Source organism: Ornithodoros turicata, chromosome 1, assembly GCF_037126465.1.
Source record: "Ornithodoros turicata isolate Travis chromosome 1, ASM3712646v1, whole genome shotgun sequence".
NCBI classification, from domain to species: domain Eukaryota; kingdom Metazoa; phylum Arthropoda; class Arachnida; order Ixodida; family Argasidae; genus Ornithodoros; species Ornithodoros turicata.
Window position 1 is genome coordinate 218,235,819 of NC_088201.1, and position 72,089 is coordinate 218,307,907.

At 45.4% G+C, this 72,089-nt stretch overlaps 1 long non-coding RNA gene and 1 other non-coding gene across 2 annotated transcripts; one reads left to right on the forward strand and one right to left on the reverse strand.

Moving 5' to 3' along the window:
* Positions 1-17,685: 17,685 nt before the first annotated feature.
* LOC135376661 (uncharacterized) lies at positions 17,686-30,358 on the reverse strand. Its single transcript, XR_010417790.1, has 4 exons — positions 30,263-30,358; positions 24,338-24,406; positions 21,607-21,657; positions 17,686-17,857 (listed from the first exon to the last, which is right to left on the reverse strand). It is a non-coding gene; the product is annotated as an uncharacterized LOC135376661 (long non-coding RNA).
* Trnat-ggu (transfer RNA threonine (anticodon GGU)) lies at positions 29,447-29,519 on the forward strand. Its single transcript has one exon. It is a non-coding gene; the product is annotated as a tRNA-Thr (tRNA).
* Positions 30,359-72,089: the final 41,731 nt, after the last annotated feature.

Here is a 72,089-nt window from a genome sequence, read left to right on the forward strand (position 1 = left end):
CTTTGTATCTGCATCAACTCAAAGTATACCCAACAACATTCCTGACATCCCTTCCTCTCAACTACTGTGTTTTTAATTCAGGTTACCGTCTTTATAAGGTCCAACAAATCTTTCCTGGATCTCCCATAGATATCACTGGGATCTTCAGGATGCTTGTTATGGGACATTCAAACATCCAGAACACGATATCCTTCCGATATACCAGGGGCATCTGTTGTTTACTGGAGTAAGCCGAAAATGCAATGGAATTGTGCGATATCCCATAGATATTCCCATGGATGTCGAGATATTCAGGACGTTCGCGACCAGGGATATTAATGGTTTGCTGGGTTTGAAATTCGTACCAGCTCGCCTCTGCCTTAGCGTAACCATTTTACCATATAGGACAACAAACAGGTTGAAGAACAACAATCGCAGCATTTTTATTGCCATCTCAATGTAAGTGATTAGGTGGACAGTGTTATTCCTCTCCGGGCTCCAAGTGATGTACTGCATGCCACGAGCCTGGTCAGGTTCTCCGACCTGTATCACTCTGCAATTACATTTAGAAAAAGGTGTTCAAGTCGATCCATATCAAGTAGAGTTGACAGGTATAATATACACATACATAATATACAGGGTGGTCCACCAACCATGATAGAAATGCATAGTAAAAACGTAGGCCCCGGAGAGACATACGGTCGAGGGATATTTTTCTGCCAATAACTTTTGCCACATATTGATAACATTTCTATTTCATTTCAATTGACGAAAAGTTAATTTCTTGAACTGACCTCCGAAATTTTCCAAGGCAACCTAACGTTCTTTTCGTTTTCTTTTTTGTTTTTGTTTTTGTGGAAATGGGTTCCCCGTGGTCATTTTACATCAGAATAGCACATAATCCCACTCGTAATGCAATGACAATTGCCGAAATAAATTCGCCGGAAATGAGCCCTTGGCCCCGTCTCCTTTTTTGACGGCTCGTACTTTGAACGCAAAGCTGCGAGAAAGGAGGTTACATTGACACGCCAGTCGAGCGGGGTGGGAGGAGGGAGGGGAGGTTACAAGCCTCACCCACGAAACAAACACGCGCAGGTGAGTACGGGAGTCAGAGCTATCTTATCAAAAATGAGGTCACCCGACGGCCTGTAACCCTTTCCCCCCTCGTGCGGCGTGTCAATGTAACCGCCTTTCTTCGCACCTTTGCGCTCAAACTATGAGCTGTCATAAAAGAGGCGGAGCCAAGGGCTCATTTCGGCAACTGCCATTGCATTACGAGTGGGATTATGTGCTATACTGAGTAAAATGACCACGGGGAACCGTGAAATGCACTTAACCGGAGGAAAGGAAATATTAGGTTGCCTTGGGAAATTTCGGAGCTCAATTAAAGAAATTATCTTTCCGTCAATTAAAATGAAATAAAAATGTTACCAATATGTCAGATTGACGCAGCCTCACGGACGTCCTTTGGGAAAGAGCATGTAACTATTAGACGATTAATTACCTAAACTTTATTAATTATCTTTCTAATTAGACGTTTTTGAAAAAATGCGGGACAACAGAATTGGAAGCGGCCGTCATTTGCATTCACCATGTTTCTCAAAAATCATGGTTTTTAGCACGCATGTGCTTTGAGATAACCGGAACTAAACAAAAATAATGAAAACAGAATGACGCACTTCTCGAACGCAAAAAGAGGGAAAGGGCGTTCGAGTGGGAGGGCGACTTGTCTTGCCCCGAATGAGCTGAATGGAATAAACGCTGATCCGTTGGCCAGATAGATCGCTTTGCGGCCCAGATAAGCCAAAGCGATGTCGTTTCTGCGCTCGAGAAGAGCGTAGTTCTGGTTTCGCTTCATTTGCATAGCAAAGCTTCGCGATGTATATATCACTGTACGAATTCGTTTCAGGATCTTTGATACAGTGGGTGGATTCAAATAACGGTCGCCTCGAATTTAGCTATCTCGCGTTTTTTCCGAGAACATCTAAGTTTAATGCTTCGTGCCGTTAACACGCATCTCAAAGAAACATAATGTATAATAATAAGAAGGTAATAGTAGCCCTGCAGTTACGTGCTCTATGCCACAGGACGTCCGCCCTCCCGCGTAGTTCGCCTGCGAAAATGCCATCACGGCATACACATCTCACAAGTCCTTTTGACAAAACCTGTAACAGATAAAACCAACACTGGGTGAATAGCGTTAACGTTCGATATACTCCCTCACATGACAGATTTTCGAGAGAAATTTGCCGGCGCGGTACCCGGGAATCACATTGAAAGCAGCGCAGAATAGCCTTTGTGTGGTGAAGTACGTTTCTACGGAACACTGCCCTTTTGCGTAAAAGTTGAGAACGAGTCCCATACTCAATCTCAATAGCCTTAGCAGTGTATTGAGCACGCGCTGGCTGCTCACGCGGGAACCACTGCCGAGGCGGTTCAGATTGACTCTGTGACTATACAAGTCAGTTGTCACGCAAACGGAGCCAGCTTCTGCTGTCCGAAACAGCATCCGTTGACAGCATCGCTGGGCATCATTTATCGACAATCCGTAGGCGTATTCATGAAGACTTTGACAAGGGGATTGCGCTTTAGCGATTACTTGATGCTACGACTGAATCAGTGTCAAGTTATCTTCGAACGTGTCCGTGAAAGCTTTCCTCTGAGTTTTCCATGTTTCGTACGTCCCTCCGGACGTCCGATGCCAATTTCTCGCTGTTCCCGGAACATTATAAGATAACATCCTTATAACATTATAAGGATAAGACGCGTCGTCTCCGGTGACCATGAAGGCAAAGGTTGAGTTCTCTCGGTGTTTCGTATCCACAATCGAGCATTTTCTTTTTTACAATCCTCAAAAGGAGGTATGTTCGACGAGACAACCGGCATGGCGGTGACGCTAACAGGCGCTGTCCACTGAGCTTGGCACGACTGTAATGTAGGAACCACAGGTTGCAGTGCGACGGGCTGGGCAGGTTGCGATGTGGATTGATTGAAACGTTCTGTGTGTGTCATGGTGGATACTTGAGGGGTGCCCCCAGGCTGGCTTTGGGCGCATAACGAGAATGACAATGCAGAAGGAGCCCCCGAAGTGAGATAAAGCGGCACAACAGTTGGGGGTTGCTGCAGAAGCAGGCCCAGGTTGTTAATTCGCGCAATAAAGTACTGCAAAATTGAGGGGTCCAGATGGGCTGAAGTGTCTGGGAGATTCTGTGGGAGCCCTGCAGTTGCGCAGAAATGATGCTACGTTCATAATCGATACACACAAGTAAGACGCTGAAGCAGTTTTTCTTTGGAACCTGTGGTGTACAGGCCACGACGTGCTAACTTATTCTGTAGCAGATTCGAACTGAAGCATACAATAGTTTGGGCATCCAGTTCGCTGTTGAATGCAGGCATCATCCATGGCTAGTACGGCGGACTTCGGACGAAGAACCAATATGGCGGACGGCAGCGGCGAGCAAGGAGGCGAAAGTGGCGGCGCAAGAACATGGCGAGACAGGTGGCATTCGGTTACATCCGAGGGCAAGGCTACTTACCGTGATGAGAGGGGTGTCGACCTTGTGAATGGGACTGATGGGACTGAATGGGAGTGAACAGGACTGATTAGGCACAGCGAGTTAGATTCACAGTCATCGACATAGTTCAGTACGTGCCTTAGGCGCCGACAACAACGAGGAAACGAGCGCTACTAACGCACTGAGTAACGCGTCAGCGATGCGCAAGACAATTCTCACTGGTCTCCACTGGGCACTGGACTCAGGCTCAGTTCTGCAATCTCGTGGTGCAGAACTGAGCAGTTGCGAGCGACGGATATACTTTGCGCTGTATGAGAACTGATGAGCTCCTCGAGATTTCGGACAAGCGGGTCGCGATCGATACAGTGACATAGGGCAATACTAACCTTGGGGTGTACACCTTCGAACTCAGTTGTAACAACGATAATGATGCTACCACAGTTATTTTCGACCAGCAAAGCGATTTTTTAGAACATGGTCAAGCGGCGACAACGCTTAAAAGCATTTATGGCGTGTTATTTTATTTATGTCGGCTCAAAAACCGCATGCCAAAAGCCTAAGGCTGCGTACCTACATGCGGAGAATATACGCGGAATGGCGAACGCGGCGAGGTAGACTCTTGCCACTATGCGGGAGAAGCCACGTCCGCTTTCCGCTTTTGGCGATCGCGCAGCGCACGATTTTTAACGGCATCTGCACATGCTCGGCCAATCAGGAAGTAAACGGAAGTTGCGTGCGTTCTTGTTTTCTTCCGGCCTCCCGCACAGAGAGCATTGACGACGTCGTTGACTGGAAGGTATGTCGCAGTGATGCTCACGCTTTTGAGCCGGCGAATTTGTGACGGAAATAAAATGTCATTGCTGCCTACATTATAGAGCGTTGCGTTAAAATTACTTTTCGGGGTGACACTGGAATAAAATCTGGCAGTGCAGGTAGGAAACGTGTAAGATACACTGTCAGAAAGTTGAAAGCTAGACATTCTTCACTAGCAAAGAATGCGCTATCGCCGCAGCTAGTGAACCCAAAGCCTGCGTTTCTTGCGTCTTGGATGTTGATTTCGCAGAAGCTCAGATGTAACAAAGGAAACCTTCACGACAGTGAGTAGCTCGACTTCGCTGCCGTTCGCCATCTTGTCAAGCTTTCGCTGTGAAGAGTCGCGGGCGGAGGCAGTAGCTGGGGCGGCATGCATACGCGTCCGCTTGCGGGAGGCGATTGCGGACATCTCTACCGCATGTGAGTACGCGGCCTAAAAGACGATGTAGAAAATTGTTGCCGTAAGTGAATCCACCGATGGAAGGACACTCCCATCAATCTCAAATTTTTCCTGTTGCAAGGAACAGAGTTCTTTTGTTGCCACCAAAATGAAGGAGTTAGCTTTTTTTGTTTCGAGTGTGATCTATCGCTTACTTGGTGCCTATCCGAGAATTCAAAGTCCTTCAACCCTTTTCATCGTATATCTCTGACGCTTTTATTGACAAGGTCATTGTTCTTCATTTCACGGTTGAGCTACGAAGCCTTTTATGTCTGTGTTTTGTCAGAACTTGAGCTCTCTTGAAAACGCCTGTTCCTTGAGAGCATCTTAGGATATGGCACAGAGTCGCTGACCAAGGAACACTCATAATCTTCGTAAATTTTTTGTACTTAAAATAACATCCAAACAATTCGACGTCTGCATTCGTGCACAAGTGTAAAGCCAACCAATGTAGCTGTTGGAGCACGTAAGACGCTGCGTGAAAGCGGCTTGCGCAATAGGTAGAGCTGACAAACGCTGAGCGAACTATATGGCTGCGTAAGTATCTATGACTGCATAGAAGCCAGACGCCAATGTTGTCGAGCCAATGTCGACACTGGCTAGAAGAGGAAGCACGGCTGTTGTTCGTTTTTATGGGAGCCCGCACACAGAGGACTAGCACACGATTCGTGAAAACCAGGCGCTGTTGACGCGCTGTGCCCAGAAAACAGCAGCACTGTGTAAAGTTTTGCGTAGTGCAGAACAAACACCGTTTCCCACAGTAAAATACACGCCAAACGGGTCAACCCACTAGATGTGTGTGTCTCGGTGGAACGGCGTATATTAAGCCTGCAACGATATTTTACACTCGTGAGCTACCCCGCTGAGTACTTCTCCGACCGCACTACCACTCCATACCACCAAAAACTGTCGCCTCAGTACCCCTTTCCTAGGCCTGTTCTGATAATTTTCCCAGTACGAATTTTTCTTCCCAGTCTCGCACTGGCTGCATGAGATTTCAGGTTTTCCCGAAATACCACTTGTGTATTCAGGGAAGAAAGAACGCTGGCTTTATCAAAATTCTAATGAACATTCAATTTTCTGATACGTCTATCGCCGTGGAACGTTGTATGGTGATGAACGATAGATAACAACAACAACTTTATTTTTAGATAGAGAGTGGGGAGGTTCATCGCCGGAGGCCATACTCTACCCCATTGCTGGTGAGGAAGTGGGGAATGAGATAATGAGCCCCTTCACCATAACGACCAAAGTCCGATGGTGTCCAAAAATTTCAAAAGGGGTTTGAGCGCAGATCGTTCCTGGGCTGGATTGGGCCAGGGACCAAGCAATTTCGATAAGAAGAAGGGGCGAGAGTCCAGCTGACTAAGGGACTCAGAGAGTGTGGTTCGGGAAGCTTGGTAGTGGAGGCAATGAAGAAGAATGTGCTCCAGGTCCTCTAGAGCACCACAGTGGCAGCAGGTGGGAAAGTCAACATGTCTCAAGCGGTAAGGCCACTGAGCTGTAAAGGCCACATCGAGTCGCATTCGGTGGATGAATGCAGCATCCTGATGAAAGGTGTTTCGTGGCATGCGCAAAGCGAGCGTTGGATCAACTCTGCTCAACATAAATGGAGAGAGAATGTCGGTTTTCCATTTGCGGGAAGCCAGGGGTTGTCACGAGGCGTTGTAGAATGGAACGACGGTGTCCTCTCAGCAGAACAATACTGGTCCGTTTCCGATACAGCAGAGTGCTGCTTCTGCGGCGCTGTCGGCCTACTCATTCCCCACGACACCACAATGGGCTGGAACGCACTGGAGAACTAGCCTGTGGCCAGCTGCATAGACAGTGTGGTATGCCATTAACACATATGTGACAAGGGGTGCGGATGGGCCTCGTATGCTGGAATTTTCAATAGCTTGAAGTGCAGATTTTGAGTCTGTGAAGACTGCCCATTCCCGCGGGGTAAAATCAGGGATGTGTTGTAGAAAGAAAAGGATGACATAGAGTTCCGCAGCTGTTGAGGAGGATGGATGTGAAAGGCGTCTTCCTTGCACTACGCCATCAGACAGTATGACGAATACTGAGGCGGACTTGTTGTTTCTGGATGCGTGTTCTGTGTATGCTGCTGTGAACGTAGAAAACTTCTCGTCTACCAGAGCATGAAAATGGGCTCGGGGGACTTGAGGCGGGCCCTGATCTCTTCTTTCCAGAAGGTTCGGAAGGCTTACGAAAGTCGGCGGTACCGGCAGAGACCAGGGGGCTTCCGGCGGTATAATGTCCTTAGCTATGAAGCCCGTGGGAGTCTGGCGTGTCCTCTGCGCTACTCGATAGAAGTCGCTTCCAGGGCGCTATCGAGTTTTTCTCAGGAGCGGGTGACGGGGAATGTGAGTTCGCAGACGTAGGAAGTGCCTAGCTATTTCACGTTCACGTAGAACCTCAACCGGGAGTTCACCAGCTTCACCCAAGACTTGCCGTGTTTCAGCCATTCTTGGAACTCCGAGGAAGCGACGAAGGCTTCGAGCAAACAGGAATCGAAGGATATTTAATGGTGTTGTTGATATCCTGTGCAGGGTAAGAAGGCTGTAAGGCACAGTCGCCCTCACCAACGCCGCGTGAACTGCGAGCATGGAACGCTGATCACAGCCCCATCCTGAGCCAGAAAGATGTTGAATTGCTGGGAGCCATCGCTGCACTTTAGTTTCAAAGTGTTTAATGTGGCGAGCCCAGCGCAAGTCCCAGTCTATTACCACGCCAAGGAAGCGGTGGAAACGTACCGGCTCAAGCTTCTTGGCACCAACCCAAAGAGGGAAATTGGTCATAGCTTCGCGCGTGAAAGGGAGCTCGACGCACTTTTCGGGTGAAAGGTCCACCCCAAGGTGCGTGAGGTACGTATGTACAATATTTAAAGCGAGCTGCAGGCGGCGCTGTATGGCTAGGCGTGATTTTCCTACTTTCCAAAGGGCGACGTCATCTGCATACACGGAAAACGACACTTTGCGAGGATCACCACATTGAGTGTCGGCGCCGACTTCCTTGGAGGACTCCCTGATGAACAGGATGCTGAGGGCTTTGGCCTTGGGATGTACGGACAGTGACAGTCCGGTTCGTAAGGAATTCTTGCAGCCAGACGAAGAGCCGACCGGATACCGCAATCGAGCGCAAGGCGTGCAGCACACAAATGTGCGGGACGGTATCATATGCGCGCTTGATGTCGAGGAAAACCGATAGGACGATCCGCCGATAGGCACGAGCATGTTGGACTGTAGAGACTAGGTCGAGAACTGGATCCACGGAGTTTCGGTGGCGACGAAATTCAGCCATTTCTTGAGGGAACGCACGTTCTTTTTCGAGCCACCAGTCGAGGCGATGCAAAACCATTCTCTCCATCAGTTTTCCCATACAGGTTGACAGGCTCACAGGGCGAAAGGATTATAGTGCACTTGGGGCCTTGCCTGGTTCGAAGATGGGAACAACCAATGCCTCCTTCAAAGTAGGTCGTAAACACCCTTGTTGCCAAGACGTATTGTACACACGAAGGAGAGCTTGGAGTGACCGCCCGTCAAGGTTTCGCAGTGCGGCAAAGGTGATTTTATCGTGTCCCGGGGACGAGCCGGCGTTCACAAGCTTCAACGCTACCTTTAGCTCGATTAGTGTGAAGTTGCGGTCCACAACTTCCGGTGGACGGGGCCAGTCTTGGTGAAGTTCAGCCGTCAAACTGTGAACAAAACTGCGGTGTAGCAGTGTCGTCGAGGCAGCCGCCGGTGTCGTTACCACACAGAAGTCCGTCCCTAGCGTGTTTTCGTCCGCACCCTTAACGATAGCCAACGCCGCGAGAGGATCCTTTTGAGGGGGCGCCTCCTTCAGAGATCGGATTGCCCGCCAGATCTTCGTGAACGGGCAACGATAGATAATATTTTTTGTTGGTATCATTTCTTTGTGATTGAGGGGGTTAGGGACCCGAGCACAAAACAGAAGCAGACGGAGCTAGACTTCTAGACTGGTCTGGCCTCCCTCTGCCCTGTTTCTAACCTGTGTACGGAGATTGAACACCAACTTCCATGGGCATTCACCTTTCTGTTCTTCTTTATTTCCTTTTTTCTTTTTTCCTCCACCCCCTGCAACAGAAATTGGATTGGTTGTGACCAAATATCTCCAATTAACGATGAACTCCTACCCCCCCCCCCCCCAAAGCAGAGGCTATGATATCATTCCAGGAGCGCAAAAATGCAAGTATCAGCAGTCATACGCACGACAGTGATATGTGGTCGACAATAATGCGTAATCCATGTATTGCCTCGGACTCCCTTTGTGAATTTTCTATAAGTGTTGCCACATAAACCCTTCAGAAAGTTCCCTGTGAAATCGGTTCATGATAAAGTGTCCCCAAGTGACGTCCACTCCAGGAACAGGAAGAAGGCCACTCAGCGAAACGCTACGACAGTTTAAGTCCGCCGGAGAGAGGGTAATCTATAGATACGCCACTCATAAGGACACAATTAGGGGGTCGTAGGCCGGCATTGCTCTCCGCATGGGTGCACAGGGGAGACCACGCGCGCATCGGCCTCAGGTATCCCTCCCTTACCTGGGGCAAGGACAAATAAGGTAGCTCCATGGGAGATAGGCAGAAAGGGAAACTGGGGAACTGCGCGTAGAGCTAAACGTGAGAGCTAAACTCCTAGACTGAGTCTAGCCCTGTCTACTTGTGTTTGTTGTTCCTGTCCCTGCCATCACCTCAAGCTCAAAGAAACGATGCCATCAACACCATTACACTGACTTTCTTGCCTTTTAAGGCTTTCTGCACTTGATGATATTGAAGAGTTGTATGAGAACGCACGGCACGTAATAGACTTCTGAACAGTATCCCACACCATCTAGTAGTGACGCTAGTCATAGATGCGTAATGAACTGCAACAGCTTCACGCTGGGTACCCATTAGCAGAACTCAATGACTAAATAGATTAGTATTTCGTGTACAATTCTGCGACGTGTACATCTGCACTACATTGAAGGCGGCTATACATGAATAGGGAGAAATGAGTGCAGAGTTTAGCGACAGTCAGAACACAAAACTCCGTGATTTGCATATGATAGGATAACATATACGCAGGCAAGCTGGTGGACAAGCTCTATGACAACGAAGCCAACAAGCATGTGACGTAGCAACACAAGACGAGCTCACAGGCTCCGCTCCATGTGTATGGAGGTCTTAACAGTCATTATCAACTTCCATGTACACTCACCGTTCTTGCCTTTTTTCCTTCCTTTCCCTTTTCCGCTTGTACCATTCCCTGCAACAGGAATTGAGTTCGTTGTGACCAAATATCTCCAATTAACGACAACCTCGCACACTTTTCCCCCCCCGTAAACGGAGGACATGATCCTTTCAGGAGCATAAAAAATGCAAATATCAGCAACTTCATTCAGACGAGAGTGAAATGTGGCCGACAAGGATGCGTGATCCACCTATGTCATCGGTATCCCTTTCTGAATCTTCTATAAACGCTGTAACGTAAGCACCCCACAGAAGTTTCCTGTGAAGTCGGCCCATGATGCAGCGTCGCCCAACTAACGTCCCCCCTTATGAACATAGATTTTTCCTTTGTGCAGTCTTCTTGTGGACTTCTTGTTTCCAGTCTTGACAGCGTGTTGACTTTGACTTCTTGTTGATCAAGTCAACAGGAATTGCTATTGACATCATTTTGACAATCTCTTGAACTACCTTATGTGTACCTTTTGTGGACAAGGTATATAGATGTCGTTGTTGACAGTTTGTGGACTTTCTATGCGCCTATGTAGCAAGTACTTATTTCAACCGTTTTTTTTTTCTACATAGATGAATTCCGTAATATTAATTACTGCATTATCGGACAGTAATGTCCACAGAGGTCAACCTCAATGGGGTACCGAGCATCCCATATGGGGGGGGGGGGAGGGGATATGTATATAGAGGTATACTTGTGGCTCTATTCATTGGGAGACAAGCTGTATGGGTAATATCAGCAATTTGTGGGTGTGTTGCGAAAAACCGTGTGGGGTGTACACCACTCCTGGGACGTGGAGAGGTCCGTGCTATCGGCTCTCTAAACAAAGCGGCATTTGGACCTGAACTTATAATGAAATGTAGCAGCTTGAACGCCACTTTGCCACCTTTTAGCTACATATAAAACACTAAATACATTTTCGATGGCTTTGAGAAGACGGTTCCTCGTATTATTTATACTCCAGTTCAGTACACAATATACTTCGAACTGATACGACCACATGAGGATTATGCGCATGCGACAGGTTTGCTGCACATTTTGATTCTGCGCCTCCGTGCCTCGCCCTCGCCTAATCACGAAGGAGTCATCGCCTTAGCATCATCGGAATGTCGTTGGAACGGTTGCAACATGTTTCAATTGTCTCAGGCTTTCAGCGTTCGCTCGTCAATTACAGAACAAAGGAGGATATGATTTTGCGTCGTAAGGGGTAAGCTGTGTGATAGAAGTATCATGTGTCATCAAGCTTCACTTATATTCATACGATGACTGTTGTGCTGTAGGTTTTTGTTGTTCGTTTCGAGCAACGGCTGCGGTCTTGCGTCCTGTCAGGTAAGTGTACAAGTATCAGTTCGTGGCCGGTGTTGATTCTGCTAATTTCATTCTCGTTTTTGCAGGCCATGAAAGAACAAAGGAGGATATCATTTTGTGTAGTAAGGGGTAAGCTGTGTGATAGAAGTGTGTGATCAAGCTTCACTTGCATTCATACCATGGCTGTTGTGCTGTAGGGTTTTGTATGTGTCGAGCGGCGGCTGCAGTTTTGTGTCCCGTCAGGTAAGTACAAGTATCAGTTCGTGGCCGGTGTTGATTGTGAACCAAATTTGTTGTTGCTATGACTATTTTACTCGGTTTTACTCACTTGCGTTTGAACATTGCTAATTCGCGATTGAACGCCCTATTCAGACACGTATTTCTCTCTAGCACTTCAGAGACGTCGCTTTCGCCGAAATTCAGTGAATTTTGAAGTCCACCGTTATCGTGGGTCGCCAGAAGAACTCGGACCGCAACCGGTCAATGACTGTCTATTGTGCGACGCGACACTGTGTGGCATAAACATGTGTACGTGTGGAATACTTCGCTACTGTGTGCGCGGGATGTTTTGTATAATTGTGTCGACACTGGATACCACTTTCAAGGTAGGCATTTTCGGAATAAAATAGATACATATATAGTTTTGCAGTAGTTCATTTCGTGTATTTTATGCCTGTTGCGATTGAGTGAACAATACAACGAGGAAATTCAACTTCGCTTAAGACACAGAAGGTCCACAAAAAGTATTCACATCATACGGTGATGGTGTTAATCGGGCTTCAGTAAATCATGTATCTTCCTCGATTAAGAAGAATATACCGAGTGCCTCACGTAAGGGTCGCCGAGCCTTTTAAAAAAGAACGGAGGTAGTTTCGTGGGTGACGCCGACTCATTGACAGCTGAGTCACAACAAAGTCAACAGAGAAATTGAGATCACATATAACAAGACTTACACATGAAGGTCACAGGAAATTTGTGTAAAGTATATGGAGAGTCTACAGAAGGACCTGTTACCTTCCTGTGAATAATTGTCAACAACACTTAAAGTTTCATAAGTCAACATAAAATCAATATAACCCAAGGCTAATAGAAAGTCTACTGAATGTCTGTGTTCTCTGTTGACTATCTTCTGTAGAATGGAAACAAAAGGTCAATAGCCAGTTTTGTAAGGGCCGCCCCGCCAGCAGGCAGACCGCTCAACAATACGCTACGGCAGGTGTACCCCGAAGGGAGGTGGCTAAAGTATCGAGAAATCACGTGACGGAGTGTTTGTCCACTCACAAGGTAGCAATTGCGGGGGGGGGGGGGTATTCGTATGCCTGAATAGCTATCCGCGTGGGTTCATAGAGGAGACCACATGCGCGTGAGCCTGTGTGTCGCTCCCCTACTCGGAGTAAGGGTAAATAAGGTAGCTCCATGAGCGATAGGAGAGAGAGGGAAACTGTCGATCTGCGCGTACAGTTGACCAACCAACCAAACCGGACGGCGTGATATGTTGTATTTGACATCACCGAATCCTTGCCAGACTCAAAGATACTCCGCATTTATATTCCCACTCGTATGATCTCGCTTTATGAAAAGAGATCCGGCTTTGCAGAGCTAATGTATCTCACAATGACGACTTGACACTAAATGAAATATAAGAGCTCTTACGAACGCCTCGCCCGGAAGAAACATCCATAAAATAATGATTTCGATTCCATTACAGGTGGGAGGGATGATGTGATGCGGAAAGAGCTCTTCCATGAGAATCCTTGAGATGACGCAGGATCAAATCCGATAATGTCTTCTGCCGTCTATGTCTCCTTCCTTCTTTTTGAAATGCAATAACATTTCTTTTACGCACTTTTGTGGCCTCTGCGAAGCCGCATCGCATCAGTTTCGATGCAGCCTGACACGGTAAGGGGCCTTCCTCACTCTCGTGGCGCGCACTTTCCGCAGGCTCTACGGCTGTGTTTAAAGGAGCGGTCGCATCCTTCCGAGTTGATTTCCAAGCTATGGTGTCATTTTATTGTTCCTGGACCACCCCACGCGAAATAGTGGCGCGGTTTGACTGTTATTCGACGGAATACATGACAATAGCAAACGCTGGATGTTGAGAAGATTATGGAACTCCCCCTCTGGAAAAACGAGAAAACGTCAGTCGCAAAGAACCAATGGGGGCGCGACCTTGACGAAAGGAATGCCGCGGCAGTGCGGGCATCTCCAATAGGGTTATGGGGCCTATGGGCAGCGTCTTTCCTCCTCTGAGCGCCGCGCTCTCACTCCTCCCCTTAGTGTGTGACGTCACGTCCCCGGAGCTTCGGGTTGAGAAGCGGCACTGATCTTAAAAATTCATTTATTTAATATCTGCGCACTTTTGAGACGACAAAAAATATCCGTGTAGATTGGGAGCCGATTCCGATCAAAGTGGTATCGCTTAAATAGAGTGTTTTTTTTTAATGTCATTGTCCCTTTAACGACGAGAGCCTAGTACACTAGTAATTTAGCCAAAAAGCGAAGTGTTGCAGCAGCTATGCTTTACCAACAATGTGCATTTTGAACGGCAGTGAGAGGACACCGTGTTCTTCGTATACACTCGTTTCCTTTTTCTTTTTTTTTCAATTCCTATCCCACTATATTTTTTCTGACCTCTGTCCTCTCAGTCTTATGCGCGTACCGCCCAAAGCATGTAAACTGTAAGCAAGTGACTTGAACGAACCTCACAAGGCCAAGCTAGCCTAAACTAACCCAAATTAACCGAAACCAAACTACACTAACATAACATAACCTGATCTAACCCCACGCAGGGTAAAATTAATCCGCCTTCGAGCTGGATAATGGGGGGATTTGAAACAGTGTATTTTTAATGGCGGATTCTTCGTCGGTGATATTTAACCGGATATTTTAACCGGCTTGTTCTTCCCGATTTATTTTGCACTGTTTACGTTTGAAGCAGTTTATTATTAAATGTTTTATTTTGAAGCAGTATATTCTTCATGGTGTATTTCGGGTACCGCAGGCTGTATGCTCCGAGAAATCGGCATTTCAACACGGCTCAAGAGCCGAATCACGTGTTGTCTATTGGTGTTATTCCTCACTAGGTTATATAGATGTACAGCTCACATCAGAGCTAACTTGAACGCCATTCTGGCCTGCGGGCCCTGGCGGTGCTTAATAGAAATAATGGCGGATTGTGTTTCAGTGATGTATTTACAGTTACAGTTAGAGGGGTGAGCCTTGTTATGAAGACATTGCATTCTGCAGGCGCTGCCGTGGAGGCTCTGAAAGACTGAAATCGTGTGTCTCGGATGGACTTGAAAAAAAAGAAAAACATACGGCTCAGCCATGAAAACTAAACGGTTTTTAAAAATTCTACGTCACCCACTTCGGTAGCCTCAAGAGGAGGAAGAAAATGCCTCTCAGAGGTCACCGTTGTCATGTACTAGTTTGAAGGTCTCCTGCAGCGGCGTTTTTCGGCCCAGGGCACTCATATTTTCTCTCACCACAGTAGACATGGTATGTAATGGGCCGCTGCAATTTCCACTTTGCAGTGATTTTCGTTTATCCGGGAAAAAATTCCAAAGTTGAGTCGTAGCATCCAAAAGCACGGAATTCATGAGGACATTGTCGGTGATGAAGATATGAAGATGATGAAGATGATGATGATGATACACAATCGATGAAGTTGACCCTTAACCGCTACATTGCTTGTCTTTAGGGCTATCCAATGGTACTCAGCTCGTCGTTGCATATTGCTGGTAACACTGGCAACACTGGGTCGAACGAGACAACATCTCGAAAAATGGCAAATTTCCGAACGCTGTACGTCAAAAACCCCACTAAAAATTTGCCGCAAAATTGGGTATATTATAGGTGTGTCCATTGACTGCACATACACAGAAAATGGAAATTCGTATTTTATCGGTATTACCGTGGCGATTTTGTTTCCGAACCAACGTCACCGAGGGAGAACAAACGTGGACGCCCCGCTGTGAATGTCCCGGATATCAAACCTTCCGAATGGATTACCGAGATCAACGTTTTCCTGTCAACAAATTCCTCTCTTTCGTGTCATCCTCGATTTCTGCATCCAAAACATTGTTTCAAACTAGAATAATAGGATAGTGCATTGTGCTGTAGCGTTCACGTTGTTCGTGGGACTCAGTGCACGCCCTCATGTGCTGTGAGCCCGTGAAAGTACCCTCTTTCACGTGTTAACATATTTATTGCACTTGCGGTTTGCACCGCGACAGGTATGCACAGGGTTGACAATTGCAGTACGGTCGCTATAGAATTTCCGATGAGCCCGAGTGCGCTCTGCGCTTGGAAAGCGTGGAGCAACAATAATGTGTTATTTATTCAAGGCCAACATTCGGTAACGTAACATTGGGTACGTTACGATACGGTACGTTCGATTTCCGCCTCATTGACGGCCCGGCGTCCACGCTCGTTCTTCTCGGTAACGTCGGTTCGTAAAAAAATCGCCACGGTAATACCTATAACATACGAATTACCATGTATTGTCTGTGTGCAGTCAATGGACTCACCTACAATCTATCAAATTTTGAGGCAGATTTTTAGTGGGGTTTTTGAGGTAAAGCATTCGGAAATTTGCCATTTTTCGAGATGTTGTCTCATTCGAGCTAGCGTAACCGATGTTGCGAGCAATATGCACCGATGAGTTGAGTACCATTCGATAGCCCTATAAACAAACAATCTAGCCGTATAAGGTTCAACTTCACCGCTTGCGTAGATCACCTACAACGTGGTCATGAATTTTGTGCTTTTGCACTTGCGGCTTAACTTTGGAGTTTTTCCGCGGATAAACGAAAATCACTGCAACGTAGAAAAGCAGTGGCCCATTAAATACCATGTCTACTGTGGTCAGAAAAAATATCAGTACCCTGCGCCAAGAAACACCGCTGCAAGTGGCCTTCAAACTAGCACGTGACAACGGTGACCGCTGAGAGGCATTTTCTTTCTCCTCTCCTAGCTCTCGAACCGTGTGACGCAGAATTTTCAAAAACCGTTTACTTTTCATGACTGACCCGTAACTATAACATATATATTTTTTCAAGTTCTTCCGAGACACAAGATGTCACGCAATGTTCGATTTGAGATGGAACTATCCTTCCTGCCTTGCAGGCTGCAGCAGTGTTCAAGTTAACTTTTGTGCGAGCCGTACCATACCGTACCAATCTTGTGCAAATCATTTTTTAGTGCTACCCGGTTTATTCCCACGGAAAGTCGCAAACGATTACGTCTCATGCTCAAGTGTACACATTGGGACTAATAATTTGGGGAATTGTTGTACAGGGCAATACCAAGTCGCTTTGGCATACGTGTTCGGCTTTGTAAAGCAATCAATAGCGAAAGTGACAGTGAAAAGAGAACAAACGAGGAGAGCGCTCTTGGGTTAAACCTCGCCAATCGCATTCCTCGTCAGCACCGGCAAGGTGCATCAACTGCACTCCCTTATAGTGTTCCATTGGTTTACCCAGGTAACCTTCAAGTTAAAATGCTACCTAGGCAGCACCATAGCAAGCATAGCTACCTGTTAGGCAGGCCTACGACGCCTGACCCCCTTCGCGTTTCAACCAGCATTCAGCATTACGGCGGAAAGCGCCCTTCGTAAACACATACAGGGTGAAAGATGAAAGTAACTGAAAAGTCACTTTCTCTCTCTTGTACATACAGGGTGTTCAAACTTAAGCTTTCACGAGCGCTACGCAAGCACAACGATGACAGGAAACCGGATGATAACTTTACGCTACTTGTGTAAGAAACAGGTGCTGCTAATTCTGTAGCACCTGTTTCTTACTCAAGGAACAGAAAAAGTAGCACCAATTTTCGTTTGTTCGCCTATTTATAAAGTGCTAGTGAAAGCTTAAGTTTGAACACCCTGTATAGAAGAAGAGAAGTGACTACATCAACTCAATCGTCAATGCATCGTAGATAAAATGACGAATCAAGACATCGAGCCGTCGCATGTCGTAAAAAAATTTAACCGTTGAAAATACACTCGCGAAAACATTTTTCTGGCACGTTCGTAATTTGCAGCTTGTGCGTCCGAGCAAGGTGGTTCGTTTATATTTTTATTACCACGGCGTGACAACCACGCCTTACAGCCCTAAGTAGGATCTTGTAACCATGACTGTTTCCTTTACTTATTAATTTATCACTTTTTACGGTCAATAGAATGCGCACGAACAAGTTTTCACGCGCAGTAAATGGATGAAACGTTCCCCGCAGCGGCTTCCTCGTGCATGACAGCACTAACTGCAACTCGCCAATTACATCACGTTCAAATATAGCCTGCTTTAATGAGTAAATACGACTCACACAAGATGAAACTAAGAAACTTCAACCTACATAAATGAGTCCACGTCAACATGACCCACCTGGACATCTCGCCTTGCATTCCTCTTCCGTACCAAACAAGTTTGCTGTACCACCACAGAGACCGTAAATATACTTGACGCATTTTTGCTGGGTAAAGTTGAAGGTGAACATTTCTCCGTAGCCCATACATATGAAATCACCCGTGACAGGCGGCAGTTGGCAAATGTCGACAACTTCTGTACAGTAATGTAAGATTGTGAGCAGATTAACAATGATGTCAGCAGTACACTTTGGCAAAATATCTGCATTTAAGACACATGCAATTCATCACGAGACTAAGCATTGCCAAACACGTGGTAATTACTCGTAATTGCGCATGAGATTATTGCGAGGTGCTTGCGTCGTGAAGCAACTTCGATCGTGAACGTCGCCACCGTGTGTCGAATAATTTTATCCACTTAACGGATCTTGAGCGTGCGCATTGCTCTCAGCGCACGAGACTCCGTATTTATCCTCCTTCGCGACATATTATCCACTTGCGCCATAAAGCCTTCTACTTCTCCGAAACCGTTTTTCTCAAATCAGTAATAGGGAATAGGACAGAGACCGAGACTTTGCGCTCAGTAGGTGAACACATTTCACTGAAGCCAATCAAACTGCGAACAGCTATATTCTAGCGCTCCATGCGTTCATCCAAGCCACTTAACCGTAAAGGCCGAGCAGGTTGAGCGCAAGGTTGTCAGCGCCACGCGCCGTCTTTATTGGGGATGAGATTAGGTACCGGAGTGCATGCAGATAATGCCGTTCGGTTGCACTAAGAATTTTGTGAAGTAAGAAGATCGCAAGGAAATTTAGCTGGAGAAGTGAGAAGGCGCAGGTTAACTTGCGAGGTGATGGAGGAATATCCCGCTGCACGGAATGAAGACGACGACAACGCCACATAAGTTCTCAGGCACAGGAAAATGTTTTAATCACACTAAAAATCTGGGAAACCTGCGTTAGCCTTCCGTCTATTGCAGGTCCTTCCTCTCTTTGGAGTTTACTAAGCTTGAACAAAATCTTGGAATGTGATTACAAAATTTTGCTTTGTCTCTTAAACTTGTGTGGTGTCGCCTTCTTCGTTCTTTGTGTCCGGGATTCATCCGTCACGAGTGTTAGTGACTTCGTGGAGAATGTTACTCCGACAGAGCCGTGGCGAGACAAGTTTGCGCCCAGGGCATTGTAAATCCTAAGCCCCCCACCTTCTCCTAGTGCCGTCAGAAGCCAAAGAAATGAAGCGCCTGTTTGCGCTGCCGAGATTGTCAATTCAAATTTTTCCTTTATTCCCGCTTTATCTTCTCCAACCAATCTGTCAGCCTGCCCTTCGCCGCCCTCTCAGGCAAAGGCTGCCCCTCTCGCACCCCCCTCGCTACGGCTCTGTATTCCGACTACACTTTGGGTACTACAGACAAAAAAGAGTGTTATGCAAGCGGATTGCGTACAGTGTCCTGTATACACGTGTTCATGAACGCTGGAAACAGGAAGGGGCATGGTAGTAAAACCTGGTGTTCCTTGGTGCACTGGGTGGTGTATCCCCGCTAAACAGGCAACTGTCCAGGAGTTCTGTTTGACGGGGGTTTTGGAATTGCGTCACAAGGTCCAACACCCATCTAATCTGGCACCAGTCGTACGTAATATATTTCACGTAATCATATCCAAAGCGGTGAGGCGTTGAAACAATTTGGGGATGTTTCAGGCGGATGGTAAAAATGCATCGTCAAAAACGGCGTTGCCATGTTCCTGAGTGCTTTTTATACTTATCCATGCTTTGTGGAAGCATGTTCTGCTCTCAAAGAATACCGCGAAGATGATGCATCAGAAGGATCCTCTCATTTTTGTCGCGTCTACTTTCTCACACAGCTCATGATTGCAGTTGCGTCCTGCCCAAAATACGTGATTATCTTTATTTTGATACGCAGGGCGTTAATTTTTCTGATCTTCTATAGATTTTTTTATACAAGAGTTATGAAAGATGCCGTTTATGCAGGTGGGTTATGTGGCCAAGTGGATGCCCTGTCGGAGAGCGCATGTAAGCACTGAACGACTACGAGCCAAAATTATTTTTAATCTTATTAATTAGATGTTTTCTTGGAAATTGAGAACGAGGGATTGGAGCTAGGCATTATTTAAATATCATCGTCCCATCATCTTTTGACGAGCACGTACTTTAAAATATAAACTGCCAAATGTTGCTATACAAATGAGCCGAAGCCAGAACTACGCAAGAAGGGCAACGATCATTTCACATAAGAGGGCCACGTGCTTTGGAGCGATGGATATGATTGGAGTAGGTGCTGCTCTGTTTGATCAGACCAAGCGCTTTCTGGCCACAGGGGTGACACAAACCCGCCATTTTTGTAACTACCCTCAAGCGGGTGCTTTTGGCAAAACTGCCATCTTGTCCTGGTCGCACGTCATAGAAAACGTCATTTTGAGGTCATGTGACTTTGTTTACATGTCGTTTTGCCGCTTACCGACATATTTTCGCCGTCATAACACCAAGAGATGACCGTATTTTGCCAGCGTAAACTATGCGGTGCTTCTTCCGCAACATGGTAGCCCATTGGTACATCGCATCGGCTCGGTAAGTCTTAACGCGCGGTCGTCATCACATCTTTGGAAGTTGTCAACAATACGAGGCTTTATGTGTCAAATTGCGCGTTTTACTGCGAGATTATCGGATAAAAATAATTACCGTGATCGAAAAACATCCAAAACGTCGTCCAGAAACAACAACCGCATTGTTTACAAACGGTTTGGCCGCCGATCACGGGCGCCGCCATCTTTAAGGTCACTTGTGCCTTGACGTTTGCTGTTACGTGCGACCAGGACCTGTCCAGGATGCATTGCGTCCGCCCAGCACGCTTTCGTCTACGGAGCAATACATTGGATGCCACGCCTGTGTTTCTGGCACACATTAGAGTTACCAAATAGGGAGCTCTGTAGGGACCCTGAGCCACGTCGGGGAGCGCGCCCGCCATCTTGAGTCCTGTGTGGCTGGAACGCCTAGCAATGCGACGCCCTTCTCCGCTGGAGAACAGCGTACAGTCGAGCCAGCTCGCTATTCAGGTAACCGGTTTTGGATTGAGGGGGCTCAACATGGACGGCGCACACCGAGAGATCTTGGAATGAAAAACCACGTGACACGATCTGCCCAGTCGTGGACACCGAACAGCGGCTCCCGTGCGGAAAACCAATGCGATACCTTCTACCCCTAGTTAGTGGTGTATACGCCGGTGGTCGCGAATGTCGTGGGTTCCTGACGACCTCCTTTATTTTTTCATTTCGCTCATAAAAACTTTGCAACGATTTTTTTTTCAACGCACGTGCTCTTTCAGGATTATAAATAAAAAGAATGGTTTCTACAATGATCCTCTCCCATTCTGCAGTCTCACGTTTGCACGAAAGGCCCTAATTAAACTGTTCATTAATGTTTTTTGTGTAATTATTCACGTAGTAACATTCTCTTCTACAGGACGTCCGCCTAGTCGTGTGACTCAACTGCAAAAACGACATCCACGCTGGTGTTATGGGTTTCTTATAAAAGGAAATATGTGACATACGGAAGCCTGTAAAGCATGGACAACCAACAACCTTCTTCTGCTCGTCTTCATACGTCACATATATGTACTTCATTTAAATAAATAATAATAACAATAAATTATATATAATGCCTGAAATACCTGAAAATACACGGTGAAGGTTTACTCATTACTTTACGCCTGGTGAAAGTAGGTGTAATTCTTTGCGTTTCTGCCATCCAATGTGAGCTCGAAAACACATGCACCCAGAGGACGTCTTGCAAAAATACAAATTTCAAGTGCGAAAGCCTTTCTCTTACGCACATTCTTATGGTATATCTTGCGCATATACTGAAGCAACGGGCAAGATATGCGCACATAAACAAATCTTGCAAAATGTGTATATCTTCTGTAAGTATACATACCTCCTCCTCCTTGAGCCACTTTTGGATAGGCCAAAGCACCAAGGAGTGCACCTGCACGATGTAACAGTAACTGGTTGACGTTGTATAAGATGTTTTTCATTATTTACAAAATATTTGAAATATTACCATACACAAAAACGCGAAACAACAAATCGGCACCGTAAGTACAGTGGCACCTCGTGGCAGTCACAGGAACTGTGCGCGTGTTGGCTGCAGTTATCCGACTTTCTTCATTTTCTTGTGTGTGCATGTGTGCTCGTAATTTTCCTGTTGTTAGTGTTCATTTTGTGTTGGTTCATTTTCCCCACACGGGAACCGTTATGGAAACAACATCGCAATTGCAGTACTCTTCACGTGGAAAACTGTGCATATCGCACGCGGAAGCAAGCGATGTCCTTCTTCCTGGATATTAAAGATATTCATACGCTGCCTGGATGACTGGCCATATGGAATGTTGATGGTCTCGTCAGTCATACTCATTAAATGCGGCGGTCACCGGCATTCATCCCGACGGAAGCAGGACGATATTTGCAGACCACCTCAATTGTGCCGTTGCTGGGAACGAGGCTAAGGGCCGGGTCCCATAGCTTTATGTGAGCAGCTGCAGCAGCAACACGGCAACATGCCAGCAGAGCAGTTTTCTGCTGCGGCGGCTTTGCTGCTAGAGGCGTCCCATAGCTTCGTTTTGAATTAGCGGCAGCAGCGACGTAGGAGGTCCAAAACGTGTTGGCAACTATGGCATTGTTTACGTTTCGAACTTTCCGAAGGCGTACGGAGTAGCTAAGCCTTTTACTGCACACCCGTAGAAATGCAATTCTAGGTGAAAGGCTGATATGAGTGCGATATATTATGGATCTGTAGCTCACAAGTGGACTGCGAAATGATTGTGGGGGTGGTCCGAGCCTCATATTATCAAATTGGCTCTTCGTTGATATGTAGGAAGTATCGTGACATTCAACGTAGGTTCGACCTTTCGCACTGCTGTGTAGTATCTGCTGCGGTTGTACGGAGACTCTTCTACAGGATTTTGTCGTATTAATATCGCCTCGTTACTATGATTTATTGTGACCGTCAAATGCGTACGTTGCTGTTAGTGAAATAAAGCTGTCTAACGAAAACAAAGGCCTCTTCTGCTCGTCATCACTAGTTTCTGCCAGTTTTCATAAGGTAACGAGTTCATTGTCTATCTCTACCGAACCATTTTGTAGCCTGAACATTGTCTATCTCTATCGAACCCTTTTCAATAGTCAGTTTCATTTACAACAACCTAGCTCGCAAGTCGTCGACCTTCACAAGAAATGTGGTCGATATGGTTTTCACACAGCACGGACGTGAACGTAATTTGCTTGTACGTTACCAGGTCACAAGTTTTGAAGTACTTTCCAGAAAAAAACAAGCGAATATGTTAGCTACAACTCTGGTACACACGTATGAATTACTCTCTAGGTTCGGTCGAACACTTTATTGAACTTTATGAACTGAATTATGATGAAAGATGAAAGTGAACTGAAACTTTCATGAACTGAAGTATGTTCTGAAAGCGCACTTCACGCAGTCCCGATGATTGAACACTCGCTTCAAACTAGTGGCAATCACAAGCGTGTCCAGGTATTCAGAAACAAATCACAGAACAACCAGACACAAACCTTCTGCCGTCACTCTCAGCCCTGCTAACCCTAAACACCGTCGAATGAAAACAATACCAACCGACCTCCAGATTGGCTTGCGAGACCGGCTGCTCAGGCTGCAGAGCAACAGGGCAGCACAGCAACCACAAATTCGGATACGGGAGCAGCAGGGAATTTCTGCAGCTCGGCAGCGCTGCTGCTCTCGTCCAAAGCTATGGGACCGCTCGTGTCGCTGCAGCTCTGCTACTCCGCTGCTGTTGCTCTGATGCTGCTGCACAAATCGAGGCTATGGGACCCCGCCTTAAGGAGCGCACGGAAACAGGTGGTTTGGGAGTAACGCGACAAGGTCTATGAGAGCTACCTACATGCGATCTCGCAGGTGGGTTATGTGGCCTCGCGGATACCCTGTGGGAAAATGTTTGTAACAACTGGACGATTAGGTACCTATAATTCATCAATTCACTCTCAATTAGATCTCTTCGGGAAAATGCGGGATTGCAGAATTAGAGCCAGTCATCATTTAAGTGCACCCACTTTTTTTATATTCTTAGACGAGCAGATATTTTGAAATCTACAGCGCTAAATGTTACTGTGCAAATGAGCCGAAACTGAAACCACGCGAGCGCAAGAAGAGGGAAAGGGCGTACGCGTCAGAGGGGCTACGTCTTTTGTAGCGATCAAGCTCACTGGAATAAACGCTGATGTGTTTGCCAGATAGATCGCTTACCGACGCAGATAAGCCGAAATTTATGTAGTTTATGTTGCTCAGGAAGTGCGTAGTTCTGGTTTCGGCTCATTTGCATTTCAACATTTGGCGACATATATCTAAAAGAACGTACCCGTGTCAGGATTTTCAAACAGGAGAGCGGACTCAAAAAACAATTGCCTCCAATTTTGCTGTCTCGTATTTTCCCGAAAACATTTAATTAGAAAGTTTATCGGTGAATTTTAGATAATTATGCCAGTATTATGCGCTCCTACAAGATATCAGAGCGGCATAACCTGTCTAAAAAAATGGCATCACTGCTGCTGTCGAAGCTTTAACAAAGCACTTGTAAAAAAGCACCCCGTAGCTACATGGAAACAGTGAAAGAGACACTCACATGCGACAGTCAGGAACAGAATGGGAAAGGCGATCTCCATGACTGCGTGTAGAGTGTACTGATGAGCTCCTGCAAGGAGGTTCAAGAGATAAGTTTTAGAGAAGAGCTGGAGATTCGCAGTATGAAGGTCGGATAAGGCCGGCCATCTGCTCAGTAGCCCCGCGCACGGTTCGTTATATACTGCGAATTCCACTCCTGGTGGCAGCTCACAAAATCTTACACTAGCTTGAATGTGCTGAAAGAAGGATGAAAGAAGAAAGAAGGAAGTGACGTAAAAGGTTAGCCAGCTGTAGGACTCGAACCCACATCTTCAGGATTACTGTCCAAGGCTCTTACCCAATTGAGGTAAGCTAACACGCCTCCCCAGTGACATCCAAGGGTGCGTTGTTTTTGCAGGGACAATCACATACACAACCTCACTCAGTTCACTCTTACATGGTTTTCTCACCCGCACGCTCGTTCATACGACGTGGTGACGCAAGCGGCATATCGAACAGCATGCATATTGAACAACAGCAAGTGCTACAGAGCCCTGCACTATCCGCGGATGGAAGCGGATATCCGCAGATATCCGCAAGATACTTGCGGATTCGGATGAAAATTTGGAACTTTCTGGCGGTGTGCGGATCGGATGCGGCTGGCGCGAGGTCGGATGCGGATCGGATGCGGATACGAAGGCGGCGAATCGGTAGCGGATCGGATGCGGATTTCCCTGTGCGCTGTGATTTTTCCACGAGCAATTTATTTGTATGGCGCGCCGACAGCGAGCGCATGCTCGGGTTCGCCTTCGACCATGCACGGCCAAGATGAAAGAGAAAGCATTCTTGTGTCTCGAACCATGCGAGCACCGACGAGGTAGCGTTCCACGCGCGTTCCAGAAGTTTCTCCATATCGCGTTTGTTGAAATGTTTACCTTTGATTGTCTTTGTGAGTCCTTTCGTGACAGCATGGAGACATCCTAAATTATACCAACATATGCTTCCTGCGGTCTTTACGCGTCCTTCGAAACGTGCGGATTTTGCGGATCGGATGCGGATGATGCGTTTTGCTCAGCGGATCGGATGCGGATGTAAATTGTTGTGTATGCTGCGGTGCGGATCGGATGCGCATAACGTGTGCGTGGATGCGAGTCGGGTGCGGATGCCAGAAATCTCATCCGCGTAGGGCTCTGAAGTGCTACTGTACAGCTGCAGTCGCTTTTCATTGAGCGTTCTGTTCGCTCTTCGTTCGTTTCTACAGTGAACCCAAACCGTCGCACTCCACTCAGCTGCTCAAAAACGACGAGCGGAATTGGCCTATAATATCTGTGCCGCACGGGTAGAACGAATGGCATTGTCGTCTGACGCCATTTTGGTCACAATTGGCACTATCCACGATGGTCGAGCACCACGTCAGCTTGCAATGACGTTAAACAAGCCGAAACTCTTAAAAAGGTTTAAATGGTTAAACAAGCAGAAACAAAAACTATTTGCCCTCAGTTGTTCGAATTAGTTGATTGAATGACGTTAAGCCCCGTGATGTCAATGCCTCCTGCACGGTATTCGACTAAAATGTATGCCCGTTTTAGTTATTAAACAGGTCGCAAACGCACTTTCAACATCCTGAAATTCAAAATGTATTTATATACGAATGAGCTTATGCCTTAAAGGGGCCGTAAACAGGTACAAAAGGTGCACATTTCTTTGTGTTATATTATTGCAACTTATGCAGTGAAAACTCCTTGCAATTACTAACGCTAAAAAACAAAAGGCGCTTGTATACAGATGGAATATTCACTGCACTCTTTCGCATTTTAGCTCCGCCCCGCGCTCTAACTTTACGTCATTTTGACGTAGCACTTTCCTCACCAGTTACGATCGAGTGTTCCACGAATGATTTTATTTCAAATGCGGAATTGGACTAGATGAACGTCAATCCTCTTCTATTCAAAATCTCAACAGCTACAGCCTCAAACTGAAAAAGAAATGCGTTTAATTTAGGTATCATACGCGCACTACGTTTTCTGGGCAGTAACAGGCAGCACACCACGAGCGCGAATGAATATCCGGGACTACAGTTCCAGAATCTTAGGTAGGTGCGCGATGGAACATCTTCGTCATCTTCGACTGGTTCCGACAACTGTGCTGCTGTACTTTGGTTTGAGCCACGCGGCATTGCGTCACCAGCTCGCGTGGTACAGTGGATAGCGTGCTGGCCATGTCACGTCGTGACTGGCAGGAACCCGGGTTTGAATCGCGTCATGTGATAGCAGTCGAAGTTTTAACGTTTGCGCCAGCCGGAGATGTTGGAGATGTCATGACGTTTAATTTCGGAACCACAGAGCGCAAAACGTCGTTTCACACAAACAAACTGAGCGATCCGACTCACAGCTGATAACGAAATATGTTTATTGGCTCGTAATTTGAAACGTCATGTGCGCAGCTCGGCCCCCCGATTGGACGGCAAAACGCTACGTATCCATGTGACGTATGCGGGGTGGAGAGAGGCTCGCTGGTTACTCATCTTTGAAAGCAGTTATATGGGTCAATGAGCTGGCTCGAGCTGAACGAAATCTATATTTAGGTATTATGATATGCGTTCTTTCATGGGGTATCATTATATCAGGAATGTTTAGTGGCCTGTTTACGACCCCTTTAATTTCGTGGTTAGGTAAAAGCTAATTGCCAACTATCACGTAATAAAAAACAAAAAGTGTTACACCTGTTGCATAGAGCTATATTCGTGCAAGTTCAAATTATGAAATCTTGTGCTGCACAGTACAAAGCGGTTTTATGCAAGAGTACAACTGTTACCCCGCACAGACCATGGGAGCGAGAGTAAGCATTTCACCGGCGAATGAGTTGTGGCACCTCATTATGCAAGAGCTGTCCTTGATACAAATGCCATTAAATGTCTCCGTGTGCCGCCGCACGATTGACACTAACAAGTAACAAAATAAACACTTCATGTCATTTTACGTGTCCGTATGGGAAGCGTAGACGTATAGAGAATTAGGGAAGTATCAATGCCTCCATCTTCATGGGCATGGGCATCAGATAACTAGATATCTATAACAAGCGTACGCGTCTACTTCCAATGCGCGAAAGTTCCAAGACAGGTTTAGTCTGAGGAGGTAAAGAAGTCTGTATCAGAGGCTGAAAGAAAAAAAAAGAAAAATGTACTTCGTGCCGAACTCACGTCATCAAGAAATTGATCGCATAGCAAGGCGTTCGGAGACGACTTTTATTGCGAGCAGCAGGTATATTCGGCTTCGCGTCTCCGAACGGCACCAATTATTCGCTGCGTGCTTATTTTGGTGTTCTTTTTGACTTAATCAGTGATTAGTAAGCTTCATAGTGTGTCTGGTCAGATCTTCATTAGCTACTGTCGTCGAAATCTGTCCCGGGAGCTGAAAGTATGCGGAGAGTGCAGACTTGGACATTCGCCTGTTCGCAACAATGGGTAATTATTATCGGTTGTGGCACCATCTCCTGCTGTGCCCGGCAATGTTTGAAAACCAGACACGTGTGAGGCCCTATTCAGGGGAAATTGACAGAACACGCATGTTCGACTACCAAGAGCTCCCATCGGGCATAACACGCCTAGTTGTCTCAACTAGGGATCGCAACCCAAACTGAACCCCAACCGAGAACCGCGAAAAACCCGTGTTTTTCGCTGAACCAGAACTGAACTGAACTGAACCAAATATATATGGTTGAATTTTTTTTTCTCTCGCGTTAAACCGAGCATGAACTGAACCGAAACAACTTAGGCCGTTACCGGTTCGCGAAACTGTTCGGACGTAGTGTGCGTTGCGAGAGGTCGAAACTACAAGTTACACGGCGGTTTGAGCTGTGTTGCCGAACAAATTCGAAGCCGGCATTGAACAAAGGAAACCTGCAACCCAAGTGCGAGTGGTATTTCATATTTCCCCCTCGCCGCTATTGCGTTCATTCAGATGTGTTAGTTTTGAGGTTCGCCGGTGCTTGCGAGGCCATGTTTGTCGTCCAACTACCCCAAGCTTTCATTTTCGGCTGTGAAAGCAGGATCACTGTCCATCTAACAGCTTCCAAGCCAACGCGAACAATATTTCGTGCACTCTTCATTTCGATTTAAAGGTGATATATGACGAAAATACTTGAGATGTGGTGATGCCATTCATCCGTTGTGATTATTTTATAGATATATTTTATGATTTTTAGTATACAAACAGGCGTTGTCACGCTAAACTGAATATTCACACAAAATCAGTACAGTGTTTTCGTTGTTACGACACGCTTCATGCGGTCTGTCACTCACAGCGTGCCCCTGCGGCAAATAACTCATTGGACACTTTGATAGATGTGGTTCATTGCATCGTACACACATTGTGTTGCACACTAGAGTATTGAGGGAAAAAACAGTTACTTTTCTATGTGTCGCCTACTTGGCGAGATTTTATCCGTTGAACATACTCCTCAAGTTCTGACATCAGAGCTGCGGCCATTCCCATTGGTAGTCGTAAGCACGTGATCTCTCACTCTGTTCCTCACCTGCGCAGACGGCTGCGGTGACGTCTGAGCCGCATCAGTTTCGCATTCCCGCTGCCGGTTCCCTACGCGTCTATTACCCCCTTTGCTGTCAGCCTCGGAATACAGGATCACGCCGATGCAAATAATTGCATTTTACAGAATAGCATTTTATTTATACACGGAATAGCTTGAGACGAAGTGTCGCTAACCCTTTAACAGTGGAGGATGATTTATTCCTCGTTCGTAAGGGACTTGACAGCTGAAAGAAAGAAAGAAATAACAAGATGGCACAGTAGTTAAACAAAGCAGTTAAGCGGACGGAATGCCACAGCGACCCGTTCAATTCTTTCCGGAGAGAAGCTGATGTTCTGAGGCTGGAACAACATAGAAGGGACAGATACAAACAAAGCCTCAAGTGTATCTGTCCCTTCTATGTTGTTCCAGCCTCAGAACATCAGTTTCTCTCTTGTTCAACAGGTGCCGCTTGCGTCGATTTCCGTCGTATGAATGTGTGTATGAGTGAGCAAGAAATGTAAGAGTGAAAGGAGGGTGAGTGAGAGTGAGTGGCTGGTTTGTCGTCCCTTCAGATGACGCACCCCGAAAGTTGCTGGAGAGGCGTGTTAGCTTAGCTCAATTGGTAGAGCCCTGGACCGGTAATCCAGAAGACGTAGGTTCGATCCCTACAGCTGGCTAACCTTTTCAGTGACTTTCATCTTTCGTCGTCAATTCTTTCCATCGGTCATAGGTGCCGCCACCTCCGCGTGGTCATGTTTTTGCAGTAATCAGTTAGTTTCGGTTTAGATATTCATGTCGCAGATGGTTAGCGCAAAAGGACGCTCTTCCGCTGCCCTAACCACCAATGAATTAGGTCCTTATACGAATCAATTACGTTTTCTTGCGCGTCGCCCCGACCAGCCGGGACAGAAATATGTAAATAGAAACCAATTAATTACTGCAACAAATGACGCGCTACAGTGGCTAATTTTTCTCTAAAACGTGCTCATTGAAGGTCCAAAAGGGCTAGTACCCATTCAAATGCCAACGGGGCCCAGCTTTAGAAGTTTAGAAGCTTGAAGTTAAGTTTAGAATAAGTTATGTCTTTTCACGAAACTCATTTGAAATTTTGTTTAAATAATCAGCGCCTCCAGCTCATTCACACAGTGCGCAGCTTCTAGGTGGCTTCGGACAGGTACTATTTAAGAATAATGTTCTTCGATTGGTGCAAACTATTGGCGAATTATTTAGCCGAGGGATTTAACTGAAACGTCCTGTGTATATATGTGAAAATATCGTATTCTGAAAATATAATGGTGGTGGTGGTGACGAAGACCGGCTTGCCGTTGTTGGCCTCACGTATGTGGGCTGCGTAGCGACTGGAGCCAGGATGAGCTGAGATGGTATGATAACAGATGAAAACATAGTGAATCATGCTTACCAGATCTACCAGCCACTCAGGTCGTGTACGACACTCACGAGAGACTGCCTTTTGTACGTACGGTGATGGCATCACGACAGGACCTGAGAGCGAGGGGAAACAATGTGTCCAGCGTGCACGAATCTGATTGGATTCCCAGAAACGACCGCATGTGCCGCATATCTGAACCGTGCAATGCTATTGGAGAAATGGCTGAGCCAAAGAGAAAAGGTGTTTGGGAGGGAACTACCGTGAAATGGCGTAAGCTACGCGGTTGTCGGTGCTAAGCACACACACTGTCTGTTCGTTTGTTTTTCTTTTTTTTTTTTTTCATGTGTGGCTTCACTGTCATTTCCTTTTGATTTTACCTGCACGTGGACATAGATTATGGAACCAGGCATGACGACAGTCAAAATATTGATTACGCCTTCTTCCAGAGGATACTTATTGAGTATAATTTAATAATTCATATATTAGAGAGTGTACACATACTGGATTTTAGTACAAAGTAATGCGTTATAATCAGGGGCTACTGAAAGCATTAAGAAAAATACTGCCTTTGGTGGGCCACCTTTTGAGTTAAATGTTACACGACATTATGCAAACGAGCGTAATGTGTGGCAAAAAGAAGAAAAAAAAAGATTGACAGTGTTAGCAGGGCGGTCTCCAATTTTCGTGTGGTGCGGCCAATTTTGAGGAATAAGAGAAAGCCACTTCGTTACACGACCTGTATGTATGTAGCAACGTACACGTAACAGCAGCACGCGTAGATGAAGAGGGTGTTGATTTGCTAACACGATGAATCAACGTAAGCACTACATGGAGGAACAGATGACAGCGTTACGCTGTCAGGGGAGCGGACAGGGTGTCCTCTGTCCGCCCTTGCCGTTCTTGCGTCCCTTCATCATGAGCCACCTTTACACAGTCTCACACGTTCACTTTCACATCTGAATAAACAAGTGGATTCACTAGTCAAATAAAGGCTAGTGAAACTGGGATTTATCATCACGTTAGTGTGCCGAATTAGGGTGTAACAAAAAGGAATAATAATAAGAAAAAAAACATTCTCCCTGTTACCTTGTTTTTTTCTTCTCTGTGTTCCACGTCTTTTATATTATGAGAAGTAGCGGTTGGGGAGAATGAGCCCGCCGCTAAGGGCATTTGTAGCGGAAATACTTTCCCAGTAACCAATTTAAAATGTAGGACAATTGCTACTCCGCTACTGAAAATAAAGTGGCGACTACGGTAGCGGCGATACTATAATAGCGCCTCTGTATGCAAAACTAAAGTAACTTGGAGAGTACATAGAAGTTATTGAAAATTATTTACGTAAAATTACTAAACTGACTTTTGAAAGTATTTGCGTGATACCAAGTTGCTCGGAAAATTATTCAGAAATTAAATGTATTGAATTTTTAAGATACGTGACTTAAATACTGTAAGCTGCAAGAGTAATAAAAACAATGTCAAGCGAGGTGTTGAATTGAAGGAACGGTTAGAAACATCAAAGAAATTTATTTCAACGAGACTTTCGTGTAGCAGTCTACACTTCACCAGGTTAAAAAAAATGATAGAGTCATAATATAGATATCACACAGACAGGAATATATTAATACAGCCAGCCCAAGAACAAACATGCAGAAAAGTCTAAATAACTCCCAGGCGTAAAACAGTCAAAGGCGGCAAGTCAAACAACAAATATAGAGAACCACAAAAAGCAAAGAGTCACAGCTCTGAATGCAAAAAAAAGGCAAGGTCTAAGGAGTAAAAGCCGAAAAGGAAGTATGACCGCATTGAAATGACTGTGACAGTACTGGATATGGGTTTCACGGGTAAAGTGGCAGGTAACCTATTATGATCTTCATTGATACATACATACATTGAATTAAGCTACATTGATGGCTTTTTGTCCCGCTTGCTCCACTTTGTGGAAATAAATAAATAAAATAAAAAATAACCTTGAGATATGGGAGACGTGGTCTCTGTCGCGCTCCGTGGCCGGGGAAAAGGCATTCTGGCTAAGTGCAGACGGGAAATTAAGAGGAAGTGAGGATGAGGAGTTACATGGTGGCAAGGCACAATTATATTTCGGTTAAGAACTGTAACGGGCCTGCATGGGTGTTTAGGCCACGTGGTTTAAGCGTGCACAATTTAGAAATAAGATAAGATTCGCGCTTTTTTTAACGTTTACTGCTATTAGTGAAACCAGACTCCAAGATTACAATCTTTAAATGGGCATGAAAATCATGAAAGAAAGATGTCGCTGAAAAGATTAGCCAGCTGTCGGACTCGAACCAACATCTTTTGACTTGACATTCCAGGGCCCTACCAATTGAGATAATCTAACACTCCTCCCTAACGCCTTCCAAGGGTACGTCATTTGAAGGGACAAACCCCATCCTCCCATTGTTAAGTTATTAAAATTACGTCTTGGTGGCTGTCGCAATAGTGCTATACTTTACAACGTATAGAAATACAGTAGTGCATGTTGTGAAACCTAGTATTACTTAACCATCCCTTTTACATACTCACCTACGTTACTGACTTTCTGCTACAGTCGTAATACGCAAAAACAAACTGTTATTAGGTGGTAATGTGCGCAACAGCAGTTGTGAATCGTATAATGTTTAACGATTCTGGTAAAACGGTCGCGTCTCAAGGTCATTATGAACCCGTGTTCACGCTTAATCTTGACAACACAATGTGTAATTTGTGTCGCAATTTCTGCTGTTGTCTCACATATCACCATCGGGAATTACGTACAATGGTCTAGGTGTCTGTGCACTCTTAATTTGATTTCTATTCTTGTCTGTATTAGTGACATTCCTATCGTTACGTACCAATTTGCCACGACATGGTCATTATTGCGCAAATGTTCTCTTGGAAGTGAGTCTGGAGCAGCTGTCATATACATTGTGCAAACGTGTAGGTGTAATCAAGTCGATGTATCAAATCGATGTGGTTTTGACACGTTCGACAAATAATGTATTCAACTTCTTGTGAACGTTAAGCATTCAAGTTAAGAAGTTTAAACGCTTTTTAACCTTTTAAACAACAAGGAATAAAACAAGTTTTTATAATCCGTACGCTTTACGCACTTCCATGCAGTGTGCGGTGACATGTTTGCCAAAGATGGTCTATACGAATGTGCGCTAGATTGGAAACAGACAAAACATTGCCTCAGTAGTAGACACAATAGTTCAAATGAGAAATTACGTTTCTATGCCTAGAATGCGTGCAGCCGGATCGCTAACAGCACCCTCCACATGTAAATACTCGTTGGATATTTCTATGACTCTGAGTGTGTGGGGTGGGGTATATGTTTATTAAGAAAAAAAGAAAAGAAAGGAAGAGATAGCCAGGCAAAGAGCCGGCTTGCTACTTGAAAATAATCAAAAGGAACAAAAATGGAAAAGAAAAAGAAGCAAAGAAAGAAGAAAAGAGACACCAGAACAATGTCAGATGCAGCTCACATGCAGTTCACGAGTCCTGAGACTCCTAGAAAACCGAGGAGAGCGGTTGGGAAGCACTGGTTGGGAAGCAAGACGGAGCGAAGGAGAGCAGCCAACGAAAAGTCGTTACAGCAAATCTGGTGGAGACGGCAGCGAAGGGTGTTCCTATGGTGTAGGTGCTGCTGACAATGTATCGGAGCTGGTGTAGGATGTTAGATTCCACGCCACAGAGATTGCAGTTTGCTGAATCTAGCCGACCCATTTTAAAGAGAAGTGAGAGTGTATGGGCAACAGTGAGTTATAGGCGGTGGAGAAGGGATTCCTCTTTACGACTGCGGTCGCAAACACACAAGCTCCATCAATATGCCGATAGATTGTAGGAATGGGTTGTAAGTCGTAGTTTCGGCCCGAAACTGCGGAGCACATATGGGTGTGCCAAATGTGGGGCTTTGAATGTAACAAGGCCATTTATGTGATGTTTTTATCTGTGCTGTGAAATTGACTAAAAAGATCCGGACAGTGAAGGCTATTGTGTTGACACTACCTTTCAGGTTCAAGGGAGTGACTTTCACGTCAAGTGTTACGAACTGGTACGATGCACAGGAAAATACACGACGAGTATCCCGAATGGAATCGGGAGAAGCACACACCGAAACATGCTTTCAAAATGTTTTATTTTTTTATTGTCACTGGGTTACACACATTCAGCTTCCAAATCAGGTCACGGTGGTTAAACGCGATTCTTTAAAATGAGTAAAACCCTGAGGTCTAGGAACAGGGTCAAGGAAGTGTCCCTGTTCCCACTGCTGGTTTTATTCATCCTAAATAATAAAGCTCTATGTCTTCGCAGTTCCCGCCCATGCTAAGGTGCTTGTCATGCCTGCACATCAGTTTCAGCCTGCGCATGCATTCCTGGGTAGCAGTATAGCATATATACTTTCGTTATGACACGAAATTACGGTGTGATTGTGCGTTATCTTTCTGCTTCCCTCACGTCACTGTTCCCGTTTGCATCTTGATTTTTCACTTTAGTGGCTGGACACGACGACATCTCTAAAATTTGAGGCGTTTTTTACTTCTTGGTTTCTGATCTCCATCGTAAGTCCGCTTTGGGGTAAGGTACGCACTATCTGTCTCTCCGTGTTCTTTTTCAATATTTGGCTTCACTCTCACTTTCATCATTTCATCTGCACGTGGACATACAGTATTAATCCGCGCTATGACAAAAGTCAAAATATCCAGTACACTTTGTGCCGCAAGGAACTAGAAGAACGTAATTTATTAATAAATGTACGGGTTGTTCATTTCGATCAGTTGCACGTTTCTTACAAAAAAAAAAAGAGCTACGAAAGCTGCATAGAAGAGCGTTGTTCCGGTTCCGGCTCATTTGCATAGCAAAATTTTGCGAACTTATACCCATTTAATTTTTAAAATTCGTATATGTTAAAGCCCCCTACCAGCAGTACTTCATAAAGGATTGCGCAGTGAAATTGCATGACATGTACGGCACCGCGCTGAAAAAAAAAAAAAAAAGAAAATGGAAGATGTAGACAACGCATTTTCACATAGTGACATCATACCACATATTGGGTGGCTATGGACCAATCGGATGGATGAGGCCTTATTCTAATATGGCTTTTTAAACTTAGTGGGGTCGGCAATTGAAACTACGGTCGTAGGACTGTCCTTAGAGTTCCTGATGGCGGTAGACGGAAAACAGGAGGAAAATAACTAGGGATGTGCCAATTGAATCCTCGAATCCTTGAATCCTAGGCAGGGATTCGAGATTTGGGAATCCGAATCCTGTGCCCAAAATGGCGAATCGAATCTTTGGAACTCGGCACGTGGACGGATATGAGGAACCGTATCGAGGGCCTTGGCAAAGTTTAAGAAAGCTGCATCAGTTTGGGAACCTCAGTCAAGGTTAAATTCAATTCAATTGAATGATGGCAGCTGAATCCCACTGCTGGTGTCTTCCATTCAACTGAGATATGCAACTGGGTGTTGCGAGGCTTGCTTTGTGTATGTTCTTCTATATTTAGTTGCCTAATCCAATAAAATGTTACATTCGAAGTCATTAACTGACGCTGCCAACTATGTATCACATAAATAGCCCTTCATACAACCGTGTTGGGGCTGCAGTGAATAAGTTTAGGGACTCATGACGCTTGATGGTATGTCAAGGTACGTGCTTCTTTCAAGGGATTTTAAAATACCGGTAGATTTAAATAATGGGTGGTCCGAGTCATTTCCCGGAAATCGTGTCACGAAAATGTTAATTAGTGATTTTGGTTTAATTAGTCGTACAAAAGTTATATACGTCTCCGACTGGCCGTAACCATCGCAAAACCTACATCTGTGCAGCTTTCATAGCCTTTCTATATGTGTGACGCATCATAACATATCTGTGACGCATAAAAATGGACACCCTGCATGTATTACACCCTGCATGTATTATTATAGCGGGTGTTCTCACGAACAAAGCGACTGCTGTTTCCAAGGTGTTGGGCCACTACATCCAACGTGCCATTACATCCAATAGGTCGTTACATCCATCGATGGATGTAACGGCTCGTTGGGCGTAATGGCACACTGGATGTAACGGCATGGTATGGATGTATCGACACAATAGACGTAACAGGACGATGGATGTAATGACACATTGGATGTAAGGACTCCTCTTTTGTGGGGAGCCTAAGGCGCAAGGTCAGTGATCCAGCGCGTTGAGGCGGGGTGTTGCACATACACACGTGAACAAAGCCCGCAAAACTTTGCGCTGCATACAATCGAATTTGCCCTTTAGCCTGTTCACTCTTTTTTCTTGAACTTCCTACTTTTCCACTGAAGATATGATCTGCATACAACTCATAATAAATAGCAGCAAAAGGTTTATTTTCTTTTTTGCGTGGAAAATATATTCGCTTTTTCGAGAAAACTGGTTGTTGCAATGTTTCACGGGAATTTAAATTCGCCATGATGTTACTGAGGTGCCGTATACGGTTGCTACCCATCGAAGTTGTTGCTGTGTAACGGAAACTTGTCTGTACTCCTTGTCTCGGATTTAGTTGGCATAGGTACTTAACACCATCCTTGTAACGTGGTACCTTCTATTAAAGGGTAAAAATTTCAAAATTTTTACCCTCTATTTCAGAAGTTACCTTGTAACCTATAGCCAATATCCTCTATAAACGTTACACAGATCACCTATAAATAGAGGTTACTGTCTCCTAACCGACACACCGACAAAAAAGTTACAGTTTCGCCAGGCATGGCTATCTCTAAGACGCTCGCCTCTTCACAGACGCTACACAACAAATGGTGCTCAAAATGAACTCTCATCAGTGCAGAACGCATACTGTCATTCGGAACATATAGCTATAATATACGTAATTCATCTAAGGGCATCCAGTGGCGAAAAGTGAGTGATCACTACATGTACAGATTCACATGCACAACAAATGAAATAAATAAATAATTGCAACTGGAGCATATGTATTATTTAATTGGCAAACCTGGAACTACAGCTGAGGCAAGAGCAAGAGGACGTCACAATACCAACACTTCAGCTGTGGTGAACGATCAGTTTCGAGGAGGTATACTCTTTGCAGTCCCACGTTGTTGCAACTTCCTCTCCAGTACGCCGAAAACATTTCTATTCCTTTCTGATATGTCAAAATGACACATCAGCAGCGCGGCTATGGTTAATCAGACGCACACGAAGAAGTAAAACACAAGTATGACAAAGGACTAAGCAAATAACGGACGTAAGACATACACATACACACTGTGTTGAACCGTGTTAGAGAGACAGACTGTGCTGTGATTAGTGTTCCTAGTCTGTCCAGTAAAAACGTAACCACGTAAACTTTGTAGTGAATATAGCGTAGAAATACCCTGATAAAGTTCCGTCACTTGACCCTTGTGTATTCTTCACAATTCTGAACAGAATCCGCAGTGCGTACAGACGCAGAGGCACAATAACGTAACGCACACTGATCCGACACTCTCGTACTGAATGATTGAATGTGCGGCTTGAACGAGAACGCATTGACTTTTGAGCAGTACCTTTTATACAGGTTACCTTGCAAAGAAACAAGAAAAAGAAACGAAGGAAATACAAACGCGGAATTCGTTTAGAAGTTACAACGTTCCCATAAAGGGTACATTTATAAGTTACGACGATTGGATTTCCGTTGAACACTGAAGTAACCTCTACTGCTCCTCCAGTGTCGCGTTACAAGTTGTGTTTAACCTCTAAATAGAGGTATAGGACATGTAACCTCTACGATATTCGGAAATCTACGTCTATATAAAGGTTACACATTGCTAAAAGTTGCAATAAAGGGTACCGAGTTAAGAGTGTATAGTGCCGGCACTGAACTAATCCGAAAACGGGCTTGCAGAGATGGCAAGTTTTCGGGTGGCAAATAATTGGGGAATAGTTGAAGAAACTTTAAATTACGATCACGATAGCGTGTTGCGGCCACGGACTTTCTAATTAACGCAACAAAGTTATCGCTCCTAGGCAAAATTTTGAATTCAGTTAAGCTAATGAGCCTAAATAATTAGGTACACTCATGCACCGCTTGTTGGGCGGCAAAAACCTTCAGCTCTGTCACACAAGAAGCTTCAAATTGTTACCACGCAAAAGTGTCCTCCTCTGAGGCGTCGCGAAGAAAATGTCTACGGCTGTGTCCATACAACAAAACTGCGGCAGCTATTGTAAATTGCGAGATCGTTGCTGGATTTGAAACCCCACATCTCAGAATATCGAAGCGTTCAGTATAGCATTTATGTATCTCAAGCATTCAGTCTGTTTATTCATACATATAGTTCTCATACATATAGTTAGGCACATGGCAGAATACCGACTCCGACAATACGTCGAAGATACCGAACAATGTCGTCATAACGTATGGGGTTGTACATGAAGTACCGTCGGAAGAGTTCCATCTCCTCAGCGAGGCATGCGTTCCTGTGGCGAATTCGCGGTACCTGTGGCCGTGGCGTTGCTGCTGGATCATGGAGCAGAAATCGCAGGCGGTACTTCGCTGTGTGTTGTAGTTTCTGGAGGAAAGAGACTACCTCCGCGAGACGTGGGTGCTGGTTGGGTAGCTGGTCACGAAGGCCGTTATGCCAGCCCTCGACAAAATTCGTTGTGCGAGGTCCAGCATTGCCAAAATGTCCCGATATGTCACGAACGGGAACAGTCTCCAACCAAAACGGTGTGTAATACGCAACAAACTGTTGCAATTGATCACTCTGAAGGGTGGTCAGTTGCTGAGGGAGCCGCGACATGAGATTTTGGGCAAAGTGAATCCGCAGATGCTCGGGAACAAAGGGTAGGTGTCTCACCATGCTGAACCATTCGCGAACTTGTTTATTGTCTCTGCAAGCATTTCGGAGTTCAAGTTCATCCCGCTTTTGGTTTATAGCTTTTGAATAGTGTAACGCACAGCCACTTATCGTGATCTGCTGATTGACAGGGTCCGCGGTGAAGACAGAGGTAGCTGCGTTTATAGTCGCGATGTCGAAGTCAAAAACCCAACGGGCAAGACTTTGCAACGTTCTCAAGTGACCGAACACACACATGAGTGCATCTCGGATCACTTGGAAAACCTTTACGTACGCAGCAACGTCACGTCGGCGAGTCAGCGCGAACACGACTGGATGGCACTCCGATGCTTTGACGCGAATCTGTATCCAGAACAAAACTCCTCCTTGATGGCCTCGCGGCATTGAGCTGTGATCTCCCTGAAGTGGTCGTCTATACCAGCCACGGCATCGTTGAAGGCCTGACGAGGACGCTTTCGAACATGGCGAATTTCTGTTCTCTTCTAATTCATGTACCTTCTGGCGAGGACCTTCGGCTCCGATGAATTCACAGCTGTCGGATCACAAGAATGTGCAGTACTTGGGTAGTCCGGGTGCACTTGAAGGACGTTGTTCTTCAGTGTAACATGCGCCACTGGAACCGATGACTTGTCACTTGCACCTTTGGCCTTGGCGCTGAGTTTCTTCCAAATAGTTAAGTAGTGAACCTTAGGCTCAGTTTGAAACATAGTCCTGACAATGATAGAGAAACTCTGAAAGGTAGGCGAATGACGAAGGACGTTTCGAGTAAGTTTTCTTCCTCAAAAAGAGGATAAGGAATTTGATTGATCCGAACAACAATCCTTAGAACGTGAGATGAAACAGCAAAACGAATCAGTGCACACTGAGCAAGAAAAGGAAGCCATATTTTAAAAAAAACCGTTACGGCTACGATTCGTTCAACAGGGGGTAACGTCATTCGCGCCCGTTCACAGGGTAACAAAAATACGGCTAACGTGAGGAATATACGAAATATTGCCCGAACCGACGTGCTATATCACAGAAGCCAGCCGACGGTTTCGGGGGTTCCATAAGGGAAAGATAACAGCTCATGGAATAGTGACGCTTTCCCGTTAATAGTCTTAGGGTGCGTCCTCACTATGCCGAGCAACGAGACCGATCGGCATAATGAGACATATAGAAAAAGCACGGCGGGCAGTGGCGATCGGCATAGATAGGACGTACCTTTACCCCCCCCCCCCCCGTACCTGTTATCAGACGTTCCCCACCTCACGTAACGCGCTCTACATGTGTGGGTCAAAATAGTGTGTCTCTGCCGAAAATTTTATACTCTTGTGCCAAACTGCCCTGGACCTTGCACACTGAACCACAGAGAAAAAAAAATATCACACACAAAATTTGTTCTCGATCTTATGTTATCTTTTACTGATGTTGGATATTGTGTATGTGTTTTTTATTATGAGCATTGCAAAGAATGAAAAGCGAATCAAATTTTTACTCTTGAAATTTTTACTCGTCACGATAAAGTTATCCACAGTGACGCGCACTGACGGCCATATAGAGGACGTCCCCCCAAAAAAAACGTGTCATTTCATTATAATAAGAAGAACTACCAGCTTCAGTGGCATAGTGGTTAAGATAATCGCTTTCCACGCCGAGACTGGGAGGTGACACGGGTTCGAATCATGTCACCGGCTGTGTTGTCTGAGGTTTTCCCTGGGTTTTCCGAATACTTTCCAGCCAAATGTCGGAACAGTTCCCCCTGAAGTCGGCCTAGGACTCATACTAAAGCCCATGTTCCCCACTCCTTCCTGCTGTCCTCTCTCCACTGGTCCACGCCTGTACGCCGCTCATAGCCACAGTTGCTTCGCGGAGCTAACAGATAATAAAAAAAGCAATAAAAGAGAAAGAACTGCGCTACCTAGAATCACGCTATCAACGGCGTTTGTTCTCACTATCTTTTTGCCACCTCCTGATGCGAATGTCTCCTAATTCGAGTTTAATTATGTTGATTTTCAAGAACTGAACTCCGAAATTGGTATCTGTAAACTGTGCATCAGTGTGGGTGAATTGTAATGGTTAAGACACAAAACCTCTTGCCCTTGCATTTCTTATAAAACCAGGCGTTACACGCTATACGACGAACACGACGGTAAAGTAAAGAAGCTTCACCTTCTGCATCCAGGCATTTTCGTCTCCACATAATTAGCCCTCAATAACACAAAGGAAAAGTTAATTATGCATCTGTTGGTACTCGAACCCGGGCCAACTGCCTGGGAGGCAGCTGTGGCAGCCACTATGCCACCGAGGCGACAAGAGAGTAAAGAAAGATGCTTCCCCATCCGGACATTTTCATCTGCACAGAAATATCTCTCCTATGTTGACAATATTACACAGAGAAAGTTAGTCATGCGATGGCGTGTAATCGAAAATGGTTAAAAATTGGGCTGTTCGGTACAACATACTTTAAAAGCGATAAAACCCCCGTGCCGGGGAACAAGTCAACAGACGACACAACACACAGGCACAGACTGACGAACAAGGATTTATCATCAAACTTGGTTTATATCCTCTAACCTAACCAACAACGCCCTCTTCAGCAAAGTTCTCAGTCACACCCCCAGCATGCCTAGTGACTTTATCTTTATCAGAAGCTTAAGACTTATCTTGCGTCCCTCCTGTTTGAATCTTCCAAAAAAATCTTGACACAGTCTGTGCCTGTGTGTTGTGTCGTCTGTTGACTTGTTCCCCGGCACGGGGGTTTTATCGCTTTTAAAGTGTGTAATCGAACCCGGGTCGTCTGCTTGGAAGACAGCTATAGCAGTCGCTATACCACCGACGCTAGAGGAAAAACGCTTTCCTTTCTCCTTCCATTCATTTTCATCTCCACAGAATTAGCTACCCGAGATTTACGATAGCAGAAAGAAAAAAAAAGTAAATCACCCGTGGGCCGGTAATAGAACCCGGATCAACTGCTCGGGAGGCAGCTACGGTAGCCCGTATGCCGCCGACACGACGGGAGACTAAATATGTTTACCCTTGTCCTTGCGGGCATTTTCACCCCCACAGAGTCACCTCTCCTAGATGTAGAATATTACGCACAGAAAGTTTACCCCGCGTCGGCCTGGCAATCGCTTGGAAGGCAGCTGTGCTAGCCACTATAACTTTCCCTTGCGCCGTTTTCTTTTAACTTTCCCCATTTATTCATGAGGACGTGCACATAAAACCATCAATACAAAACACGCAACACGGCTGGTGTACATTTTGTTTCAAACTCTCCAGGACACTGTCGACACATGACGCTGACCGTCCCCATTCATCACCTCAAAGTAAAGATGTTTGTTCGTATCTTTCTTTAAAACCGAGTGATTTACAGGAAATATTAGCGTCAGTCACGGCCAGCACAAAGATTGGGGCGGTGGATGTATTTCCCATATCTCCTCTTTATACATCCGAACCTGTTCGGATGAATCGCTGTGATTGCTAGAGTTAGTTGTTTCCATTGATTCTCGTCGCGCAGTTACTCCGTTCCAACTAGAGTCAATGTCCACATTAACTTCTCCTCGATGTACGTAATCGGCGACGACATCGCTGTTACGCCGCATTCTTCCCGGGCAGTGCGCCCTTTCCAGTTGCCGATGTAGATCGGCGGTTACTATAAGGCTAGTCACATCCGGATTCTTGTAGTCTGCGAAGCTGGGGAATTTCAGCGCCTTGTCCGAAAATTCGTTTGTCTATGCATAGAGACGCGCAGGTCACTCCAAATGAGAATTGCATTTCTGTGTTCGGAGACTATGTGTCGGATGGTCTCTGGCTGGCCACACACGTTGCGGCTCGCTTCCCATCGCACAAATAGGCCCTTACCTTTTAGCCAGTGCTTCGCCGCCAATACGTCAGTCTGAAAGCGGACAAGTGTTTCGTTCCTATTGCAACTGGAAGTTTCCCCAGACAGACGAGGACGTCCTACTGCTGTGTGGCTGTGTAAGGCTGACAGTAACCGCGTATTCACACGAGCGCCTTTTCTGACTGCGCAGCGACCGAAGCAGGAGAAGGAGTTATCAGCATAATCACGCAATCATCCAACCATTCGGTCGCGGGCGGGCTTATCGTGCAGTAGAATCGATGAAGCGCGCAAGTTTTTATCTTATTTTTGGCGAGATATGAAAGAGCCTTTAGCAACATCACTGCACTCGGCAGCTCCGTAAGTAAGAAAGAACCACAGGTATAGTTTGTTCGCGAGGCACAGAATCTGACGACTGACGCTCAGAGCCTTCCGGGAGGACGAAACGGGAAAGGAAAAAAAAAAGCCACCCTCTGTTGCCAATGTGACAAGTTCTTTTGTTCTTTATGTAATACACCTGGTTGAGCAACACCTGATTTTGTGCAAACTTGCCGATGATGAGAAACGTAGCAAGGAAACATGTCATATGGGAAAAGATCGCTTTTGAAATGGAAAAGAGACACCGGATGTCGAAGCAACGGTAGCCATGTACACCAAAGCACTTTTTGGGTCCCCATATTCACGGCGCAGTCGTTGTATCAGTTGAGAACGTGTTAATTATTAACAACGAGTTGGCTGCATGCTCGCGATCCAAACCAGAAGGTATCAGCTCAGTTTCGTTTAAAAACGAGAAAATGTGTGAGCAGTATGTCGCACGTTAGGTAGCCAAAGGGGCTCAAAATTTAATCCACGAGCCGACCTCTGCGGGGGTCGCGCATATAAATAGTTGTCTGGCATCATAAATTCAATGGCATCATGAATAATATTTTAGGGCTGTCATTACACAAGCTTAAAGGTAGCACCCCGAGGTCACCATCACGTCATGCGGTGCGTTTGCGGGAGGCCACTGTGTGCATACATTGTGTTCTGACAAGCAGCAACGAGGACGAACAGTTGTCATAAAGGGAGCCAGTTTTCTTCGGTTTCACTATTTTTACGTGTTTCCATCGCAGCAACACAGTTTGGGAGCTGCCACAGCGCTTCAAAGTAACGTGTTTTATCCGTGGATAAAGCTAGTACTAAAAATACAACATATTGACGTATACGTTATAGCGTTTCACTTTGCAATGGCATTATTTCGTAATTATTCACTGGGGAGCTTCTTATACAACGTGATATGCAAAAAGTGCGAATTCGTAAATTTCGTGTTTTCCATAACTTTATATGTATGTATGGGACGGTAACATACCCCCCCCCACACACACACACAAATAAAAATAAAAAAGGATCAGGAAAGATCATAAGGGTTGTTTGAGTGGTAGAGGATTATTTCCAAGACAGGTTCTTTTCCCGTTCTAGTTGCACTACCAACGGTGCGGGTTCATGGTGGTGAACTCAACCTCGCTAAGCCACCGGTACATGCGATGAACGTTTTATTGCAATGAGTAGTGTATGTAGGCAGTAGACACAAAAACATGGCCTGTCCAACGCCTAAAGCAATGGGGCCAATGAAACGCAATAATTGGAAGCCACCAGAGGAGGGGATCGGATTTGAACCATCCGATTTCCGTGCTCTACAAACCGAACTTCACGGCATAGCACGCTATGCGCCAACCATGGCCACGAGCTATGGGTCGTCGCTTCTGATTCGAAGAGAGAACAGAAGTGGCCGTCGTCACGACTATAGGAAAAAAAAAAGAGAACCAAGACAGATGGAGGATAGAGGATGAAGGGTGGTGTTAGCGAAGTAAGAATCCATCGCCAGGCATCGCTGCTTCTCTAAATACAGCTATCGAATGACAACGGAGGCGTCCCGGCCGACGCCCGAGAGAGAGAACCACGAGACACGAACGAAAGCGTTTAATTTTATCCTATATCTAGTATGTAACCTACGAAATAAAATTCAGTTATCCCATTACGAATTCACTGAGACTACGGTGCTCACAACTGACAGAGGAGATGCGCGGTGCATGAGTTTGTCGGGGGGAGCCAAGTGTTTTTTTGTATTTGTATTTATTTAAAAAAACACAAGGCATTGCAGCCAAAGGAAATACTGCGGTACAGGGTCAGTAGCGCATGCTAGTGGAGACTCCTGCGACACACAGTGTAAAACATCATCGACACACAGTTAAAAAACATCAACGTTGAAGCGGTAACTGAAATACTAAACAATTTTCAAATATTTTGATGAGGCAAGTATATGCTGTCTCAACTTCGCGGCGAAACAATGACTAGTTTTCACATCGAACGGTAAGGCATTCCACAGTCTCGTACCAAAGCACACAGTCAAACGGGTTCCATATACATTCTTTGGCCTATACAAAATGTAATCTTGTAAAGCAACACTTCGATTGCTCCTGTTGCATTTTTTAAATATAGAGCTATTGTAGGGCACATTTGTCGTTACAATAGAAAAGACAAGCAAGGTACATCTTTCACGAATCAGATCGGGAAAAGGCAAAATATTCAATTCACTGAACAACCCAACGCATGAGGTTCGACTATTAGAGAATGTTATTAATCTGACAGCTCTCTTTTGTAGTTTAAATAGACGCTCAAGGTATGTTGTAAATGCATTGCCCCATGAGGTAACACAGTAAGTCAAGTGACACTGGACCAGAGCAAAGTACAGTTGACGCAGCACATACAGGGGGAAGTACTGTCTAGCAAGGAATAAAGCGTGACAGGACTGCGATATATTTTTTGCGACTTTGTCAATATGTGGCCTCCAAGAAAAAGATGAGTCCAGCAACACTCCCATATATTTAATTTCATGCACTTGTTCCACAGCTTGATTCTGAACGGTAATATTAATCTGAGTACTACTGATAGATGATGATCTAGAGAAGATTACAAACTTCGTCTTACTCGTGTTTAAAGATAAACGATTCGCTTCGAACCACTGAGCGATTTTGTTGGCCTCATAGGACATTGCAGGGCCTATATCAGAAGTGTGTGAGGAACTATACAAAAAGCATGTGTCGTCGGCATACATGTAGGTTGACAAAATATCGGACACCTGTGGAAGGTCATTGATATACAGAGAGAACAAGACAGGGCCCAAAACAGAGCCCTGGGGCACGCCAATGTCAATTGGCATAGGAACAGAATACTCGCCGTCAATACTCGTATACATAGTGCGTGAAGAAAGATAACTTTTCAAGAAACGCCATACACAACCACGAAAGCCGTAACAATAAAGCTTATAAAGAAGGATATAATGATCAACAGTGTCGAACGCTCTCCGCAGATCGACAAAAAGACCAACAGCCACATGTGAATCATTCAAGGCCTGATGTATCACATCACTAACAGCCAAGACTGCAGATGCAGTTGACAAACCAGCTCGAAATCCGTGCTGGGCATCACAAAGTATGTTATATTTCTTCAGATATCGGCTGATCTGTTTACACAACAGCTTTTCAAATAACGTATTAATAACACTAAGCACAGATATGGGTCTATAGTTTTCGACCTTTTCCTTATCGCCTGCCTTATATATTGGCACAACGCGAGCAACTTTAAGAGAGTTCGGGTAGACAGCGGCGATACAAGCATGGTTGAAAATATGGTGCAAAGGCACTGCTAGAACATTCGCACAGGTCTTGAGAACACGTACTGAGATGCCATCCCAACCGACAGCGACGTTGTTTTTCATCGTACGAATGGTTGTAACGACATCCAGTATAGTAAATGGCGCCATAAAAAAAGAATTGGACACAGTTGGCCCGTTAAAACTTGTTTCAGGCGAAGAAGAGTTTCTTACAACTTTGGAAGCAAGTTGATGCCCTATTGACGTAAAGTAAATATTAAAACGCTCACATAAAGCCCTTGTTGACAATTCAACAGAGGGCAAAACGTTCCCTGATTTGGAAGGCTTGGTAATAGAATTGATAATTTGCCATACCTTTCGAGAATCTCGGCTGCATTGCAGGATGAGTTGAGCGTAGTATTTTCGCTTTAGTTGACGTGCAAGCGTCGTTGCTCGGTTACGAAACGCTTTATAACGTGATTCAAACGTGGTGTTACCAGGACAGCGCTTATACTTCTTGTACCAGTAGTTCTTATCCGCCAATATATTCAGGAGCTCTACACTCATCCAAGGACACATCGGTTTTTCGTAACGTCGACGGGGAAGAACAATAGTTGATGCCTCCACACAGCTCTTAAGAATTCTAAGGAATTCGTCAAATTCACGGTTAACGTCCTCATGATAGATATCACTCCAGTCATACTATGGTGTGTTAGATGGGTCGTTGAGCAAGACCTGCCTTCTGCAGAAAGAGGACAAGGTTTCTTGCTTTAGCAGAACGTGCGGCAGAAGAACTACCACACACACACCATTGACACAAAAAAGGTGTACGCTCCACTCTGTCCTCCAATCAGAAGTGAGCCCTATCATTCGCGGCAATGGTTTGCGCAGAGCGTGTTATGCGGTGACGAAGCTTTACTGTGTTCGAAAGGTGCGACCTTTACACCACAGCCGTCTCTGCTTTACTGCTGCGGAGTCACGGTAGAAAACGAAGACACACAGCTTTCATAGCACTCTCTGCTACGCTCTTTCCCGCTCAGTCTTATTTACGAACGCTTTATGCATTTAGAGGCATGTTTATGCTCACATAATTCGAACGAGTCTGTTGCAGATGGGTTATGGAAAGACGATCACTGGCTAGTATACTGTCACGCATATTCGTCTCTATATTCTCCTTATGCGCTTTGCTATGCGGAGCAGAATGTATTCAAAAGTGGCCACATCTATTCCCAAACCCTTCCGATAGACACATGGGTTTTCGTGTCGTAGCTCCCGTAGAAAGCTATTTTGCAGACCATGCTCTGTCCTCAACACCCATTCTTTCGTCCATCCCTTCCTTAACCGCTTATTTTCATGGCAACATTCACTATCGTCAATGAGAACAGTAAGAGCCACCATACATTCATCCTTCTCTCGTCCATTGAGTACCAAGCGCCGTGCACATAAAATTTGTGCTGCAACCTCCAACCGCAGCGCGAACGTTATCCCCGGCCGCTAAGCTGACAGCACATTGGAACACTATCTGTGTAGGCATTCCAGGAGGGCGTAGCCTAAGCGCCTTATCATTTACCCTCTCGCTCCTTCAGTCGCTGCGCCGTCAGAAAACACGCTCGTGTGAATACACGGTAAGTGCCGGAAACACGACTGCTACACTCTTAAAAATGAACTTCACCGCATAGCACCTCCTAGCCAACCAACATCACGAATGATATCGTTATTTTCCCTGATTTGCTGAAAACGGAAGGCGTACGCCTTTTTTGTGACAATTATGAACAGCATGAGTGTCACAAAAAAGGCGTACGCCTCCCGTTTTCAGCAAATCAGGGCAGATAACGATATCATTCGAGATAATGGTTGGCTAGGAGCGTGCTATGCGGTGAAGTTCATTTTTAAGAATGTATTGTGTCCTAGTAAGGCGTTCTTTTCTTTACCAACGCCAGATACTCCCACGAAAACGTTACCAAGAAAAAGTGAATGCTGTTTCGAGTGTCCTTACAGAAGTTCATAGCTTTATTTCTAATCTTGGGAGTCTGTGCGGTCACAACACACTGTAGCCGCAGGAGCGGCTCGCGCCGGTCCTGTCGTTTCTGGTCCCTTAAGTACGCGATAGGTACTCATTGAGATTCATAAATCGAGGCTTGTAATTTTGCAGTAACTAAGGAAATGGGTTTTGTTTGAGAGGGCACTGTTAATAAAATAAATGAATTTGTAATTTCCAATTTTATCAATCAAGAGACGATTATATCTTGTTTCAATGAAAATACCATTGCATTGACTTTTTGCTGTAACAAGCTGTGATTGTATTACACAGGCGCCGTCACCACGCTACGCTGCACTCTCAGTGTCGGTACTCCCCATATAAAAGAGATGTTCGACTGAACAGTCACGATGTAGAACATGTTGTAGCGCATAGCTTCTCGATGTAGACACTTGTTGTGCCCGCGCACTTTGGTGGAGATTCTTCCTTTGTTGTGGTATTATTTCACAAAAATCTAAGCCATAATTTCGTGGTTAGTAAATGAATTTTACTTATTTAACATGTGCTGTATGAATATGCCTCACACAAATTGTCTGACCACCCATGTAAAAAAACGTTTAAAAATTACACATATGCAGTGAGCATGTGCTTTTAATTAGTGCTTTAATTTTTAACGGATTTTAAAACCCCCTGCTCAAACAAAAAGTATGCCGTAAGCAGACTTTCAACTGAATGGCCGGAGTGAAGCCCTTCCTCTGGCTTCACATGGCTTCATGACAAATGCTTGAAGGGGTTTCATCTAAGACACACTTTGCTGTGGGTATACCGTTGCATGACCTACACGCAAGCACAAGCAGGATAAAATTGAGAAAATTCACAGAGAAGTACAGAGGCACACACACACACAGACATTTTTGATGGTTCATAGTGGACCACCAAGCTCGGCCTTATTGTGCGTGATGGACCACTAAGCATTGCCTGATGGTGCCCGACGGACCACTCAGCTCGGCCTGACGGTCCGCGGTGGGCCACTACACTATTTCTGAAGGCGTTAAGTTGACCATCAGATTAACATTGGTGTGCCTTTATATCCTTGGTGTGCACATCTTGATGTGCCTCCTGGACAACCGCATTCAGGCTGATGGTCCTTGGTGGTGCCTGTTGAACCACTACACAGTTGGTGTGTCATAGTGGTCAGGCACTAGCACCTGATGCCACCCCTATAATGCGGCAACTTTGTGGCTTCAGTGACAGCTCATTCCAAAGTCAAACAGCGGAAATTCCTAGCATTGAACAGCCACTAGACCAAGGTTCTCTTCAACATAGAATATGTTCGTACAGTAGTCATGTGGGCATAAATGAACTAATAGTTATACTGTTAATGTAAATAACTGCTTGTTAATCATACTGTTAATGTAAATATACTGAAGCTGTACTGAAAAGGTAACCTGTTACCACATTTTTTAAAGTAACTGTGAAATGTAACTCCGGTATCGCAATATTTTCACATGTCAGTTCCCTATTTTTCCGTTGAGTGCACGCTGCCACACTTCTCAACTAGAATTCCCAGAATATTGTTATCACGCAGAGAGCCACATGATGTAACATCCTTGGACAACACAATTAAGTGCTCAGAGAAACTTCAGTAAAATTAAATTTATTTCCTATTTTCTAAAAATGTAACTTACAGTGTGGTGCAGCATCCATACGCCAATGTAGAACTGTAGACAACTTACATGTACATGCGTTATTGTTATTTGTAAACAAAGTGGCATCTATAAATGTCTAAAAAATAAGAGCATTTGTGCTTCCTTGAGATCGAGAAACGCAAACCTAAAGAAAATTGTTAACATGTTTCATCTGACATACGCTCAGCACGACATGACACAAAATACAAAATCATGTGCAGGTCCTTGCCGTAACCGACGGTAACCCAGAAAGGATGATACAGAGACAATTTCAGACCAAGCATGCGCAATACGTAATGAGTTCTAGATATTTACATATTGTACGCTAGTGTACACGACTAGCGGAGTCTTTCTTTGCACCTTAGTCCCTTTCCAAATGGTTAGGGACATCGCATAAGTAAGTAATGCCGGACATTTGCAAAAAACAAAACACACACACACACACATTTGCAACAGTATGATCCTCAAACACAGATACTGAACCTCCTTCGAGTGGAACAGCTTACTTGGAAACGTACTTTGCCTTTCCCAGGTCCGAGTCCGTTACGATAACTTCTTTGCAAGCTAAGAGCACCGTGAAGCTGGTCATGCACTTATATATCCTCAGTACTTCATAGTAGAGTCCGTTTGACATATTTACAAACCGTGAGCACGTTCTTTGTGGACGTGTATACCTGGCACAGTGCAATGTTTCGCCATTCACGATGGCTCGCAAATAGTGTTCCACTCTGGGTAGATGGCCAACAGCTGTGACTAACGCACATTCAATATGATGCTCCATGTCAATTGTTTGCTGAGGCGCGCCCAAGACACAGTTTTTCTGTGCTTGGTGCTTTTAATCATGCGGATAAACACATAATCCAAATCAGGAGGCAGATCAATGATGGTACGTATGCTGTCAAGTTTCTGCTGCATGATGTAGCGCTCGGTGACTTGAAGGGGTACTCCTTTGGCTGCCGTTGCCTTCTGAACCACAGCACCGTTTGCGCCTTCAAATGGAAACATAGAAGTTGCCCAGAAGGGGCCGAAATTTCGCACAGTCTGGGACAGATGAATCAACTGGTACACATTAAATGTGCATGTTTGTATGCCATATAGCTTTTCTACACTCCTACAAAATGCATGCAGGAGCAATTTAGCCTATTCGATGTCAGCTTCAGAAACACACTGTTGCAGCTGCAGAAACACAACTTGGCACAGCCAGGAGGAATGTGTGAAAATTCTGCCCTGCAAAACATCTTTTACGCATGGCAAACAGTAATAAAGCACCCAAAACATCCACACTGAAGCTTTCCAAAACACTCTATCTCTTAAGGATCACGGCAGGCGAGTGAAGGACCTTGGTGGCTGAAGGCCACAGAGACGGCTGTCGACGACATGTTATCTGCCTAAGTACGATGGGCAGTTGGTGTCTCCAAACGAGCATTCTGCAAACTGTTGCGCGAAGCCCTCCAAAATGGAGCGCATGTAATCGGGACACACATCAACTACGACGTCCAGGCTTTTTAAATTGACGATGGGACTCACTCCCTTGATTCCGTCGATGATCTGTCCTGTCCGCGTGGCTTTTTTCATATCTCTGACCATGTCACAATGCTGTCGCTGCTGGACACCTTCCTGTACTGGTACCTCAAGCATCCTGTTGAAATACAGAAGTGAAAGTCTTAACCTGCAGGTAATGTATACAGAGTTTTCTAGTGCATGATAACAACTGACAAAACATTCTAAAGTATGTGGGGTTTGGAAACATTGCTTATCTCGCGGCCGGTGCAGCCGGTTATCGTCCGTTGATATCGTACACGTGTAGTAGTAGGGGGCGCTGAAGACTGTCATCGATACCCTTAAAAAGACGGGCGTGTTTGTATTGTTGCACTTCCCGGGGTATCCTCGAGCTGGTCACGGATCGTTGGCATCGCAGGGATAGATGCACGTATGGTAATAAATTGTTGTTTCTCTGCTATTTGAATGGTTGTTTCGTACTACCTCCGGCGAGGCGAACGGATGCGGAAGGCCCCGGGAGTGGGAGCCCTGTGCCCAGTTGGGCAGGGGCGGTAGTTTTCCCACAAGTAATATACTATCATGTAAGAATCGCTACATATACTTTTAATGCAAGTATCTTTATTTTTGCGACCATGCACATGCGCTATGAACATGCCTACCTTGTTCATGAACCCCAGGGTGGAAGCACCACAGACATCCAAAAATCCATTGAATTGCTTCATGTTTCAAATTGCTTCATTGCTTCATAGCAGGCCTTGCTGGAGAGTCGACAATGCTGCATATTGCATATATCTTGGAAACAACCAAATATCCAGAGCTTTTCAGCCACGACAAATGCCCAATGCTGTTAAACTCGTCCACAAAGGCTTTCGAAAAGGGGAACATATTTGGATGCGTGCTTGAAAACCACGAACCTGCAAGAGATACATTCTGCCACCGTACTATCGCAGGAAGTCTCTTGAGTTGAAAGTGGATAGGCCACAGGGAGGCTGCAGAGTACTTTAAAACAGGTGAAACGTCAGAGCTAACGAGGTCATGATCAGTACATCCTTGTTCTCGACGCACTTTCCTGACCAGGTATCCAGGTGCCTTGCGGCGACGTGCAGATTTTGCTGAGATTCTCTGTGAGCAGGTGATTGCATTTCTTCACCAAACGATGAATCTGTTTTTTTAGATTGAACAGAATAAAGAAGTATCCCTTTTCAGTCATATCCTTTGTGCTATAGTCCTTGTCACACTAAGGGCAGTTTCCCAGCTCTGGGTTGCTTTGATTTCCCAAGGTAGGTTTCGCAGTGCGAGCAGTAGTAATGATACTCATACATGTAAAACTTGTTTGAAGCCCAGGGTTTTCTCAGCATGTACTTTGAGTTTGGAAGAACATTGTCCCCAAGAAGAACATTAATCAACTTAGGAAGTTCATCAATTTGTGTCCATGACAACTTCGCGGTGACACCGTAGGCCAGATTTAGGAGTAGAGCCTGAGCCTTTGTTATTGTGCTGCTTGGTAACGTATCTCGGGAGTACTTGTGTGGAAATGCATGCATGTCACTATCAACATTTCCTTCTCCAACATTTTGGTGCGCCTGCCCATCACCATCAGGAGTGTGAGTATTGTTGAATAAATTGTCCTCAGTATCTCCGTCAGTCTGGCTAGAAAAAAAAACTTTCTCCAGTGTCTCCTAGGTCGTTCCACGACAGTTCTGTTTTGTCATTGTCAGAGTATATATTGCTGATTTCTGCAGTAAGTTGTCCGGAAGCCTGACAACTAGAAGGCACTTGTGGTATGACCATCCCCGAGTCATCAGATATGGAATGTGCAGCAGCGGCAATAGCTTCGTTGTCGCATTCCGGTGTCGTCATAGCAGCTATATCGCCGAGTTTCGTCTATTCTTCATACGCATGGCATACGTCGACGCACGCTTTGATTAAATTTGTGTACGAGCGAAGCTCTAAAAGGTACGATCGACCTAAAATCGACCTAATATCGATGAGTATACTCACAAGACGCCGCACAATGTAAGTATGCTCGGGCACGAATCCGCCATGAATGGGTGGACGGATACGGCAGCAGGCTGTTAATAATAGCCGTCATATCTGTGATTTCAAACCCGTGTTTCAAACCGAGCTAACAAAGTGTTCTAATAATTAGTAAAATCATGCACAGCTCAATGTAAAGAAGAAAAAAAACGTTGCGAATACACAATGTTAGTAACGTCATGAACATCAACTTATCGTACTAATTTTGGGTAATTAGTAGGATGTTAACATAAATTGATGGTAATGACGTTACTAACGTTATATTATGTATTCCTTACGTTTTTGTCGCTGTTGTCGCAGACAGAGTGCAATTCCCCAAAATTAGAGACCACCACCAACAGCACCCCCAGCAACACCAGTAACAGCAGTCTACCTACAATGTGCTTTTGCATTCATGTTCTGGGTTGTTCTGCGTTGTGCTGTGGTACTTCTACTTTTGTGTGTGAAGATGTTCGCGTATGTGAAATTTTTGCTTGGCAGACAGCGTTTAGTAGACAGGTGAAGAAATCGGTATGAAGTGACCACCGCGAAGGTGGGCTTTTGTCATTCCGTACATTGGGACTGTTTTGCCGCCACTCGCTGCTGCTTTCGACCACGTCAAGTTGTAATTTGGTAACAAGAGAAATGCTGTCGGGGTGCCACCATCTGAAACCGTCTACAATACAAGACGTGAAATCCACTACCGAAATCATAAATTGTTAAATAAAACTTAGGGTCTAAATGTGACAATGTTCAGAGGAGCGTATCACCGAGTAGCTTGCCAACTTCACGTAGTTTTGATGCAAATTTTAGTTATTTAGTTAGGCTTCGCAGAGCAGACGCGCTCGAACGCAAGGGAGCGACCCCGGTTTCACCAACGCCGATTAACACTTGGACCGAGTTCAACCGTTGGTAAAACTTGCTGAATTCGTTTTTGCAAAACGTTTCTTGGTGACTTGATAAACGTTTCAATAACAATAACTGCCCTTAGTGATGCACGGTTAAGCGTTAAATTCAAGTTAAGGGACCGTTGATTTCGATTCAAATGTTAATCGGCGTTGTTGGAACGGGACCTATCCCCACGCGCCTTCTAGCAGTGCCAGAATTAGACTGTGCTGGTTCGGGATGTTCAACATTCCGATTCTTGACTGCTGTGGGATATCGGGTTACCCCGGCGAGTTGTATCCGCTAGTAGTACAATAGTGGCAAATGTGCAAAAATAGGAGCACGGCAATGGCAATGAGTGACGCGATTAATGTAGTGGATGGCTGAATTACAGCTAGAGAACGTGAAGCCAGAAAGGGCGGAGAGAAAAAGCGTGTGGGGAAAACTTACCGGCCACCTCCTGTTGATCATGATGAAGAGGCAAAGAAACCAGACTGTAATTACTATACACTGTGGATGTGTTATTTATATGTAGCATGCCTGGAATTTGTCATGGGCTATCATGTGTTGCTACAGCGTACTGGTAGCTCATTTGCGTCATTTTGCTCTATAGATTTTTGCCGTGTCCAGTGCGCAGTTAGATGAGCGGGACATTAATAACTGGCACATTAATAACTGGCACAGCACACTGGCTTGTGTGCTGTGCAGTATTTTTGTCAACATTTCATGCAACACGACAACTCAGCTACTATTTGACGTGCTTCCATGACAGTGAATTCCAACTAAATGGCTCTGTAAAATGGCTCTGTAATATGTCTCATATGATATCGTGATGTCATTTACATGTTATTGCTAATGTTATCTTGTTATCTTGCTAATGTTAATCTTATCTTATGCAGCAAAAGATGAAAAGGAGAAATAAAGCAAGGCGGGACCAAGAGCAGGAATTTTTAGAGGATCTGAGCTCTGACGACGATGAGCGCACGGAAAAGAAGTTACTTGATGAGCGGGACAACCACATTGAGTTGATTGATAAGCAGCTTGCTGAACTGAAGACACTTAACAAGACGCTTCAGAAAGCAATTTTTTGCTAAGGTCCTAAATATTGGTAGGTTGCACTGTGTAGCTAGCGGTACAGCGACCGTGCAGTAGAGCTTACATTTACTGGAACACTTCCTTGTTTTAGATCACAGTCAGCTGCATTGTCACTGCTTCAGTCCAGAGCAAAGTGCGTTGATCCTTAAAGTGCTTTGCAACCACTCATTACCAATGTTTTAGATTGCTCTGCATGTTTCACCCATCTATATTGGCTACGAACAAGCAGCCTGAAACTAAACAATACGCTTTCATGTGTAAACCTCAGTCAGGAAACAGCACAGCCAGGAGGCGTCAGTGAGTGATGATTCATCATAGCTTGTTTGCATCTACAGAAAGCTTACTTTGTAAAACATCGTGTCTTTTGCTTGCAGACTCAACAGTTCACAGTGCCTCCAACGTGAGCAGCTCATGTATTTTGGCAACCGCAGAATGCAACAGTAATGCAATGCAAGGTAGGTCACACTTGCTGCATCAGGAAATGTTGTATAAGTGAGTAAGAGGCTTAGAAAACAATGCACAGGTTGTATATGTGAGGTCGAGGCGTCCGAGTATAGGGCTATATTTTGCTGCATGAACCACCCGTAAACATGGCTTACAGGATGAATGCCATATATGTTTATAGCTGCACCAGCTACTACAGTGACGTAGGTGACCTAGCCTCCAATACCTCCGCGAGGTCAGCTGTAGTGGCTTCCTATAATACAGATACATATTTCAGCTTTTTGCGGCAGAAGTGAACCGCTCTCAGGTTGTTTTATGTTTAACGTTCTTGTTTTGTCAATCTGCCAGTCCTGGTAGTAAATCAGGTTATTCTACCCCGCTCTGGTGTTCTGTGGTAAAGCAAATATCACATGTTCTTTGTTTTGATCTACCAAAACTCACTTCATAAGGGACAGCATGTTATACATCGAACCTAACCTGTATTGAAAGGATGAAAGAATGAAGTCACTGAAAGGGTAATCGAGCTGCAGGACTGTAGGATCAATTCCCATAATGTTCAAATGATGCCGGTTGGATGACTCCGTCGCGTGAGAGTGTAAGTCTGAACCTGGAATGAGTGAGTGAGTGGACGTGGTTTGTCCCTTCACCTAACGCAACCTTAGAGGTCACTGAGGACGCGTATTAGCTTAGCTCTATTGGTAGACCCCTGGTCCGGTAATCCAGAAAATGTGGTTTGGAGTCCTGCAGCTCGTTAACCTTTTCAGTGACTCCCTTCTTTTATCGTTTCATTGTTCTCAGCCACTTGACGCTTTCTATGTGCATGTCCTTTCTCTGTGTTCCAGCCTCTGAACGCCAATTCCAATTGTCATCATCTGTATTGTTTCTTTCCAAGTGAAGCAGCCAACAGGCAACAGTCAGCAGCTGACAACCCCAACCATAGTGACTCTGTGAATGACCATGCACCCGTGGAACAATCACCTCTAGTAACCAATTAGTCTAGTGACGCACAACAAGGTATGTGCAGTTCATTGCGTCACAACATTGTGTCTTGTGCTTATGATGACTGCTTAAAGTAAGCAGCAGAAAACCTGCACTTTTCTGAAGTCGCAGCAGCAACACACGTTTCATGCATAGGATACGTAGTGCCGGGAAGTGTGGGTTTCGCCTGACATTGCAGGACCACATATCGTACATCGACATCGTGAGGATAATTGTGATAACAAAGCTTAGAAGTGCATACAACGTGTACATGTATAACGATTATTTTATTTGTACAGGAGGGATGTACCAGACATAACTGAGTACTGTAGTGCGTGATACGACTACCTAGCGCAATTGATTTGGTAGAGCGTGTGCTGGCATTTTTTCCCCATATTTTCAGGATCATCTTCTGAGCACTGCAGCGGAGATGAGATCATCGTAATTCATTGGCCGTTTTCTTCTCTTAACGTGCTAGTGTGATAGACTGAGTAGTCATGTAATTAATTAATGTATTTTATGTATTTAATTTAATGTAATGTATTTAATATTAATGTATGTAATTAAAATGTAATGCTTTAGATCTATGGTCACGTGTGTGCAGAATTTGAGCAGTTCTACAGCATCATATGGTCATTAAAGGAGTACAGGTGACCATGCAAACTGTTTTCACTTTAGAGTATCTGATGAAAGTATGTAAGTGAGTCTCCCGGCGAACACATAAGGCTATGATCTATGCAATTGTTTTGAGAAAAACAAAAACTAGACAAGCACACTTGGGTGCATTCACACTCGACTTGCCCTGCGGGATGTACGAGGGCGGTTCCATAAGTTTCCGGCCCGACCAACTTTTAATAGTCATAGAGACGAAACAAGTGTATCACTTTTCGACACAGTCACCCTTAACTTCGATGCAGTTTTGACACCTTTCAACCAGCATTCTTATACCCCTGAAAAAATAGTCAGAAGTTTTGTCCGCAAAATGCTGGAAAACTGCCTCTTACACCTCACTATCGTTTTGAAATCTCCGTCCTCTGAGATCCCTCTTCAAGTTTGAGAACAGGAAGTAGTCACTCGGTGCCAAGTCTGGACTGTAGGGTGGGTGGTGGATTTCTTCGAAGCCGCACTCCTTCAGTGCAGCCTTGGCAACAGGAGCCGTGTGGACAGGGGCATCGTCCTGGAGCAACCGGACACCTCGACTCAACCTGCCGCGCCTCTTTTCCTTGATGGCGTCTCGCAGTCGGTGCAGGAGTGAAGCATAATAAGTCGCATTCACTGTGGTGTTCCTCTCTTTGAAGTCGATGAGGAGGATCCCGTGGCAATCCCAAAATATTGTTGCCATGATCTTTGTGGATTTTGTGACCTTGGCTTTTCTTGGGGGTGCTTCTCCTGGTTTGCGCCATTCCATCGACTCCTTTTTCGAAAGGGGATCATAGTAGAGCACCATAGTCCCATCCCCTGTGACAATTGACTTCAATATTTCTTCTTCGTTGTCTTGACAGAGCTGCAAAAACTCTTTGGCACAGACGACGCGCTGTTGCTTGTGAACTCACGAGAGAAGTCGTCGCACCCACCTCGCACTGACCTTTTTCATGTGAAGGTCCTCGCCGATGATGCGAAAAAGGTTGTTTTGGAAAGCCCTCGACTGACGGGACGCCTTAGTACGAAGTAATATGAGGCAACAGTCACTGTCCTAGCCTTAAGAAGGATGCGACACCAGACAGGTCAGCACCTGTCCCTCTCAATAAGCAGTTCGGAATTACCATGGTAATCACAAAACATAGAAATACTCCTCATCCGTGAGTGTCGCGTTTATTTCTAAAGACCCAATAGTTCGCAGCAAACGTTTCTGCGTCGCTAATACTACTATCCAATGAGTTTCAACTATGACATTCGGTTGGAGGAACCAGTTACTGTGGGGCACACTCGCTTTCCGCATCATGGTCAATTCGTATGCGTTCAAAGACGACAAAAAAAATAACATGAAAAGGAAAGAAAGAAGGAAACTGGTGTCTCATTACGATCTATTGAGGACGGGATGTTTGGTTGCACATGCCATACAGCAAGGACTTGCCCGGTTGGCCAGTGACCACTGCTGACTGTCTTGGCCCTTTTTAGGATATAAACATATCACTCTATATCACGTTTGTTCAAGGCCGTGTTAGCGCAACCCCCTGTGGGGGTTAGAGCACAGAATGGAGTACACGAAGGAGCCGCGTTGTCTCTCCTGTTCATACCTGCGGACATCCTTTCAATATGTTCAAATTTGAAGAAACATATTAAGGTACCCCAGAGGGAACGCTATCTCCTGTAGACGTCCGAAATGGATCCACACGTGGAACACGGACGGCTGGGCCTGATTCTTGTTCACGTGCAGTAGCAGCGAAATGAATGGCGCGTGCAAGCGCTGACCGGGCGTGTTCTAGAGGCGGGCTAAAGTGGATAGTGGTCACTAAAATTCGTAAAACTTCGCCGTCAAGGAAACGTCGGAAGTGTTTCACTGCGAGGAACACCCCAAGAAGCGCGCGTGAGAAGGTGCCGTAGCGCTATTCCCTCTCGTTGAGTTTGCGGGAAAAGAATGAAAGGAGATGCCAGCCGGTGGAATGCTCCTGCTGTAGCACTGATCGGACAGCCGTCGAGGGAGCGTCGACCATGATGCTTATACAGGTGTCGTGTATGGGGTGAAGGAGGATCGTCGCAGCAGAAAGTGGACACTTGACGTTCTCGAAGGCCTCCAAGGCGGACGGCGACCAGGTGAGAGAGTCAGCGCGACGTTTACAGGACGTCAACAGGGAAGGAATGAGTCCAAGTCCAAGGGAAGGAGCACAGAGGCACAGCAGGGTATGAAGCGCCGGTAAAAGTTAATGGGCCCCCAAAACTCGCGTGGCGCCCCGGCGAAAGATGGTCGGGGAAAGTCCTTGGTCGCTTGCACTTTTGATGGCAAGGGAGCGACGCCGTTGCTTGCGGCACGGTGTGACCCAGGAAGTCAACTCTGCAACGCCTAACTCACTCTTGGCCGCGTTGATGACCACGCCGAAGTCTGAGAGGCGAGTGAAGACTCCACGCCGGTGAGTGAGAAGCTCTTCGGGCGTTCCACTGCCAACTAGCAAGTCGTCCAAATACGCGAATACAAATTATAGACCTCCGATGACCGTATCAATAAAGCGCTGAAAGGTTTGGGCGGCATTCCGCAGACTGAATGGCATGCGCAAGAATTCGAACAGCCCGAGGGGGGTAGTGATAGCCGTCATGGGCACGACTCCGGTGGCCACGGGTATTTGATAGTACGCTCGCACTAAGTCCACTTTCGAGAAGTTTGTCGCACCGTGAAGTAAGCTGGCGAAATCTCGGATGTGTGGGATGGGGTAGCGGTCAGGAACGGTGGCTCGATGAATGTCTCTGTAATCACCACATGGTAGCCAGTCACCGGTCTTCGTTGGCACCATTTGGAGAGCTGCAAGATAATGGGTGGATATTGCAGGGGTCAAGCATGTGCTCGAATTCTTTGCGAGCGGCTTTGAGTTTCTCCGTGGCAAGCCCGCGGGGCCGAACATGCACTGGCGGACCACGGGTCTCGATATGATGAAGCACGTCGCGCTGCACAGGCCGTTTCCAGTCCGGAGATTGAGTGAGTGTTGGAAACTCTTGCAGAATGGAGGCGAACTCAGAGTGCGGCGCACGGTAGGGCTCAAGGTAGGGGAGACTAAGCTGACGATTTGGACGACGAGGTTTGTGGTGATGTAGACGAGCCTTTTCTGGGTCACGTCAATCAGGCGCTCTTTATTTCAATCCCCACATCACTACCAGCAGTGGGGTAGAGTATCGCCCCTAGCGATGAAACTCCCAAGTTATAGTCTTGTTATCAAGTTTTTTTGTTTTTTTTTCGAAAGAAGTCGCTTTCAGGGCCGTATCGAATTTTCCTGAGGAGCGGGTGACTGAAGCGGGCGGGGAATGCGAGCATGCAAACCTATAGGAAGTGCCGAGCCGTTTCACATTCACGTAGAAAGGCACCCACTTCACCTCCCTCAACACTGTAACCTCAGCGATGTCCCTAGCTTTGAATCATGTCCTAAGGCACTTGAAGCTTCCTGTCTGTCATTGTGAATGAAATTGCTGATGCCGCATTCATCTACAAATGTGTGCATTCCTGTGTTGATTCCCCACTCCTGCTAAGCCGCATAAATTTTTGCGATTCTTGTGCTACGCTTCGCAATCCACCGCCCTTCCATGTACGTAAAGCTTGTCCTTTCGACCCACTCACCGGATGTCAAATTTTCGTAATATCTTTCTCGTGTTCATATGCCATTTTTTTCCCTGGTATACTCCATTTGGGCGCATTTTCTTATTCAAATTTGGCAAATTGGAGTTACTTTCTGCGGGTGAAAAATAGCGAGGGTAGATAAGAGTAGCGGTGATGAGGTCATAAGTCTGGCCGGTTAAAATAACCTGATAACAATCCCGACTCTGCTTCAAAACAGAATAAGCTGGAGTTATGATGGCACACTCATGGACGTTCAGCTCTGACTTCTGCTATACAGGACAGTTGGTCCACTTCCTCTTGGTCTTAACCGAGTTTTCGAAGATTTACGTTTAGAGTTGGTTTAATGAAATTATTAAGTGTTATCTCTATGACCTACTGGAATATTATTACCTAGATAGAAGATTCGATCAGAAATGTGGATCACGCTCAAATCGTTCACCGCCTACTGGCGTCCGTCTTCAATAGTGCGCGTGTTTTTCTATTCAACTGGAATAGTAAGTATTTTGCGACACCACGTGGTTCTCACTTATAACGCATTATTACTTAGGAGGGTCTCGATATTCCTGGTAGCGAAATTCCGGATCTCAGATTCACGACCTTGAAACAATGAAAATGCTCCGTTGTTTCATAAGGTCACGTTCCATGTTTAGGAAGCCGATATCGCTGATTAACCTCTTAGCTTCACGTTCAGTATCTGCCGAAGTCAGAGGCGTCACTTTGAAGAACGAAAGTCATATCTGAACGGCTGCCATGCTTAGTACAGGAGACACTCCGGCACAAGTTTATTACCATGTCATTCTTGGCGTTTGCATTTCTTGCTCAGGTTAGAATCCCATTGTTGGCAATTTGTCCCGCACGACTGTGCATTTCATGCAGCTTATTTTCAATAGAGGATTACGAACTGTATGATGATTTCAACCATCGCGGTATTCAAGTCAAAGAAAATAGGCACGTAAACGGTCTATTCTTGCCTGAAATAGAAACAAATAACGAAGGATATTGTTGTGTATGTCCATAGTCAGACGGAACATTTGGAACATCCAACAAGAGGTTCTTTAATTTCGGCACATCATGGCCCGACAGCTCGGAGCCACGTAGCAAGTACAAAAGAGACTCAGAACCACCTACAGCGCGATCTTATACACAGTTAGGCGGCGCTGCTTATCAAGGTCAGACATGTAGGCACGTGGAACAGAATCACAACACGCGCGATAAGATTAACCGCTTATACACATCATTCCTCACTTCTTAATGCTAAGTTAATGTTAAGTAGTTTATCTTCAATTATAACATCTTACTTCGAAGTTTAAAAATAGTAGTGATGCCACACTATACACTTTTATGACAAAAAAACGATAACCAAGATACTTTAACTTGAGCGATAAAAGTCTGGGGGTTTCCGCATTCTCTGCGGGTATCTTCTTTCACCGTTTGAAACTGAATGGGCTCCTTGGCACCCTTCTCCCGATGAAGATGGCTGCGTTGCGTCGACGACAGAAGTGTTGCTGCGATCACCCGGAGCAGTTAAAGGTGAATCCCACCACAATTCTTCGGAGGACGTAGTTCCAGGTGGAACGCCCTGCTCCGCATCCAGAAGTTGATCCTGGTGCCTTCTCCACAGAAGTGTGCCCCTGGAAGTACCAACTCGTACAACAAAAGACACTGGGCCTGTCTGCTTCACAATAACACCAGATAACCACGTCGGAAGCCCGCGATAATTTCGCGCACGCACCCTTTGTCCTTCACAAAAGTTACGCACCACTGAACGTCGGTGGAGACTTCCCCTGAATTGTTTGTGACGTACTTCAGACAATACTGACGGTTTCACCAAGTCCAAACGTGTCCTAATTCGTCTCCCCATCATTAATGTTGCTGGGCATTCCCGTGTCGTAGCGTGTGGAGTCGTACGATATGCAAGTAGGAAATTGTAGAGCCTCAGGTGAAGAGGACCTACCGGATTCTTCTTCAAACTTTGCTTGAGCGACTGTATAAATCTTTCCACAAGACCGTTCGTAGACGGATGATACGGAGCCGATGTTATGTGTCGAACTCCGTTGTTGCGCAGAAAGGACCTAAACTCTTCAGACCGAAATTGCGGACCGTTATCTGAAACGATAGTCTCAGGAATGCCGTACCTGCTGAAACAGTCCCGTAGCTTTTCCACTGTTGCTGACGTCGATGTTGACGACATGGGCCAAACCTCTGGCCATTTCGAATGCGCGTCCATTACAACAAGAAAGTTGTGGTGCTGGAAAGGTCCCGCAAAGTCTACGTGGATCCGTTCCCATGGTCGGGTTGGCCACTCCCATGGATGTACAGGGGCTGCAGCAGGCTCGTTACGGTGACGTTGGCAGTCGTCGCAATTCCGTACTCTTGTCTCAATATCCGTATCTATATGCGGCCACCAGATGACGCTACGTGCCAGTTCTTTCATTCTGATTACTCCAGGGTGACTGCTGTGTAGTTCATCTAGTATTCTGTTCCTCAGCTTCAGCGGTATTACCACTCGAAGACCCCACATGAGGCACCGTTGCTGTACGGACAATTCATTCCGGCGTTGAAAGAAGGGCTTCAGGCTTGGATCCTTAATTTCAGCTGCCCAGCCTATCATGGTGTGCTCCAGTACTCGGGAAAGGAGAGGATCTTTCGTCGTTTCTCTTGCGATGTCCTTGCTGGTAACTAACTGGTAAAGTGTCGAGCCAAAGCGTGAAAAACGAATCCACTTCATCCCGGAAGTTTTGTCGCGTTGTCTGGAGTGGAAGTCTGGAAAAGTAGTCAGGCGCACTGTTTTCTTCCGAAGAACAATATTTGATGATGTAGTCGTACGCAGAAAGCGAGATTGCCCATATTTGAATCCTCGCTGCGGCGATCGTCGGTATCCCCTTCTTCGAGCCGAAGATACACTGCAAAGGCTTGTGATCAGTTACAAGCACAAACTTCCTTCCGTAAAGGTAAAAATGAAATTTCTTAACACCAAACACAAGCGCGAGCGCCTCTTTTTCTAGTTGGCTGTAGTTTTTTTCAGAGTCTGACAAAGTTCTAGAAGCGTATGCTACTGGTCGTGTTGAACCGTCGTCATACACGTGAGAAAGTACCGCACCTAGTCCATACGGAGATGCGTCGCAGCTCAGTTGAACGGGTTTGTCGGGGCCGTAATGCGCAAGCACTGCTGATGACGCGAGCAAGTCTTTCACTTGTGAGTACGCACGCTGGCACTCCAGGTCCCACAACAAAGTCACTTTTTCTTGTAGTAGTCGGTACAGAGGATGCAACACCGTCGATAACCGAGGTAGAAATTTCCCGTAATAGTTTATCAATCCGATAAACGACTTCAACTGCTTCTTATCTGTTGGATGTGGTGCCAACAACAATGCTTTAACCTTATCTGCTGATGGTCGGATGCTTGTAGAATCAATTTCGTGTCCTAGATATTCCAAGGACTCCTTGAAGAATTCGCACTTTTCTGGGCGAACACGTACGCCCCGTTGTACTAGGACTTTTAAAACAGCTTCCAGGTTCTCTAGGTGCTCTTGTTCCGAATTGCCAGTGATAAGAATATCATCCAGATAACACGTCACCCCGCGTAACCCCTTGACCATTGTGTCCATTACTTTTTGAAAAAGCGCGGGTGCTGTTGTGATGCCGAACGGCAACCTGTTTACTCGGTACAGTCCAAGAGTAGTGTTAATTGTTAGGCAGTCTCGGGAATCTTCATCAACCTCTATCTGTTGATACGCGCGACTGAGGTCAATCCGAGAGAACTTGACGCCCCCTGCCAGGTCCGCCAAAAGGTCGTCTATTCGCGGAAGCGGGTACTGCACGCTTTCAAGTAGTGGGTTGATGGTCACTTTGTAGTCCCCGCATAGCCTCACTTGGCCGTTGCTCTTTACGACAGGAACCACTGGGGTAGCGAAATCCGATGTCATAACCGGGCTAATGATTGCCATTTCTTCCATAGCCTTCAGCTCTTTTTCTACTTCAGGGCGCAAGGCAAATGGTACTGGTCGTGCTTTGAGGAATTTCGGTTTTTCTCCTTGTTTGAGACGCAGCTGCACCTTTTCTCCTTTTATGCATCCCAGTTCATTGTTGAAGAGCTGTGAATACTTCGAAAACAGTCTTTTCGCGGCTTCTGTACACGACGTCTTGCTGCTTTCTACGGCGTTAAGCTTGTGGAGCACGCTCCAGTCCAGTCTGATATGGCGCAGCCAATCACGGCCGATCAGCGATGACCCGGACTTGTCCAAGACATGCAGTGGTAGCGAGTAATGTTTGCTTTTGTAGTCTACGTTGACCACAACAACCCCTAAAGGTTTTATGGCCTCTTCCGTGTAGGTACGGAGAACAACATCGGTATGCTCTAATGTCTTGTGTTGGAGCAGTTCCTTGTAAACATTTTCCGAAACTACGGAAACAGCTGCCCCCGTGTCCAGCTCCATCTTAAGAAGTTGCCCTTCTACTGTCATGTCGAAGCAAATGGGAGATGCCGTACCCTTTAGGGAACGCAAGTGCGAAAATGAATCTTCGTGGTTTTCTGAACTCAAGTTGCGAATGGTCTTGACAGACTTCGCCTTGGGAAAACGCAATTCTTTCACTTTTGACATGCACGCTGCTTGAATATGTCCCCTTTTCCCGCACTTGAAGCATGCGAAGTTGCGATATCGGCAATCTTTACTTTCATGGCCTTCACCTCCACAGCGATAACAACCCCTACGCTGTTTATGTTTCGACGGAAAGTTTTTTCCTTCGCTCCGAAGTCGCTGAATCTGTTGGTTAGCACTCATATCACTGTGACAGTCTGTTGCGGTCTTGCTCGCTTGTTCCAATGAGAGTGCTTTTTCCAGTGCACGCTTCAAGGTTAATGACTCATCTTCAGCGAATAAGCATTTCTGAATATCAATGCGCGACAACCCTGTCACGAAGCGGTCCCTCATCACCTCTTCCAAAGTTGCGCCGAATTTACAGGTTTGCGCGAGGTGCTTCAACGCAGCGGCGAACTCTGAGATTGTTTCGCCTTCTTTTTGTTTTCTAACATGGAACTTTGCTCGCTCAGCAATTACTGATGGTTGTGGTGACAAATGCGTTCGTAGGACTGACTTTAACTCATCCAAAGTTTTTGAAGTTGGTTCCGATGGAGACACTAAATCTTGCAGCAGTTTATAAGTTTTTGGTCCAATCAACGTGATGAATGCATCGACTTCTAATTCCGGGGAAATTTTGTTGACTTTCAAATAACTTGTGATGCGTTGTTCGTAAGTCTTCCAATCGGAAACGGACTCGTCGAGAGGTTCAATGTTGCCAAGGGCTGACATACCTGTAGCCATACTGCTGCCTGTCGGAACTGGCTCCGGCTGCTGCTGAACCAAACCCTTGCTGTCACTAGTGTTCATGAAGAATATCCTTTGCAGACCAAACGTTCATGATGCCAGATGTACCGCTCCACCAGCTCGTCGCCATATATGTTGTGTATGTCCATAGTCACACGGAACACTTGGAACATCCAACAAGAGGTTCTTTAATTTCGGCACATCATGGCCCGACAGCTCGGAGCCACGTAGCAAGTACAAAAGAGACTCAGAACCACCTACAGCGCGATCTTATACACAGTTAGGCGGCGCTGCTTATCAAGGTCAGACATGTAGGCACGTGGAACAGAATCACAACACGCGCGATAAGATTAACCGCTTATACACATCAGATATTAAACAAAAGTGACCGTGATATGTTGTGTGAAACCGATAAAAATTAACTTTTATGCCCGGGTTTTTCAAGATGATCCGCCATGTTTGCTGAGTAGGCAAAGACACCTCGACGGCACAGTCTGCTGCCCGCACTGGCTTCAGACTATTTCGACACCCTCAACCCTAGGTCTGCACCTGCGCTAACCTCACCGAGATACGTTAACCTAAGTTAGAAGTTCCTGGCTTTCACGAGATGGCAACTCCAAATGCATTAGTTTTAGCAAGACAGTGTTTTCTCCTGCTGTATGGAAGTGCTTGATGGTGTTGTTTACATGCATATAAAGAGGTTCTATAAAAAAAATTGATAACTGTTATATTTTTAGTTTCTGAATGTGACTCTCTTTCACTCACATATACAATAGTTACCTTTCAAACTCTCTCACTTATACCTTCACGTGAAAACGAACTACATCCCCTCTGCTTATCGAGGAATTCAGACTTGACCACCAGGTACATGCAATGTTTACTGAAAACTGCTTGCAACAGAGCAAGTAACGAACGCATTATCGCAAACAAAAAAGGTGCAGCAAAGGAGAGCAAGCAATAACGCCCAAGTGAACTCGAATTGGGCCCGATTCCACCCTGAATTCTAGAAAAAAAAATCAGAACAGTGCCCATTCCTCTTCCCGGATGCTCATTGCAGTTTAGCACGAAACGCGCTCGAAAGTTCAATGTCGGCCATCTCCAATGCAGAGTCACCCAAGCCGATCCAAAAATCCTATCAAAGGTGGTTATGGTGGGTCATACCGAACTCGTGGGTTAGCGGTTAGCAGTTGACTAACAAATCACGCCCTTTAAAATAGCCTTACATCTTGCTTTCCTTAACATGAAAAAACTTAACTGTTTTCCTCACTTAACATGTTATCCTCACTGACATACTTGCCTTCCATCCATTCATCCGTCAATCAATCAATTGGCACTGTGTTCCGAGATTTAGACGGTCGGGCGTCCAACGTCAAGAAGGCGGGCACTGGTGAAAACAGCAAAGGTGCCCCTGGTTTTGGACTAGGGTGTGCATATTGAAAGACACGGGTGTCGAGGCCATCTGGTCAGCCTCACAAAATTTTCGAAGCATACCCAATAAACCATAAACATCCCATGGACGTCCTCATCTGGTCCAGACGTCCTCGTCCTATTTAAACATCATTAGGACATCCATAGGCAGTGTCACAAAGGCTGTCAATAGCGTGACATCCTCGGGATTGTATTTTGACATTCTCATCAGGACATAGTATAGGACAGGATATAGTTCTAAGGTGAGGTGTAGGTGTCACTTTCTCTGCTTCTTCTGCTACTTTTCACTTCTTTACGTATCATCCCAGTGGAATTAGTTTTGGAGACAATGAGGCACGTTCCCGATACAAGATTTTTCAGTTTAGACGGAGCAAAATGGTTGTGTACAGTTTGCTATTTTTGCTTTTTGCAAATGGCCAAATCGGTACCTACATGTGAATTAATTACCCAGGAAACAGTAAGACACACATCATGTTAATTGTCTTTTATTTTACTGAGCCAGGATTCTAGTGCAAGTTTGTTTTCTGGCAGACTTACCGGGTGCTTTTGGAATGTGTCACAATAAGAAAATTGTGCATTTTTATATTCATTTGCTGCAGCTGACTGCACTATAAATGTTGTACTGAGGTATTGTAATAAGGTACTGAATACTTTGTCACAGCCCTACGACCTTTCATACCTCAAGCTAACTTACCGATGCGTCCCGGATAACCCAAAATTTAGTTCGCACAGGCACTCATCCATACACAGTACGAAATAATTGTTAAGAGGTTTTCATCACAATATACAAGGTATCTCAGAAAAAAATGTGTCACAAACTAAACGACAAAGCAGTGTCCCAGGCAGAAGAAACCTTTGAAGGGGTGTCGGGGCATAGCACCCAGGCGCTGACCTGGGGGTCCACGGGTCCGGACCCCCCTCAATTCCAGACTTGAACATAGGGTTCAGTGGACCAATCCGAGCATGCATGTGGCACGTGTCCACAGCAGACACCTCCCCCCCTCGGGAAAATCCTAGATCCGCCCCTGATACCACCCTAATATATTCCATGGCTAATACCTCTCAAACCCCTCATGGTGGGCAATAATATGTGTAACTATTTTTCATAACCAATTCAACATTTATTTTACTAACAATTGATAGGGCAAAGACAAAAATTGGAAAGCTGCCAGTAATGAGAAGCATTCGAGACGATTTTGTCAACACGCACCTTTGCCTAGCAAACTTTTTTCATGAAATGAGGAAAGCGCAGGTACGTTAAAAATAATCAACCATGTGACAAGCTTTCAAGGCAGTTTCAGTGTGTGCTAAGTGCATCAAAAGCAGCATATACCTTAACACAAGGAAATCAATTAAACCTCTGTATGCAATAAGGGGGTAAGTCGAAAAATCCCAAACAGACAAAACTTAAAGTGACAAAGTAATTATAGCTAGGATTCCCTGAATAATGGAAATGCAAAATGTGTGACATATATGTATGTGGATATTCTACATGCATGTCTTGCTAGCATGGATTTTGTGTGTGTGACTTAGCACAAATTGAACTAATTTCAAGAACATGACATATCCCCTCTTTCAATGTAACACCGCATGCACAGGATTACTGTGTAGAAACAATCAGTTTTCACGAGTCAGATTTGATGCATGAACGATGGTAATGCAAGGTGGGGTGAAGCCATTAGTGTGTAGTGGAGCGGGCTTACCGCACTGCTAAACGAGTACAATCTTGAAAATAATATCCAGATGACAAGCATAATATGACGTACTAGTTTAGGGCTCACATTTCTTCATATTACAACGCTCAGTGGCACTGCTGACACAGTCACGTCAGGTAGGGAGAATATTTTTCAAGTCGAAGTCCATTCCGCATCGTAGCAAGATAAGCTACACCATTTGTATGAGTGCATAGAAAACGGGCTTCATATCTGGCTGTCCCTCCCAATGACGGCATACATACATTTCCTGTACTTTATACGCTCGTGTAGTGAGTCGAAATATTGCAATACAGTCCAAAAGTTTCTTTCATATGATATATGGGTATGTAGATGTCAATGCATCAAATATACTCAAAATGAGATGAGCTGACTTATCCCTGTATTGCAAACAGAGGTTCAATGATTACACAATTTTTCGTGGCATGCTGCATATAATTCACTAATGCTTCAGAACTTATATCTTGGAAATTGCATGAAGGAATCATTTGAACTGGTGACGCCATGAAGCATAGTAACATTGTGTTTATCAAGCTGGGTCTCTGTGTGGGATTTTCACCTTGTGGACTAGAAAAGTAGAATGATGCAACGTTATGTCCTCTTGTCCACTGATCGCAGCTGACACATCAGCAGCCAATCAGAGGTGTTCAGCCCCCAGCGATGCATTTTCTATAATTCAGCTAAGCCTCTCTTTGTGCTATATATGCCAGTATCAGTTATACTGTTCATCCACTTCACCACAGCCCCAGGCAACACGACTCAGCTCCCAGAATTCGGTGTATACTCGCCCTGTTTTACATTGTTACCACATGAGGGATTGTACCTCGCACATAACATCATCCAAGAGCTCCAGAAAGAGCGGTCAAGACAGATCAAGTACACAGAAAAGGCAACAAAAAGTAATCAACAAAGGTAGTTAGCATTGTCTTTTCCATCTATGTTACCAACATAAGTGGCTTGACAAGCCTTGTGATGACATTTGGTCCCAACCACAAGAAGAGTGAACGTACTTCAGCATTTGCACCTTGCACAACTTGAAAGACCAGCATGCGTTCTGCAATGAGGGGAGTACAAAAAGTTCGGTGATACAGTAAGTTTCCCACAGGCATACTGACAGAGGCATACCGTGGTACACTTCCAGAGAGCAACATCCTCTGTTTGTCAATGAACTGAACGAGGAATAGCTTTCAAGGCTGAGATGCGTGTTGTGGACGTCATCAAGACTTGGCTTCACTTCCCGCATAACTGTAGTTTTTCCATCTCACCTGGGGTGAGCTGGAAAAAAAATCTCATTTCACCCATCTAGGGTGAACCCATCACTCATCCATGACCTAGTCTTGTCGCAAAAATCAAGCGCGAAGAAGCACGATGAATCGACAATCTACGTGGAGCGGCCAATCATGGTGCTCCTCTGCACCTGCTGAACTTTCTTCATTTGTGAACTTGGCGACGAGCCTTGCACCCGTAGATTGGTTCCTCTATCTACAAGGTTCATTATAAAGATTGACAGAGACATTTGCTCGAGAAAATTCAGCGGGTGAATATGAATCATATGATGGGTGAATGCACGAATGGTGTGGGCAGACTGTCCAGCAAAGGGTGGAAGATGGTCACCAATAAACCACGTGGACCTGTTCATGAAACTTGAGTTACGCCAGCGAACATTGATGACATTCAGCATGCTATCCTTGAGAACGGGTGACTAACAGTTCGCGACACTGGCAGCCGCGCACCTAACATCAATGCCGATAGTGTTTTGATAATCATCCATGAGCACTTACTGTTGCACAAAATCTGCACCTTACATGGATGATAGTCTCAGAACAGCAGCTGGGGTGGTCTCAATCCAAAGTGGGCTAGTTTATAGTTTATTAAGCGGGTTGTATGTTACTTATAAATTCTGTCATGTACAAATTTAGACAAGTGTCCTATACACAAGCTATCGACGCACTTTTTCTCTCCAGCAGTACCCTAGCAGGCGGAAGTCGGAACATTCACTCGCTCCGAGGGGTGGAGAAGTGCACTGACAGATAACAACACATGAGAGAAGTTTCAGTGTCTAGTTCTTGCAAAATTATCACCCTCAATTTCCCCTGAGTTTCCTTTTTTTTTATTTACGCGAGAGTGATTGACAGTTTCTTTTCATCCTTTTTAATAAAAGCACACTGAGAACTGTTCAACCCTAGTGTTTGCTGCTCTTATGAAAAAGACAGCATGGAAGTCGTGGCCGCCCTGGTCGCATGCTTGCACTCAAGAGATGCTGAATGGTGATAACTTTCCG